Below are 72,089 nucleotides of genomic sequence, written 5' to 3'. Positions count from 1 at the left end.
AGTATCACTGGCATAAATGTATAAAAATTATTAAGAAAATAAATTAATCAGGGTTAGATTAGCAAACATTTAATTTACTTTAATCTACCTTCTACATAGTATTATTATTTTTTATATTTCCCCCCAATGGTATGATTAGAAAATTAATGAATATAACTTTGCACATAAAAGTCATAATAACTTGTTTTAATAGTCCTTAAAGAGGAGTAAACCTAAAATATTAATAATTATTTAATGATTTGGTGTTTCAACTAGGAATGATAGACAATTTCCTCAAAACTTGCAGTTAAGTTGACCTCTTCACATTTGTCTTCTGTTAGCCGGGACCAGTTCCTGTTCTGTTTTGCCACATGGTGGCAGCATCTGAACACTTGACGCCACCCATTTCTTCTGAAGCCAGTACACGCTTTAGGTGAAATCTTGGTGGGTGCAGCCTAATTAGAGGGACGTGACTAAATGAGACTGCCTCGCCATGACTGATGTGCTATGTAATGTCTTTCTATGAAAAAATTCTGTTACAGAAGAAAACAATATATAATGTTCCATTGCCATTGTGAGAAAAAAGAAACCATACCCTCAAGGAATTGAACCTGGGACTTCTACATGCCAGAGCGATGGTCTACCAGAGTCAACTGGTCAGGGCTGAGCTTTGATTTTCTTAACATAATGAATAGTAGAAGGTGAGGACACACACTAGAGGTGAGGTATCAAACTGATTGTTTAAACAAGGAAGAATATTGTTAAAAATCTATAATAATCACCAAAAGAATGAAGAAATGGTGGTGAAAGTAAGTAGAGATTATGATGTTATAAGATTGTGTGACTAGGTTGTTCAATAAGAATAGTTTCCATTTTGATTAATCTACTCTATGGTTGATTAGTTGTAAGTGAAAAAGAATGAGCAGAAACTATTCACCAGGGAAAACGTGTCAAAAAAAGTAAAGTGTCAGTAAAGACAAAGAAATAAAAATGGAGAGAATGTCTATGAAAAGGATAAGAATTCTATTTGAAAATTATTATTATTATTATCATTTTTTTGTGTGACAGATACAAAAAGAGGGACAGATAGGAACAGACAGACAGGAAGGGAGAGAGATGAGAAGCATCAATTCTTTGTTACGGCACCTTAGTTGTTCACTGATTGCTTTCTCATTTGTGTCTTGACCGGGGGGCTACAGCAGACCAAAGGACCCCTTACTCAAGCCAGCAACCTTGGGCTCAAGCTGGTGAGCCTTACTCAAACTATATGTGCCCATGCTCAAGCTGGCGACCTCAGGGTTTCTAACCTGGGTCTTCCAGGTCCCAGTCCAATGCTCTATCCTCTGTGCCACTACCTGGTCAGGCTGTCAATTATTTTAAATGGAGTAGAAGACACAATGGAAAAAACTTGAAGAGGATTCAGTGTAGCAAAGGAATGGTTACTGAAAGGGAGCCTAGGTTCAGATATTTTGAAGGAAGTCATTAGTGCGTGAGAATATTTGATATAATCATTGAAAAAAGATCTCACTTTTGCTGACAGTGACATGTCTCCAGCTGTTGATTATGTTCTGGGAAAAGGATGTGAAGATCTTGGTAAAAAAAATGATTGGAGAATAAAACAAGAGCAATCAATATGCCATCGTATATGTTTTTTGAGTAGATCAACTCAATGCACTGGTAACCCATAACTGGCAACTTATCAAAAAAAATTATGAATGTTTAGTTATCTTTGTATAAAGATAAGTTCCACTGAATTCTGAGCTATTATAATTAAGGTCAGCTCAGGGCAAGAAAATAATGAAGCTGTTAAAAGGCGTAAGATCCAGAAGAGAGGAAGAGGTGGCTGCCATTTAAGCATGAGTGTGGAGAGAGTGAGATGTTCTTACTATCACTAGATATACAGTGGTCTTATGAATTGTATCATGTCTGTCTCAGGCCAAGCCAAACACCTGGGAGTAATCTTTCAGTGTCCTTTTGCCTTTCATCTAATATGCACTTCATCAGTAAAATTGTAGTTTCTTTTTTTTTCAATATATACATAATTTCTTACAGAGAAGATGAGAAGCAATCTTTAGAAAGATTCCCCCAGGATGCAAACATGAAGGAGGAATAGCAATTACTGGAGGAGGGTCACAAAACACCTCCTGGACCCTTCTCTCTTATTCCTTTGTAAAACAAAAGCCCTAATCTATGTGTGAGGGAATAATAGGGCAACAAACTGTCACCCTTATTACATGGGTGAAAATCCATTGCAGCTGGGAGAAAGTAACATAAATATCTTCTATGCATGGGGAAGGAACTGGAATAGATACCAGGAGGCCCAGAACTAGAGAAAGAGGAGGGTAAGCAGCATTTGTGCTAGCCACATCCCTGACTGGTGCCTACCAAACATGGAGGCTTAATCCTAACATCAAAGAATGGCTCTTGAGTACCTACCCCCACAAGGCCAACAGGTGTCAAACAAAAGTAAGTGTGAAATTCTGCTGGGAAAGCTCATGAGGCTGACTTTCTTTGAAGCACAACATAGCAGAAAGGAAAAATCTAAAGCTAGACATAGAGCAGATATTTTTAGAAATCATCTGGCCAACCAATCCCCATAAAATACAAAGTAGCAATAGAGAAATTTTAATCCTCTGGTTCACTGAGTGTAACTATAACAACAAAACAAATATCCTGCTCAATTAGATTAACACAACTCACCCACCCCCACATATATACAAAGGACTAATAGAAGGAAAAGTGTGCCCATAGTTGCACAAAAAACCTACTTGTCTTTTTCCAGCATCAGTGTTTTCTTTCCCTGAGATAACCTAAATTCCTAGCTCAGAATTCAATATAACCTGTTTTTGTACAATGATGAATTAACATTCATTATCCTTTTAGATGATGCATATTCAGAAAATGTTGGGGGCATAAAAAAATCAAGGAAATAAATCTACTTCTTAACAGCAAGGAAATTAGCACTGGACTCAGATATGTACAGGTATTGGAACTATCTCAACTGAAATTTAAACATCTACATTAATATGTTAAAAATTATAATAAAAAAGTAGTCAACATACAATATCATATATGTAATTTCAGCAATGAGATAGAAACTATAAGAAATAAATAAAATGTTAAAAATCAACACTAAAAGAGATGAAGATTGCATATGACAGGTTCATCAATATAATCATCAATGTACTTTCTTGTGAGGAGGAAATGGCGAACTTGAAAATAGGTGCATAGATAGAAATTGTGTTGAATCTATAGATTGCTTTAAATAGTATGGATATTTTAATTATGTTAATTCTTCTTATCCATGAACATGGTATGTGTTTCCGCTTATTTATATTTTCTTCAATTTCTTCCTTCAGTGTCTTATAATTTTTAAAGTAAAGTACAGGTCTTTTACATCTTTGGTTAAATTTATCCCTAGGTATTTTATTCTTTTTGAAGCAATTGTGAATGAGATTATTTTCTTAGTTTTGTTTTCTGATAGTTCATTATTGACATATAAAAATGCAACTGACTTCTGAATATTTATTTTATATCTTGCTACTTTACTGAATTTATCAGTTCTAGTACAGTAGTTGTTTTTTTTTTTCTTTTTTTTGTGAAATCTTTAGGGTTCTCTATATACAGTATCATATCATAAATAATTAGTTTACTTTTTCCTTTCCAGTTTAGAAGCCTTCTATTTCTTCTTCTTGTCTGATTGTTGTGGCTAGGACTTCCAGTAATATGCTGAATAAGTGTGGTGAAAGTGGATATCCCTGTTTTCCCAGGCTTAAGGAAATGTTTATAGTTTTTGCCCATTGAGTATGATGTGGCCTGTAGGTTTGTATATGGCCTTTGTTATGTTCAGGTATGGTCTCTCCATTCACACTTTGCTGAGAGGTTTTTATCATAAGTGGGTGCTGAATTTTATTAAATGCTTTTTCTAAATCTGTTGATATCATCATGTGGTTTCATTTTGTTTATGTGGTGTATCATGTTAATTGATTTGTGGATATTGTACCAACCTTGCATCCCCAGAATAAATCCCACTTGATCATGGTATGTGGTCTTTTTAATGTATTGCTGGATCAGGTTTTCTAATATTTTGTTGAGGATTTTAGCATTTATATTTATCAGGGATATTGGTCTGCAATTTTCTTTTTTGTAATCTTTTTATCTGTTTTTGGAATTAGGAGAATGCTGGCCTCGTAAAGTGAACTTGGGAGCCTTCCCTCCTCTTGAACTTTTTGGAATAGTTGGAGGATGGATGTTAGTTCTTCTAACAAAGTGAACTAACAATTCAAATAGAGACAGACTCATAGATAGAGAGCAGGCTGACAGCTGTCATAGGCAGGGAGGCTGGGTGAGGGGGGTGAATGTATTGAGCAGAGAAGGGCAAAAAAGAGAGAAAAATTCAAGGAGTACAACTGTGGGATGACTGCTGGGGAGAGGCGGTAGAGAGAGGTGGAAGAAGGTATGAGGGGATAAATGGTGTTGAACAGAGACTCGAAATGGTAAACACACGATACAGTATACAAACGATGTGTTGTAGAATTGTACACCTGAAACCTCTATAATTTTGTTAATCAGTGTCACTCCAATAAATTAGCTGAAAAGAAGAAAATAGTGAGGCATTCCTCTTCATCAGGTATAAGCAGAACCAAAATAACAGTGGTTTAAATAAGATAGAGTTTTCTTTTTCTCCAAGGTAAAATCTAGATGTATGGACTCAAGGATAGCTCATGGTTCCATGTTCCTTGGGATGCACACAATCTCCAGCTTTGCATGATCTCATCCCCAAGATAGTGTCATTATCCTTGTGTGTCAACATAAAATTTTAGCCAATTCATCCGCAATCCAGGTCATATCATAGAGGAAGAGATGAGAAAGTGGCGTGTCTTCTCTCTCTCTTTTTTAAAGGACATGTGGACTTCATTTTCATTTATGTTCCAGTGGCCAGTACTTAGTAACATGGTTACTTGTGCAAGAGATATTGGAAATGTAACCTTGATTCTGGATGTTCATCTTCTACTAAAACTCCAAGGAAGAAGGAAAATTGGTAATTAACCAGAAATTTCTTCCAGCAGATTGGCTTGGTGTAGTTAATACACAGGCACACTTCAGCCTTCTTCTTTGTAACAGAAACTACTATTAAATGAATCATTTATATCATTCTTCAGTACATCTTTACACATTACTCTGACTCTTAGTATGTTAATTTTCATATTTTCCATGCAATATATTAAAGCTTTTTTTCCTTTTTAAAAAAAATTAATTTTATTGGGGTGACATTGATTAATCAGAGTACATAGGTTTAGAGAAAACATCTCCAGGTTATTTTGACATTTGATTATGTTGCATATTCATCACCCAAAGTCAAATTGTCTTTCATCACCTTCTATCTGGATTTCTTTGTGCCCCTCTCCTCCTCCCACCCCTCCCTCTCTTTCCTCCCCCACTCCAGCTTTTTTTTTTTTTCAATGAGAAGAAATACCCTAATCTAACTGGTGATATATTTCACAATCAGTGTAGGCTAGAGAACTCCTGGAAGATTTATGTTGACAAGTAGTTTTATCTGTCATATTATAGATGCTATTCCTTATGTCCTGACAGATGGATTTTCAAAATTTAACTATTTTATATGCTAGCTAGTGTATCAATCAGTTTTTCTCTGTATTAACCCCCAAGCACTAGTTGAAAGCTTCTGCATAGAAAAAATTCAGCCCTTTGAAGGGATTTATTTTTTAATAATGCAATTGTAATCAATGGAAATTTCTTTTTTTATATTAGTTGAAGCTTATACACCTGATATTAGAACTTTAGAACTTATTAGACTGTCTTTTCCTTTTGAATATAAAGATACATGATTTCCCATGGGAGCTAGTAGTTTACATATTCAATAAACATAGTAAGTAAAGGTCCTCAAGGTTTTTTTCTTAGCCTTTGGTAAAAAACAAACTAATACATCTTTGTCGTCATTTAGGGACTGTGTTCAAACATTCTCTAGAAGTAGTCACAAAACTCAGCATATAGATATATTTATGGCTACGATTCTTTACAGTGATATGGAAAATATCTACAGCTGAAGCTTAAGAAAAAATACACAGGCAGAATCTGAATAATGCATGTGTGGATTTCCATATGCTCTTTCCTTCCCATGAGAGGTCACACAGAGCACAGTTTTCCCCCTAAAATAAAAATGTAGCAACACATGTAAAATGTCTTTGCCCAGAGATGATCATCAAAGACAAAGTGCTCAAGGTGCTTATTGGAGACTCCACTGGTTTACTGGGGGGTTGGTCATGTATAAAAATTTCAGACTTTGCAAGGAAAGCAGATGTTTAGTATAAACCATATTCATTGCACAACCTAGGAACAGTGAATCATCCGTGTTATTTAACTGGTGATTAGGAACTTTGAGAGCCAAATACACAAATACTAGCCAGGGGCCAACCTTACAAAAGTAGTTTTTTCTGTTTGTTTGTTTGTTTTTGAATGATAGCCAGCATGCTATGTAAATTCTTTTCTGCAAAATAAATACCTATATTTTAAATTTTCTAGATAAATAAGGTAGAGATATATGTGCAGGAGCATATTTAACTTAATAAGTATAAAATGCAATGTAGATATAATTACCATTTGCTAGAAGTGTTTAAAGTATTTACTAAATCAACATTAAAATTTTCAATAGCTTTAAAAAAAAAAGTCATGTAAAGAACAGACTATGTTGCTACTGTTATTTAACAAGTAAGGCATCCTATTTTCACAGGAAAGGCACTCTTATCTACCCTCTAGTGTCCTCAGGGAAAATAACAGTGTTGATGTTTTGGCATGTAAGCAAATGAATACCATGACTTCTTCCTCCATTGCCCAATAAAAGAACTGCCACAGTGTCAGTCTCCAGCTTTGGCACAATGCCTTTCCTTATTCTTTGGGCCTGCACACTAATTGGCTGCTTTTCTGTGTCTTCTGCAGAAGCACCCAATCTTTCAGATCTGGTTCTCCCTCTATGGAAGGAGAGTCCTGAGCAGTTCAGTGACTACAGGGTGGAGGATGGAAAGTACATTATTAATCCCTGGGTATTTCCTGAGAGAATGGGGCTGTATAAAATTCTACTGAGCCAGACAGCCAGTTATTTTGAAAAATTTGGACCAGAGAATGAACAAAATTTATTATGGGGATTGCCACTGCAGCATGGCTGGCAATATAATACAGGTAAGAAAGGTTTTTGTTTTCAATCTAATGATCTACCAATGTAACCACATAGTATTTGGGAAACTGGACTCCATATAGATCATATAGTATTCTTGAAATTGATTATTTGCTTTTCCATCTTTTCTTCTCATAACCATTATTTTTCTCCTTCTTATACTCCATATATCCTTCTGTTATGTGTTGCTTGTTTTGACTAGAACCTGCAATGGGCATTCAGTATAGTAATCAAGCACAAAAAGACTTCATATCTAATCCATGGAGCATTCTAAAAGTATTTATTGAATTTCTTCTAGGTGTCAGACCTCATTTTAAGCAATGAGGTGAACAAAACAGTCAAAAGGAGATGCATTAAAAACAGAGGTGGTATCAAATTAGTTTGAATTCCTTAGAGTTTTAATTATATTAACTTTGGGGGTGATGGCAAGTAATGGCACCTGGTTCACAAAGATGTTTCTCCACAAGTGAGAAGAATTAAAAAGTACAAATTGATAGTTACAACATAGTCATGGGGGTGTAAAGTACAGCATGAGAAATATAGTCAGAAATATTGTAATAACTACATGTGGTGTTAACTGGTTACTACACTTATGGAAGGGATGACTTCTTTAGTTATAGAAGTGTCTAACCACTATGTTGTACACCTGAAACTAATATAATGTTGATGTCAACTGTAATTGCAAAATAAAAGCAATTTAAAAAATATAAATGTTTGTGCATCTTTACAAAAAAAAATTCACCCAATGAAGTGACAATTATAACCAGTTTCAAAATGTGCATAATAAATAATCTGTGTATCTCCTTTCTTCTAGGTAGACTAGCTGATCCCAGCCAGAGGACAGACTGTGGCTATGAATCTGGGGATCGTTTGTGCATCTCTGTGGACAGTTGGTGGGCTGGTAGGTTCATTTAAATAGGAACATAGATGATAGCCTCCCCCCAAAAAATGTATTTAACATAAAATTTTATAAATGCGACAAAACAAAAACAGTAAAATTCTTTGTTAAAAGAAATTTACTTCATCATGTACCTTGTGGCCTTTATGTCACATTCTAAGATTTAGCAGCCACAATGTCAATCATAATTCCTTAAGACACATTCTGCTTTTCACAGAAGGACTGAAACAAGAAACTGCAAAGGACGTGCACTTGGGTGGGAAGTCCCACTAGTACCAGGGAGTCCACAGGAAAAGAAAGGATGAGATACAAGAGAACAGAAAAATAATACTTTTTCTTATTTTTCTCAGAGCAAGAGTGTTAATCTTTTAAACATGTAAAGAGAGATTTGTCTATCACAATATTGATTTATCAATCAGTAACTTAAGGATTTAGTCAGATATTGAATATTAAAATAATCAGAAGGTATTTTCTAATTTTTTAATTTTATTTTGTGTTTTAGTAATAAAATTAATTTACACACAATTTCTTAGAGTTATTTTTTAACAATTAGAAAAAAGATCACATCCAAGTTCACTTTCCTGATTGATAAACAAAATATATACCTTTCCATATATTTTTAAAATATGACATTGATAGGTTCTTCTCAAGGAGCCACATATATTCATGGCCACAGGTCTAGAATCAAGTTTTCCCCACCACCTGCCACAAATCTACACGTGTGTTTTACTGCGTCTTTAAAACATCACAAATAAATCTGAGGAATCATCAGCCTGCTGAACTGTTTCTTTTTCAGAAATATAGATACTACCCCCAATTTTTCTGTTATTCTTGCTTTTAACTGTTGTGCTTGATGAATCAAAGCAACTAAATTTTATACAGTTCAATGTCATTTCTTTCAAGAATTAACTCATCTTTCTGGGTTTGCAATACTGAAAAAGCAATGCCTGAGCTCATCTAAACCTTTCAATGTATTTTTCAACTAAGAAATTTTAACAAGAGAACCATTCTTCTGAGGAAGCACGTGGATGGGAAAGTGAGCCTACAAAGACCTCATCTTGTAGCAGAAGCTCAGTGTAACAACTTGATCATGTCCTATACATGATTGTACTCTGTTCCTTTCTATATCCCTTCACTTGTCAAACCATAGCCTCTTTATTTCTTTGTTTCCTTTCCAAGGAGACTGAGTTCTGTATTGATACGTTTGAAGTCTCTCTTGCAGGGAGCCTCTGGGACCCTTCGCAATAACTATGTCCCTTCAGAATGATGTCGACATTTTCTGGGACGTCCATAGTCTGATTACTGAGAATGGTCTTCATCTTGTAGCAGATGTGGCAGAGAGAGCTAGAGTCAGGTTTCCTTATTCTTAGATTGACTTAGTAGTTTGGAATATCAGCTTGCTACACTGGGGTGTGAGACTGCATTCACAAATGTATGTGTATAATGAAAAATTTTCTGCATTGCCAGTGGAAACGAGTATAAACTTTATAGCCAATGATATTACAATTCTAAATCTGATGAAATAGGTTATATGTAGAGAGGGAGAAAAACTTAATTTATTGTCAATTTAATTATCCTAAGATCTATTATCAACATTTATCCAACATTTTTGCTTTGAAGACCTAATATAATACAAGGACTTTGTGATATCATGGTTGCACATTGAGCTTGGTTAAATAAAATACAAAATATCAAATGCTATAAAAATAACTACATTTCATGGCCAAACCTCAGTTAGAGGTGTTGTATTATTCTGTGCACATCTAGATACCTAACTTCCTTTTTAAATTAATATTTCAAAAAATGAGTATTACCAAATCCTTTAAAATTACTTTTTATTAAAATATTTTTTTTCTTTTTATTATAGTGATTGGGGTGACAACAGCTAAAAAATTATCCAGGTTTCAGGTGCACAATTCACAACACATCATCTGTACCCTGTATTGGGTGTTCACCACCTCAAGTCAAGTCTACTTCTATGACTATTCATCCCCTCTATTTCTTTCCATACCCCTTTCTCCTCCACCAGCAACCACCATACTGTTGTCTGTGTTCATGAGTTGTTTTTCTTTTTTTTGCTCAATCTTTCTACTCAGACCCCAAATACCCCACTCTCTGACTGCTGTCAGCCTTCTCTCTATCTGTAAGTCTATCTCTATTTTGCTTGTTAGTTCCTTTTGTTCATTAGATTCCACATATGAGTAAAATCAGATGGTACATACTTGTCTTTCTCTAACTGGCTTATATTTCACTAGCATAATGCTCTCCAGGTCGGTCTTTGCAATTGTAAAAGTTAAGATTTCCTTTGTTTTTCTTACAGCTGAGTAGTAAAATTGCTTTTTCTTTAAAAATATTATAGTCAATGTTTTTAACTCATCTTTATTTATGATTGTTGGGATATTACCAAAAGCCCATTAATGTTATATATAATCTTTATGGAGATTTTCAATTTTGTTTTACAGTGAGTGCTTTAATATCTTTTTGAATCTGTGAGATTTTGTTTAATGGTTTGCGGATTACTTAAAACATTATCTATCACATTTGTTAGTGCTTGTGATAATTGGTATTTTGTTTTTACAGACATGAATTACTTTCTCAGTGCATTACCCTTCCTTGCTGCAATTGATTCTGATATAATGGAGATATCCTCAGACCAAGTCATACTTTTGCCACCACCCAAGGATCAGACAAAGTTTTGTCTTAATGTTTCTGCTTGTCAGTCATCCTTCCCTAAGACAATGAGAAAGTGGAATGCCTTCTACCAGGTTTCTTTTTTTATATGTTATTTATTCTCTTATGAGGTAGTAAGATAATTTCTTCTTCTTTTTCCTCCTCCTCTTTTTCCTGCTCCTCCTCTTTCTTCCTTCCTTCTTCCTTCCTTCCTTCCTTCCTTCCTTCCTTCCTTCCTTCCTTCCTTCCTTCCTTCCTTCCTTCCTTCCTCCTTCCTTCCTTCCTTCCTTCCTTCCTTCCTTCCTTCCTTCCTTCCTTCCTTCCTTCCTTCCTTCCTTCCTTTCTTCCTTCCTTCCTTCCTTCCTTCCTTCCTTCCTTCCTTCCTTCCTTCCTTTTCTTTTTCTTCTTCTTCTTCTTCTTCTTCTTCTTCTTCTTCTTCTTCTTCTTCTTCTTCTTCTTCTTCTTGGTACAAAACTTTGGTGTAAGTTTTTGTGTGTATTATACAATATTTTCCTAAGAATAAAAATATAAATTTTTATGCAAATTATATTAATATTATCACATTGCAGCAGGGCATTGGATATCATTAACATCCTCTGAACCAATGCAGTATTAACACAAAATCTACCATCTCATCTCGCCCTAAGTAAGTTATATGTAAATGTGAGAGCACCCAGGATATCTCTCTAAATAAGGTTATTTTGGTTAGTTAAACCTTCAGGTCAACCATAGGATAACTCTTGAAAGAAATGTGATTATAAAGTTGATTTTCAAACAGTTCATTTTTTACTGTTTTTACATATTTAAACTGCATTAATAAATGATTACATATAGGTAGAACTAACAATTATGGGACAATCAGAAACAAATATCCAATGATCGGTATAAATACATTAATAAGAATAGATGTAGACCAAGATCAATGCTGATAGCATAGATATTTTAGTTCTATAATTTTAGCTCATTATTTTAGGTAAGTTTAATTAAATATTCTAACAATCTTAAATTTTTGTGATAATTTTAACCAGTAGCAGATAAAAAATGATAAACAAAAAATAAAGTGCTGACTGTTGGGTAAATATTTTCAGTTTATTTCCTATAGATGTATTCAATATTACTACTAATAACAGATAATTATTATAGTCTTTCCAGGATGTTAGTCATTGATGGCTTACACAAATTAATTCTTAAAAAATATTCTCCTTTTATGTAGAATTTGGCTGAATTGAAAATTTGAACAAGTTTAAATTATAGGGAGAGACATTATTATATTTGTTCATATAATGAATTAATTTCTCCTTTTTATTATAGCATTTGCAGTCACCTTCTAGTAGTTTTGAAGACTTGTTGAAGTACTTATGGGATGCACATACCTCATCCTTGGAAGATGCTTACAAAATATTTGAAAATAGGTAAGAATGGATCCCAAATCATTTTTATTAAATATAGCAAATACTTTGGGTTTTATTTATACTTTTCAATTTATTCTTCCTTTACTGTGACTGTCAGGCTTCCTATTAAATAATATATCTAATCATTAAGGTATTTAATGATGAGGTGTAAATATTTTAGTATGACCAGGGTCAAAAAGTGTTTTATGAAGAAAGGGCACAAATTTTAAGAAGAAATATTATTCCAACCAAAGAACAAATAAAACATGCAACCAATTTCTCTTTATCACAAATAGAAATTCTGTTCGCCATTTTGATTATATACACGTAATATGATAGATACATACTTAGGGGGAAAATCACCCAGCATCAGGGTTAACACACAAAATAGCCTGGAAGATTATCAAGCCACTCCACAGGCAAACCTAGAGTGTTATATGGATGTGAACGTATAAGAATAATTTGTGTGTAAAAAAGACTGACACTGTCAGGGTTTTCCAGAGAAACAGATCTAAGAGGAAAGAGAGAGAGAGAGAGAGAGAGAGACTGTGATTATGGAGACTGGCAAGTTCATAATCTGCAAAGCCAATGTTCAGCTCTAGTTTAAAGGCCAGCAGCTGCTACAGAACCAGGAGGAACCTATGTCCCAGTTTGAAGGCCATCAGCTAAAATAAATTTCTCTTACTTAAGAGCAGATTAGGTTTTTGTTTCATTGAGACAGTCGACTGATTGAATGTGGTTCATTAACATTATGGAAGGCAATCTGCTTCCTTTATTCTACTGATTTAAACATTAATTTCTCCCAACAATGTTCTCACAGAAACACCCAAAATTTGCTTGGTCAAATAGCTGAGCATCCTATGACTCAGTCAAGTTGGCTTGTAGAATCAGCCATCACAGACACTATCTAGGGGTGGAGACAATCAACAAGAGTGAGGTATGGGGTAGAAATCTGGGTCTGCTATGTATAAGTAAAATTGTAAATCCAACCACAATTCTACTGGTTGTCTCTCTCATTGACATCATCATCCCAAAAGGTAAATATATTAAACACCTGATTAGCAGATTCACAGCACATTTGCTCCTCTATCTATTGCGATGACTTCCACAGCGAGGTATTAAATTAAGCAGCAGAGGAGTTTCTCCTTTGGCAGTGTCAGTGACATGACTTGGGGCTGTAGCTATCCCAAGAGTTATAACTCAGCTGTTCTTTCTATTCTAATGACACAAAACAGGATAAGTATTATATAATGTTATCATTGGTTTTGTCATGTATGTCTTTTATTATGTTGAGGTATGTTTCCTCTATTCCCACTTTGCTAAGAATTTTTATCATAAATGGGTTACAGAAAACTTTTTTTAAAAGTGAAAAGAGTACACTTTAGTGATAAAAGAGTAGCATAGTATATATATATAAACCATTAACAGTCAATTATCATTATCAAGTATTAGATATTGTACATAATTATATGTGCTATACTTTTATGCAACTGCTAATACAGTAGGTTTGTTTACACCAACATCATTACAAACATGTTACTAATGTGTTGCACTACAAACATATGACACCTATGATGTTGCTAGGTGATAGAATTTTTCAGTTCCGTTATAGATTCAGGGCACAGCCATAGAATATGCAGTTTTTCATTGACAGAAACATTGTTATGTGGTGCTTGAGTGTATAATGAAGCAGAAACAAATGAAGTAAAATAAAAGATTCATCTCCTTTTGTAAAGAATGTTTTAGGTGGCACAGTGGAAACAGCGTTGGACTGAAATGCAATGGACCCAAGTTCAAAACCCTGAGGTCGCCGGCTTGAGCACGGGCCCATCTAACTTGATTGAGTGCAGGGTCGCTGATTTGAGCGTGGGATCATAGACATGATCCCATGGTTGCTGGCTTGAGCCCAAAAGTCACTGGCTTGAAGCCCAAAGTTGCTGGCTCAAGCCCATGGTCGCTGGCTTGAGTAAAGAGTCACTCACTCTGCTGGAGTCCCCTGGTTACGGCACAGATGAAAAAGCAATCAATGAACAACTATTACTAATGCTGGGGAACTTCCTTAAATCTCATATGTTATTTTTAGGTAAAAATATACTAGGAATTTTTATTTACATAGAACAATGCTGAACCCTGTGGTTTTTTTGTTTGTTTGTTTTTGCGAGTGAGAGAGAGAGAAAGACAGACAGACAGGAAGGAGGAGAGGTGAGAAGCATCAGCTCACAGTTGTGGCTCCTTAGTTGTTCATTGATTGCTTTCTCATTTCACTGTGCCACCACCTGGTCAGGCATATAGTGTGTATATACATGTTTATAACTTGGTCGTCTTGGATCCTAAGACTGGCTTGTGCTCATATATTTATATTTTAAATTAAAATGGGTTTTTTAAAGGTATATTTTTGTCATTTTACTTGACCACATCTTAACTGGCATTAGATAGGTTGTTCAGTAATATAGTCAATTAAGTCATTGGAAAGACTGTTGAATTTTACTCCTGCTCATGTGCTCTGTGTGTCTTGAATCAGTGCTCTCATGTCTTTACTCCTCTCCCAGTGTTGCTGATTTCTCTGCAGTTTGTGTAATTCACTGCTACTCAAGCTTTGTGGCCATTGCTCAAACTCCTTATGAATTCACACATCATTTTATCCTTTTTCCATAGTCGGCTGTTATGTGACTAAAGATAACAGACTGTGAAACTAAGCCAAACTGTTCTTTCATCAAGGGGTCACTGAACTCACTGTTCTACTCCTGCATATTGGAGTCAGGGAGGAGCCCATAAGCCTGAGATCCAAACAAGACAAGAGTGCTTCTCCAGGTTATCCAGCTTATTTAACACTGACAAACATAATGAAAGCCTTTTCTGTTCAATGAACCCTACCTATGTGCTGTGAAAACAGAAATTAGAATATAATCTAATGAACAACAAACATTAAATATATAAACGCTATAGTGCCAGGAGAATACAGAAGAAGAGGATAGGCAATTCTACTTCAACAAAGCTAGAAAATTTTGCAAAGAGAGTGATAATCTAGCACGCAACTTGACCTGTGGTGGTGCAGTGGATAAAGCATACAACTGGAACGCTGAGGTTGCAGGTTCAAAGACCTGGGCTTGCCTGGTCAAAGCACATATGAGAATTGATGCTTCCTGCTCCTCCCCCCAACTCTCTCTCTCCCCTCTCTAAAATGAATAAATAAATAAAATAAATTTAGAAAAAAGTGTAGCTGTGAGCAAAGTAAGGAGTAGGCAATATTTCAAGAGGAATGAGTCTGTTAAAAATAACGACAAATTGATGAGCATGCTTAGACAGCTGATGGGGAGAAGAACCATGAATTACATAGTTATAAAATGATTTATTACACTTTTAACCTTACTGCTGTAGTAATTTTTCCTCCAAATATATAAGAGAGTTTGATTTCCTAGAAGTCCTCATTCTGTAAGAAAAGCCAATGTATTTAGAAAATTAGAAAAGAAAATCACACATCTTTTTCTCTAGGATGTTCAATATTTTAAGGGCATCTTGACTTCAGGAAATCAATCAGTATGCTGCCTTGGGAACTTTGATTTTATTCTGAACATTTCTAAGAATCATTACTTAGTCATAGTCTAACATCTGGTTATTATAAAATATGCAAAGATAAAGTACCTGGTTAAAAGTGATAAAAACTCAAAGTAAAATATAAACAACTGATTGGGTGGTCCTTTTCAAATTTAAAATTTTAACTACCTATTTTTGTATCTTCAAAGATAAGAGCTCAGGTCATCACATTCTAAAACAAAGAACTACATTCTTAGTTTATTGGCAGAAAATGATTTTTCCACCTAGAAAACACTGAGGCTGAAATTCTGAGTGAACTAATTATAATTTGGAAATGTATCCACTTGTCTTTTAGGTTGGAATTTTATTCTGAACCGGAAGCAACATTTGGAATGAGTTGGTATGTGGCTGTGAGATATATAGCTGCATTCCGTTTTCCCACAACCTTCATTAGAACACTTAAATTCCAGCAGAGTCTGCCACCGCGAATGCTTGTTAACGGGGACAGAGCCCCCTACATCAGTGACTTTACTGAACTTCAAAATGCAGTCCTGGTTGGTCTAAATCTTCTTCGTAACCTGGATAATGACACAGGTAAGAACTCTGTGAAAAATACTTTAAAGAAAATCAATATTACATTGAGCCAGAAAGGAAGAAAATAATAATTATATCAGATATGTATATTAAAAATTGAACACATACTTTCAAAAAAAGTCATGATTTCTCATAGGTATCCATTTTATACATTTTGATTCTTCTACTCATGGTCTGTCCTGAGTCTTTATTGGCTTGGCTTGAGGCTACCAGACTATCCCAAGTCTATTTTTTTTCATCTAAAACAAATATATATATATATATATATATATATATATATATATATATATATATTCTCTCTGTGTGTATATACATATATATTATCTTATATTTTATATAAAAATATATAATATTCTATATATATTCTATGGGTACGTGGAGAAGAGTAAAGGATGTTTATGAAAATTAAATGGAAATTAATCTTCCCATCCTCAGAGTCTAGGAGGTAAAAAAGTAGACTTAGGACTAATTATTGTGAATAATTGCAAATTTATTCCTGCACAGAATTAAACTGAAATATTTTTTTGTTTAAAAAGTTGTTTTAAAAACTCAGACCTATTTACTCTTTACTTAAAACCTATTTTAATTGCTAGCCTTGGCTGGTTGGCAGTGGTAGAGCATCACCCAATGTGTGGAAATCCCAAGTTCAATTCCCAGCAGGGCACACAGGAGAAGAGTCCAACTGCTTCTCCACCCTTCCCCATCTCTTTCCTCTCTATCTCTCTCTTCCCCTCCTGCAGCCAAAGCTCCATTGGACCAAAGGTGGCCCGGGTCCTGAGGATGGCCCATGGCCTCCACCTCAAGTGCTAGAATGGTTTCGGTTGCAACAGAGCAACACCCCAGATGGGCAAAGCATGCCCCCTAGTGATCATGCCAGGTGTATCCTGGTAGGGCTCATGTGAGAGTCTGTCTTTCTGCCTCCCTGCTTCTCACTTCAGAAAAATACAAAAAAAAAAAACAAAACAACCCAAAAACAATTTTAATTGCTGAATCTTTTACTGATTTATTTTAAATTATATTTAATGTATTCAAACTTTAAGTGTCTAAGTGTAGAAACACAGAAAATGAAAATAAAAATCTTCACATCTCTCCTCAATCACATTTCTTAGCTCTTCATCCTTTTTTTAAAAATGTAGTCTTTAGTACAAATTTCTAAAAATATTTTATATATAAAACAGTGCAAATAAATGAATAAATAAACTGTGCTGTTTGCACAAGTGAAATCCTACTCACTGCTTTGCACTATACTTTTTTTTTTTTTAAATAAATTTTTATTTATGGTAATGGGATGACATTAATAAATCAGGGTACATATATTCAAAGAAAACATGTCTAGGTTACCTTGTCATTAAATTATGTTGCATACCCCTCGCCCAAAGTCAGATTGTCCTTCGCCACCCTCTATCTAGTTCTCTGTGCCCCTCCCCCTCCCCCTAACTCTCCCCCTGTCCTCCCTCCCCCCACCCCTGGTAACCACCACACACTTGTCCATGTCTCTTAGTCTCATTTTTATGTTCCACCAATGTATGGAATCATGTAGTTCTTGTTTTTTTCTGATTTACTTATTTCACTCCTTATAATGTTATCAAGATCCCACCATTTTGCTGTAAATGATCTGATGTCATCATTTCTTATGGCTGAATAGTATTCCATAGTGTATATGTGCCACATCTTCTTTATCCAGTCTTCTATTGAAGGGCTTTTTGGTTGTTTCCATGTCTTGGCCACTGTGAACAGTGCTGCAATGAACATGGGGCTACATGTGTCTTCACGTATCAATGTTTCTGAGGTTTTGGGGTATATACCCAGTAGAGGGATTGCTGGGTCATAAGGTAGTTCTATTTGCAGTTTTTTGAGGAACCACCATACTTTCCTCCATAATGGTTGTACTACTTTACAGTCCCACCAACAGTGAATGAGGGTTCCTTTTTCTCCACAGCCTCTCCAACATTTGCTATTACCCGTCTTGTTGATAATAGCTAATCTAACAGGGGTGAGGTGGTATCTCATTGTAGTTTTGATTTGCATTTCCCTAATAACTAATGAAGCTGAGCATCTTTTCATATATCTGTTGGCCATTTGTATCTCTTCCTGGGAGAAGTGTCTATTCATGTCTTCTTCCCATTTTTTTATTGGATTGTTTGTTTGTTTGTTGTTGAGTTTTATGAGTTCTTTGTAAATTTTGGAAATTAGGCCCTTATCTGAGCTGTTGTTTGAAAATATCATTTCCCATTTAGTTGGCTGTCTGTTTATTTTTATATCAGTTTCTCTTGCTGAGCAAAAACTTTTTATTCTGATGTAGTCCCATTCATTTATCTTTGCCTTCACTTCTCTTGCCATTGGAGTCAAGTTCATAAAATGTTCTTTAAAACCCAGGTCCATGAGTTTAGTACCTATGTCTTCTTCTATGTACTTTATTGTTTCAGGTCTTATATTTAGGTCTTTGATCCATTTTGAATTAATTTTAGTACACGGGGACAGGCTGTAGTCGAGTTTCATTCTTTTGCATGTGGCTTTCCAGTTTTCCCAACACCATTTGTTGAAGAGGCTTTCTTTTCTCCATTGTGTGTTGTTGGCCCCTTTATCAAAGATTATTTGACCATATATATGTGGTTTTATTTCTGGGCTTTCTATTCTGTTCCATTGGTCTGAGTGTCTATTTTTCTGCCAATACCATGCTGTTTTGATTATTGTGGCCCTATAATATAGTTTAAAGTCAGGTATTGTAATGCCCCCAGCTTCATTCTTTTTCCTTAGGATTGTTTTGGCTATTCGGGGTTTTTTATAGTTCCATATAAATCTGATGATTTTTTGTTCCATTTCTTTAAAAAATCTCATAGGGATTTTGATGGGAATTGCATTAAATTTGTATATTGCTTTGGGTAATATGGCCATTTTGATTATATTTATTCTTCCTATCCAAGAACAAGGAATATTTTTCCATCTCATTGTATCTTTTTCGATTTCCCTTAACAATGCTTTGTAATTTTTATTATATAGGTCCTTTACATTCTTTGTTATGTTTATTCCTAGGTATTTTATTTTTTTTGTTGCAATCGTGAAGGGGATTATTTTTTTTAGTTCGTTTTCTAATATTTCATTGTTGGCATAGAGAAAGGCTATGGACTTCTGTATGTTAATTTTGTATCCTGCGACCTTACTGTATTGGTTTATTGTTTCTAATAATCTTTTTGTGGAGTCCTTTGGGTTTTCGATGTCTAGGATCATATCATCAGCAAAAAGTGATACCTTTACTTCTTCTTTTCCAATATGGATGCCTTTTATTTCTTTGTCTTGTCTGATTGCTCTGGCCAGAACTTCTAGCACCACGTTAAATAAGAGTGGAGAGAGTGGACAACCCTGTCTTGTTCCTGATTTAAGGTAGAAAGTCCTCAGTTTTATGCCATTTAAAATGATGTTGGCTGATGGTTTATCATATATGGCCTTTATCATGTTGAGATATTTTCCTTCTATACCCATTTTGTTGAGAGTCTTAAACATAAAATTGTGTTGTATTTTATCAAAAGCCTTTTCTGCATCAATTGATAAGATCATGTGGTTTTTGTTCTTTGTTTTGTTGATATGGTGTATTACGTTAACCGTTTTGCGTATGTTGAACCATCCTTGAGATTCTGGGATGAATCCCACTTGATCATGATGTATTATTTTTTTAATATGTTGTTGTATTCGGTTTGCCAGTATTTTGTTTAGAATTTTAGCATCTGTATTCATTAGAGATATTGGTCTGTAGTTTTCTTTCTTTGTGCCATCCTTGCCAGGTTTTGGTATGAGGGTTATGTTGGCCTCATAAAATGTGTTTGGAAGTATTGCTTCTTCTTCAATTTTTTGGAAGACTTTGAGTAGAATAGGAACCAAGTCTTCTTTGAATGTTTGATAGAATTCACTAGTATAACCGTCTGGGCCTGGACTTTTATTTTTGGGGAGGTTTTTAATAGTTTTTTCTATTTCCTCCCTGCTGATTGGTCTGTTTAGGCTTTCTGCTTCTTCATGACTCAGTTTAGGAAGGTTGTATTGTTCTAGGAATTTATCCATTTCTTCTAGATTGTTGTATTTGGTGGCATATAATTTTTCATAGTATTCTACAATAATTCTTTGTATATCTATGATGTCTGTGGTGATCTCTCCTCTTTCATTTTGGATTTTATTTATTTGAGTCCTGTGCCTTTTTTCCTTGGTGAGTCTTGCCAAGGGTTTTTCAATTTTGTTGATCTTTTCAAAGAACCAGCTCCTTGTTTTATTGATTTTTTTCTATAGTTTTTCTGTTCTCTATTTCATTTATTTCTGCTCTGATTTTTATTATCTCCTTTCTTCGGCTGGTTTTGGGTTGTCTTTGTTCTTCTTTTTCTAGTTCCTTAAGGTGTGAAGTTAAGTGGTTTACTTCGGCTCTCTCTTGTTTGTTCATATAGGCCTGAAGTGATATGAACTTTCCTCTTATTACTGCTTTTGCTGCATCCCAGAGATTCTGATATGTCGTATTTTCATTTTCATTTGTCTGTATGTATCTTTTGATCTCTGCGCTTATTTCTTCTTTGACCCATTCATTTTTTAGAAGTATGTTGTTTAGTTTCCACATTTTTGTGGGTTTTCCCCCCTCTTTTTTGCAGTTGAATTCTAGTTTCAAGGCTTTATGATCAGAAAATATGCTTGGTACAATTTCAATTTTTCTAAATTTGCTGATATTGTCTTTGTGGCCCAACATATGGTCAATTCTTGAGAATGTTCCATGTACACTAGAGAAAAATGTATACTCTGTCGCTTTGGGATGAAGTGTCCTGTAGATGTCTATCATATCCAGGTGTTCTAGTATTTCGTTTAAGGCCACTATATCTTTATTGATTCTCTGTTTGGATGACCGATCTAGAGCCGTCAGCGGAGTATTGAGGTCTCCAAGTATGATTGTATTTTTGTTAGTTTTTGTTTTAAGGTCAATAAGTAGCTGTCTTATATATTTTGGTGCTCCTTGGTTTGGTGCATATATATTAAGGATTGTTATGTCTTCTTGATTCAGTGTCCCCTTAATCATTATGAAGTGACCATTTTTGTCTCTGAGTACTTTTTCTGTCTTGTAGTCAGCATTATCAGATATGAGTATTGCTACACCTGCTTTTTTTTGGGTGTTGTTTGCTTGGAGTATTGTTTTCCAGCCTTTCACTTTGAATTTGTTTTTATCCTTGTTGCTTAGATGTGTTTCTTGTAGGCAGCATATAGTTGGATTTTCTTTTTTAATCCATTCTGCTACTCTGTGTCTTTTTATTGGTAAGTTTAATCCATTTACATTTAGCGTAATTATTGACACTTGTGGGTTCCCTACTGCCATTTTATAAATTGCTTTCTGTTAGTTTTGTATCTAGTTTGATTCTTCTCTTTTGTTTTTCTATCATTTGTTTCTGTTTGTTTGTGTTCCATACTTCTTTCCTCTGTTGCTACCTTTTTTAAGTCATGTGTTTTTGTGGTGGTTTTTTCTAGGGTGGTTACCATTAAGTAATGAAAAGGGTACCTACCATATTCATTGTAGTACCCTATCTTATATGTATTTCTGCACTTCATCATCCTTTGCTACTGTTAATCTCCATTCTCTCCCCCCTTTTTTTTTCCTTTGTTGTCACAGTTTAAGTTTGGTTTTATTGTGTTCTTGGTGGAGCTGTTACTTGTGGTGTTGTTTTCTTTTGTTCTTTGAATCTGGTTGGAAAACCCCCTTTAGTATTTCCTGGAGTGGGGGCTTTCTGGTGATAAATTCTCTCATCTTTTCTGTATTTGTGAATGTTTTTATATCTCCTTCATACTTGAAGGATAGCTTTGATGGGTATAGTATTCTTGGCTGAAAGTTCCTCTCTTTCAGGGCTTTAAATATTGGGGTCCACTCTCTTCTAGCTTGTAGAGTTTCTGCTGAGAAATCTGATGATAATCTAATAGGCCTTCCTTTATATGTTGTACTCTTCTTTTCCCTGGCTGCCTTGAGAATTTTTTCTTTGTCATTGGTTTGTGTCATCTTTATTATGATGTGCCTTGGAGTGGGTTTGTTGGGGTTAAGAAAACTCGGTGTTCTGTTTGCTTCTTGAATTTGAGGCTTTAGTTCTTTCCACAGGCTTGGGAAGTTCTCGTCTATTATTTGTTTGAGTATATTCTCCATTCCATTTTCTTTCTCTTCTCCCTCTGATATACCTATTATTCTTATGTTATTCTTTCTGATGGAGTCAGATAATTCCTGTAGGGCTTTCTCGTTTTTTATTATTTTTGAGTCTCTTTCTTCTTCTCTCTGTTGTGCCTCAAGTTGTTTGTCTTCTATTTCACTAATCCTATCTTCAATCTGGGTTGTTCTGCTAGCTAAGCTTGTTACCTCGTTTTTCAGCTCGTGAATTGAGTTTTTCATTTCTGTTTGATTTGTTTTTATAGTTTCAATTTCCTTGGTAATATATTCTTTGTGTTCATTGAGTTGTTTTCTGATCTCCCTATATTGCCTTTCTGTGTTTTCTTGTATATCTCTGAGTATTTTTAAGATTTCTATTTTAAATTCTCTGTCATTTAGCTCCAAGGCTTCCAATATGTTAAGTCTTTTCTCCATAGATTTTTCCACATCTATTTGTGTTACCTCTCTTTCTTTTGTATCCATAATATTCGATTTCCTCTTTCTTATTGGCATCTGAGGGTGGTCTTGTTGATAGCACTAATTAGAATTAATAAAGAGTAAAAAGTAAAAATAATAATAAAAAAAAAACAAAAAAAAAAAACAAAGGGTAAAACACCCCACAAAAAAAAGCAGTAATAATTTATTATTTTCCCCTTTTTTTTCTTTCTTCTCCTTCCCTCCTCTCCCCTCCTCAGGGAAATATCGTGCCTATAATGGAGGGCCTGGTTTGCGGTGAAGAGTTCAAGGGGCAAAAAAAAAAAAAAAAAAAAAAAAAAAAAAGGGGAGTACGGACCTACTAAATGCAAAAAAAAAAAAAAAAAAAAGGAAGAAAATCTTAGACAAGCATAAGTTGATCTGCCTGTGGGTGATGGTCAACTAAGAGATATAATGAGAGGGATAAGAGGGAACCAGAAAAAAGGATAAAAAAAGGAATAATAAAGAAGAAAAAAATAAAAATAATAAGTAAAAATATGTTGTATTAAGTGGAGCAAAGACCAAATACAATGGAGACCTTGGGTTGGGAGGACCCAAAATGCCACAAAAATAAACTAACAAGAAAAAAACAAAAACAAAAGCGAAAAAGAAAAATAAAGCCAAAAAAAAACCTTGAGTCCCAAATTAACTAATTTGTTCGTGATTGAGGATTAAATGGGAGGAAAGTAAAACGAGAAAAGAAAAAACGAATAGAAAGGAAAGAATAAGAAAAAGAGAAAAACGAAGGAAGAAATAAAAAAGGAAGAGAAAAAAACAAAATAAAGCAAAAAACAACAACAACAACAACAACAAAAACAAAAGAGGAGAGAGTGAGAGTTAAGTGTCCTGGAGTATAACCCCAAAGGAGGGTGAGGATGAAGAAGAGAAATAAAATGTAACACTTATGGGTAGTGTAGTTCAAGAAAAGGGAAGCATAAGATGGGCAGAGAATAGAAGGACCGAGGTGGAGGAAATAAAGGTAATAAGATAGAAGAAACAAACAACAACAACAACAACAACAAAAAAAAAATTAGTGGAACAAGTTGTAAAGTCTGTGGATTTTTCTTGATTTTGAGATGTTAACTTCTTCCTTTTTCTTTTCTCTCCCTCTTCCTGGTCGGTGACTCTGTACCCCAGGCTCTGCCCCTGTGTCACATTTAGGTAGGGATTTGCAGTTGATGGGATTCTATGGCAATGTCATATAATTGGCTTTAGTCTTGCTGGTAGTCGAGGCTTGTTGGCGTTTGCAGGGTCCAACGATGAGAGAGTTTGCTTTCGTGGATTCTCTCTCCTAGTCCCCCCTTCCTGAATTAGCAGCCTGGTGATCCAGCTATAAGGCTGCCACTGCTTCTGCCTGGGGAGTAAGAGGCTCAAAGAGCTGGGAAATCCCCACTCTATCCCCACTCAGTGCAAGGCTTTGGGAAGGGCTCTGACAGTCAGGGCCTCCAGTGTAATCAGGCGGGGGTGGGAGTCAATTGTTGTCAAGGTGACTGTTCAGCGCCTAGCATTCAGTTGGACCTCTCAACCCAGGCTTTCCACACTTTGTAGCCTGTTTTGGCTGGTAAGAAGAGGCACTAGTCTCTGCTTGCGACTAGTGTGGTATAGATCTTATTATCTGCCAAGTCCTTCTTGTTAGCGTTTATCCCTGAATATGGAGGCTCTATCAATCAGAAGTTGCCCCCGCCCCTTTAGCGAGAGGCACTAAAAAATATCACGCCTCTTGTCTTGGGTCGGTGAACTGAGAGAGATCTTATCAATTAGAACCGAGGGTGCGCAGATTTCACGGGTTAAGTTAATTTTAGTAATTGGGTCGCAGCTGTGCTCCCGAAGGTATTTCAGGCTGCCTGCGCGCGCCCCTCCCCCAACGCTTGATTGTTAGCTTGAATGGCTGGGTGAGGTGCCCCGCCCGCGGAGAGAATCTCCCAAGTAGGGAATACCGCCCTGGGGCCTCTCCCGCTCCCCGTGCGCTGGCCGCTGGGAACGTTAGCGGTGCTCGGTCTGCAATGCTCGGTCTGCAACCAGACCGGGCGCGCGCCAGTGGCTGCTCGCCGCTCTGGAGTGTGGGCGGTGCTCGCTCTGCAACCGACCCGGGCGCTGCTCGCGGCGGCTCGCGGCGGCTGCTGGCGGCGGCGGCTGGCGGCGGCTGCTCGCGGCTGCTGCTCGCGGCTTCGAGTGCGGAATGACTTACCACAGGCGCACTTCCTCGCGGCTTGAATGATCATCCCTGCGGTAGCTTCCTCCACACCCTCGTCTCTCAGATTCAAGTGATAACAGTCCTTTTGCTTTCAGTTTGTGTGGAACTCCGTAATGCTCCGAAGATAAATTTTCCTGTTTCTAGTTGATAAATTTGTTGTGATTTTGGGGAGATCTGTCGGACGCGCTGCTCACGGCGCCATTTCCGTGACGTCCTCTGCACTATACTTTTTTAACTGAAAAATTTTCTTTGAGTTTTTCCTATATCAATAGATACTAATCCTACTATTTTACTTAAAAGATATGTAATGTTTTATTTAATAAATTTATCATAACTCTGGAAATTAATTTATGTTATAAGCTATTGGCAATAAATGACAATGACACTTTATGCATACCTTTTTGTGACATAAATTATTATTTTACCAATACATTTGTAGAAAGAAGAGAATTAAAATTGATGGATCATACATTGCTAAATGATACTCAGAAAAGTTTTCAGGAGTTTATATTTCTGTCATAAAAGTATAAATTAAGGTTCTTATTTTTCTACAACCCACTATCATATAACAATCTATAATTTGTGTTAGTCTATTATGTAGAAAATATTACTTCACTATTATATGAATTTATAATTTTTGAATGTATGCACTTTACCCAGTTTTCTGGTGACGTATTTAATTTTTCTTATTAATTTTTATATAAAAGGTGGTCAATTAATTTTAAATTTAAAAACTAATATGTGCTATTATTGTGTAATCAATGTATGATATTTCTGTATAAAGCATATAGAATTTTACTGAAAATAAACCTTTTAACAATTGGGCTTAAATTTACATATACAAAATTTTATCTTTCCCAGGGTCGTTATCTTTGACTATATGGAAAATTTTAATGAAGATACAAAGTGTAAGAAATAACATTCTAAAACTATTAGAAACAATTCTTGAAAACTCTAATTCAACATAACTGGAAATAATTAATGAATTAATAAACATTTCTAATTTGTTGGACAACACTAATGGCAAATTTTAACATGATCACAATGATATAGTTTTCTTGTTTTTGTTGTTTTGATTTACACTGATTTGTTAAGATTTGTCCATGTTCTCCTAACTTTAAATTTAAAGTAATGCTATAATTATTTTGTTCAATTATTAATTCTTGATTTTGAATTCATTAATATATAATGTTTAGCATCTAAAGAAGATTATGTTAAGCAATTATAAATCACTGAGAAATTAAAAAATAGGCATTAAACTTGTATGGCTCTTTTGTCGTTATCCTATGTAACTTAATTTCATGAAATTTAAAGCAGTATATTTTACTGATTTATAACCAAAATCCAGAACATTTATAAAAAAATACTGGTCAATTAAAATTTTAAAACTCAAAATTAAACTGGCAATAGAATATTTAACTTATATTTGTCAGTTTTGTGTGCAGTTTTTACTGATTTCAAGTGTATAATAATTGTATACTAAGTTTTCTCTCTTTGGTTTACATGAGATGATGAATGTTTAAGGGTCAAATTTGTCAAGGTTGCTGCTCTCTTTTAGGAGAGAAATGCCAGAAGTAGTAACTTCCAGAGTTGACATGAAGCTTTCATAGGAAGGTTTTCCCGGGTTTAACAACAGACTAATTCTACTCATTAACTGTTGGGAAAAAGATAGACAAATTAGTTTGAACAATATGGGCACCGAAGAAGAAAAGATACAATTTAAATCCCAGCTCTACTGCTTTCCAGAGTGAACTTGGGCAATTTTTCAGGCCCTTCTATGCCTCAGCTTAGTTATTATTAAAATGAAGATTTTAACAGTAGCAGAATGATTTTGAGGAGTCAATAAAAACATGTGATGAAGACTCTTTGCAACGACAAGCTTGCATTTACAAAAGGTAGCAATTGTCACAACAATTGTGCTCAGAAAAGGATGACATGAGCTGTGTCGTTAGGGCAGTAAAAACATCTTTGATGAGTTAAGACCATGAATAAATTTTTGTTGAATCCAAAAACACACAGAAGATTTCTGGTAGCTGTATACAACAAAGGCAGTGCAGTAAACAGCCTCCCTAAATCTTCTCTCCAAATTACATGAAATAACTATATATTAATAATATACCTATGCAAAACCAAACCTTCAAATTTCTTGAAGACAGACAATGCTAAAAAGGCAAAACCACTCTCAGTAAAAAGAGAAAAATCATCAAATAGCAGTGCCCCAGTAATACAGGTTTTGAGCCCACGCTGGCGTCAGGGAGGGCAAAAATCTCCCCTTGTAGTTCTTACAGCTACATTCGTAATGAAATAATAAAATTGATACGAGACTAGATTGACAGGAGGAGAAAAAATCAATTTAATACGTGGATACAGGAGAATCACAATGTGATAGGATACTCAGATCATAAAATAAGGCTCAAGAAATGATCAAACTAGGTACTCTTTTTATTCCTTTTTGATAAACAATAAATTTGTGAGAAATTGATAGAACAAAAAATAGTACTCATTTGTAAGGAACCTAAGCAAGGTTTGGCTTAGGTAGTACACTAGTGAAGGCGTGGCAAGGTTTATTTACACAGGCTTTTTCAACTCAGTATTTTATAACCCTTGTGATAATGTCCTCTCTCAGCCTTTAGGAGCAGGGAGGGCACCTATTGCATAGAGATTTACTTTCTGCCTTTAGAGAGGCAGGGCAGAGTCAGATCACTCCTCCTGCTGCTTTTCAAATCATTTTAGTTTGAAATAATCAATATGCCACTGTGGGATAGCTTGGGGTGGTCAGCCCTGGGCCCCAAAACTGCAAGCAAAGGTCGACTAAGAGAATCTGTCAGGTAGGCTGAGAGAATCTGTCAGGTAGGCTGAGAGAATCTGTCAGGTAGGCTGAGCAGGGTTGACACTGGCCGAGGAGCCTGAGATTGAAATGGAGTAACTCTCAGAAAAATTAAATCCCACCTTACTCTGAAAATACTGAAAAGCAAAGGGCGGAGGAAAGTAGCTCAGGGCACACAACTGTAGGAAGCAGATTTTGAAGAAGGTAGACAAGTTAAAAGGCTAGGACTGTAATTTAAAGAGAGAGGCTGCAAATCCAATGAAAAATTACAAAAGTAATCAGGTACCATTAATTATAAATCGTGTAAAACACTTCAATTTAATATAAGTGAATGAGAGGGGAAAAAAAATCAACAGTAAATATTTGCAGAAAACCGGGAAATAAAATTTTACGTAAATCAACTGAAAAAAATTCTCTCAGAAAAAATCATTATGAAGCAAAAGAAAACTCTAAGCCTACACTCTAAATAGAATTAAATATTCTCAGAAAAGATTTTGAGACTATGAAAACCATTTGAATCAAAGATTAAAAGACTAAGAACAAAGATAATTTATTATTATTATTTTTTTGTATTTTTCTGACTTTGGAAATGGGGAGGCAGTCAGACAGACTCCTGCATGCACCCGACCGGGATCCACCCGGCATGCCCACCAGGGGGCGATGCTCTGCCCATCTGGGGCGTTGCTCTGTTGCAACCAGAGCCATTCTAGCGCAGAGGCCACAGAGCCATCCTCAGCACCCGGGCCAACTTTGCTCCAATGGAGCCTCGGCTGTGGGAGGGGAAGAGAGAGAAAGAGAGGAAGGAGAGGGGAAGGGTTGGAGAAGCAGATGGGCGCTTCTCCTGTGTGCCCTGGCTGGGAATCAAACCGGGACTCCTGCATGCCAGGCTGATGCTCTACCACTGAGCCAACCAGCCAGGGTCAAAGAATTTTTTTTAAATGGAAAAATAAGAAAAAAGTTAATAAAACTCAAAAAAGAAATAGGGGGAAAAATTCATCTCAAGAATGAAAAAGGAAGCATAAACTGAGTTTCCCATGGAAGTGTAAACTCAAACAAAACTTCAGTAAGTAACCAAGAGCAGATTACAGCTTAAAGAGATCAGAAGAATAGAATAGAAAGTTCATACCTAAACCCAAATACATATGGAAACAGTACGTGATAAACATGAAACCTCATGTCACAAGAGACACTTAGAAAAGATAAAATAAGGTTCATTTCTCACACCCTACACGAAATAAACTCTGAGTGAATTAGTCATTTAAATGTACAGAAATGAAACCATAGATATGCAAGGCGAAAATTTGAGTGAATCCCTCTTCAGCTTTGGTGGAAGCACTTGCTTATTAAGTTTATTGTCTGAATGCATAGTAATGTTAGAGCAAAATGTATCCTCAGGGCTCAAAACTGCCCCCACAGGAATGTTAGAGCAAAATATATCTTCATGGCTCAAAACTGCCCCCTCCCAACCCTTCCTCAGTCAGTACGTGATGAACTATACTTAACCTTTAAGTTGTCCAAACAGGAGCCCCTTACCACAGGAGTGTGTTACCAATGGAGGCAGGAACCGGAACAGAAGAATGCCACAAACCCAGGCCAGATGCCTGGTAACCAGCATCAACAGAAATGGGCAGCAGAGTGTAAAACTAACCCTGTCACCGCTGCTCTGGGCTGACTTATGGGACTCAGCCCACCTGCACCCAGGTGTCTGCAGTAAATCCTCTTTGCTACACTTTGGCCTCTGCATGGTTGATGCAACTCCTGCCTAGTCTTGGACCTTTCGAAAAGGAATGACTTGATGAGATAACAATCAAAAATGTTTTCGTGACAAAAACAGCATAAAGAAGTTAGAATGCAACTTAGAAGAAAAAATTCTTAACATATCCTATTGACATAGAGCAAACATCTCTAATACAGAAAAGATTCCAAAGACAAAGGACTAAAATCTTGGTAATAAAAATAAAAAACACACTGAACAGATAATTCACAAAAAGATGTAAAAACGGCTCTATGGAAAAATGTTTAAACTTATTCATAATTAGAGAAATGTAAATTAAAACCTTAAATTACCATTTCTAACATACCAGACTGATATGAGTTAAAATAGGTGATGACTAATCTATCTGTCCTGAAGAATATATATCCAACAATATAAAATATGAACACCAGCTGTCAGAGGGAAGGGGGAAGAGGGAACGGGATCAGAGAAGGTGAAGGGATGAGTCAAACTATATATATATATAAAACACATAGATACAGATAACAAGACAGCCAATCCCAGAGGAAATGGGGGGAGGGAGTCAATGGGAGGGGAGCAAAGGGGGTGTAATGAGCGGCATGTTTTTGGGGGATGAGGTTGTTATATTGAGTGGGACACTTGAATCTACATTAACACAATATATTTAAAAACATATATGAATGTAAAAGTTTATGTATCATACTATTGTTTATAATCGCAAAATAATGAAAACAACCTAAACATCCTCAACTAAGAGAGCTGTTGCCTTAAAAATTGGTGAGAAAGAGAGACAGACAGACAGACAGAAGACAGATAGGGACAGACAGAAAGGGAGAGAGATGAGAAATGTCAACTCATATTTGTGGCACCTTACTTGTTCATTGATTGCTTTCTCATATGTGCCTTGACTTGTGAGCTACAGCCAAGCTAGTGACTCTTGCTCAAACCAGTGACCTTCAGCTTAAGTTAGTGACCTTGGGGTCATGTCTATAGTGCCATGCTCAGGCTGGCAATCCTGCACTCAAGCTGATGAGCATGTGCTCAAGCCGGTGATCCCATGCTCAAGTTGGTGACCTAAGAGTTTCAAACCTGCATCCTCAGCATCCTAGACCAATGCTCTATCTACTGCGTTACTGCCTGGCAAGGTGTATTGATAATTTTTAAATTATTAATTAAAAAATTTGTTTTGGTGAACTAATAAAAGTTTTACAGTAATAAAAAACTGGCCTTTCAAATCATGTTTCTATTTTTTTTTAAATTTTGTTGCTGATAATGTATAAGAAAGCTATAATTTGATTTGTATTCTATGTAGCAGAGAAGTGATTGTGTACTGCTCTAAACTACTTTAGGGCATGTTTTTTCTGTCTACAGGAGTCATAAACTAATGAATAAGTGTGGTATATGCCTAGCCACACCCGCATTTCAGGACTTTGCTTTCATATATAGCACGTTGTCATAATGGAATTCCATAAACAAAAAGGAGAGTAAGATCTATAATGAGTGAGAGTCACAAAAAACTTTTCTGAATTGATTAATTTCTTTAGGCATTTGCCCTAGACCAAGTCTCTTGAATTTCTTTTAATCTTGAGTTTCTGAGAGTATAAATAAATGGGAAAACACATGTTTACTGAATTAGTTACAGAGATTGACATCAATGCCTTTGTAAAGTAATGAATAGAGTCATGCCGTTCACCTGCACTGAGTAACTACTGAAATCCCCAGTCACAGAATGTCTGGGAAGGGTGAGCTGTCCAGAGACGTAGGACTGAAGAGAGGGCTCTCAGAGGTAACATCGATTTGCAGAGCAGTTGGCGTTTCTGGGTAGGTGTCTCCTTTCAAATACTACTTGGTCCTAATGAACCATAAGCTTTTTAAAAAATAACTCCATATTTTATATTTTTGGAGTTCTTGTATTTTTCCTCTTTTGGTGTTATGCCCACCTACTGTGGGAATTAAACCTGGACAGATTATGAATAAAGATTTAACTGCTGGGGTACAGAATGGATAGGATGAGTGACAACCTAGATTAGTGAGAGTTTTTTTGGTTAAAGTGATGGAAACCCAAATCAAAGTAGCTGGATCAAAAAAAAAGGGGGGATATTTATTGGAGGATACCTTGTTGTCAAATGTGACTAAAGACGTGTGACTAATCAACTTCAAAAAGGAGGACAAGGCTGTCACAGGCTCCAAGAATAGCTGAAACTGGGAGTATGACCACTGTCAGGACTCTCTCCTCTTATCTCTGCTTCCCTGTTTTTCAGCTTCATTTTTCTTACTTGAGGAGGCCAGCTTCCTGTCCTTGTCCAACACCTGCAGCCCACGCCTTGCTGCTCCTGCTACCAGGGAGGCACTGGCTAGCATTTCCAAATTCTAACTGGGGGAAATAAAAAGCCTGGGAAGCACTCTGAGTCAGTCTTTCCAGATCATAGGCTCGCCCTTGATGTATTCATCCAAGGCCAAGAGCTCAAGATGCCATGACTGATCTAGGTTGAGTCTGAGGCTTAATTCTGGACTAGTCAACCTCACAGGAAGTGTGGGGTTGGGGATTAGAATTGAAATAACACAACAGCTTCCATTCAAACCATGTGACCAGAGAGGAGAGAGGGTCAGTTCCAAGAAGGAGGATGTTGATTCAGAGGTGCCAACAAATGATCCATGTAACTGTACTACATAAGGAGAGATTTCAAGGGGAAAAAAGGCCTTACTGTTTCTCTATAAATTATACTTGGATTTGGGGCATTCCATATTAGTAATTCATTTCTTTTTTATTTTATTTATTGTTTTGGCAGCATCTGTATTAAAACAAGACAAAACTCTCCTTGGAGGAATGAATGGACAACACCTAAAGTTGCCTATGTAACAGTTATCAATTTTACCCCTTTTCCTTGCTGGCAGAATCTGCCTGTCTCCATGGAGGCTGGAAACATCCCCAAAACTGACCACCATTTCTGGTACATGGCTGGCACTCAGCAAATGTTGAAGACTGAGTTGTTGGCAAAGATTGGCTATTTGAGGACACTGATGGGCTACTCGCTTAGTGATTGAGTCCACATAGTATCGCAGAATGAAGGAGCAGAGATCTTAGTTCAAGACTTAGTTCTGAGCTTGAGAAAATTAAAATTTAGAAGCCATGCTTGATACACAGATTTTATATATAAGAGCCATGTGGAGCGATTGTCTGGCAAACACTATTAGCCAATCTATAATGTGTCAAGGACTTCTCTAAACTCTCACACCTATTTATTCACTGAATTGGTACAACTCTTATGAGCTAGGTAGGTATTTATTATTCCCATTTCACAGGTAAGGAAACTGAAGTACAGGGAAAATAAGTGGCTTATTTAAGGTCACTCAGCTAATCAAGTATTATTGGATCAGTGTCTATGCAAGTCATTAAATAAACATTAATTAATTATAATCTGACTTGCAATTATTAAAATGCTATTTGGAAAAACCCTGAAAACAGAGAAGAGTAACAAAGGGTAATATACTATATTCAATAGGTTTTATAATACCATCTAGTGGTGATCAATGGAATTTCAACATTGTACATATTTTACTCTAAAATCTAAGTTTTATTTTTCCATAATGATCTTTAAACAGCATCAAAAATTGGCAATACATTTATAATCACATATTTACATATTTCATGGGCCCAATAAGAGAACAGCACATATTTAAAGGATCATTCCATTTGACGTTCAAGACACTGGCTTTCTTAGGGCTGACGTTAACAGTAACTAAAATTTTAAAAATTTGGAATAAATTCTTCTGCATAAAATAGCTATTTGCTCTCAGATGCAGCATGTACTGAACTAGATGTTGAGATTTGCAAAACTCAGTCTGGTATGTGAGCCTTCTTTCTCGAGAAAAAATAGTTGCTACTATAGATATAATAAATAAAAGGTAGATACTGGGCAGTGGTGGGATTCAACTAATTTAACAACCAGTTCTCTGCCCTAATTACCATTTTAAGTATTAAAAAAAAATATACCAAAAGATAGTTTATTATTTCATACATTTAATGCTTAAGAACAATAAGAGGCACACTAAACTAGATTATGTTATAAGGAAGCACTTAAAAATATTAATAAAATATTAAATATGGAAGTATTATATAAAATATTTCCATATTGCTTCCTGATTGGTATACTCACTTGCAATTTTTTTCACCTATGGACAGAATGAACATTACTACAGGTGCTTAGAATACATTGTTGTGCAGATGAACATTAAAAAAGTATAAGGAATGTAAACTTGTGATTTCCACATTGGACAGCTGCCTGGGTGCGCACTTTAGAGAGGACCCTGATTACAAGTGTCATTTTTAACAACTGGTTCACCGAACTCAACAAAAAATTAAGTATCAGTTCTGCCGAACCAATGCGAACCAGCTGAATCCCACCGCTGGTTGCACCTGCTGGAAGCAGGTCAAAGCCTGTGTGGAAGTGGTCCTAGCCTCAGGGGCTCCAGTCAGAATAGAGGCCAGAAGGATTCAGGAGTGATGCATGGCAGATGTTGATTCAGAACCGCTGCATATGACCTGCCTTATGAGCCATAACTGGGAATACACAAGCTATGGGCTCGGGCAGGCCGGGCTCTTCCCTCTGTGCATGTGAGGAGTGTTTATCATAATCACACTGAAATGCCTGAAGACTCTATCTAAAAATCATTCCCAAGCTTCAGACTTAATTCAACAGATTTTAGTTGAGCAGTGGCCTTATTTCTGGTGCTGCACCAGCACCGCCCTGCCGTGGTGAGCAAGACAGAAGAGATGCCTGTGAGATGCTGAACAAAGGACTACTGTAAAAATTTCTTCTCTAATGGAAGAACATATTTCAAAGGTGTAGTAGAAGAATTTTACCTTCTTTCACTCCCCTACACTCCGCCTTCCCTTTAATGTAAAAGTGAGGTTTCTCTTTTTCTCCCTTGCACGTATGAGTATAGAGAGTGAGCTGAAATGTCAGCTGCTCTATATACATTCCAAGTCTCCGTATTTTGGGATTCCTTCCTGTGGTGAAATTGCCCTGCATGCCAGGTGGTCATCTGGTTCTCAATGCATCACCCTGTGGAATGAGGTCATGAGTCACTGGCACTAAGGTGTTCTATGAGTAATAAATGGTCTGTTTTATAATCCAGAGGCGTCTTGTTTTCTGTCAACAATTGTATATACATGTTTTGGTTTGAGCTTCCTGGAATTTATGCTACAGCAAAAATTGATTTTTTTTTTAAGTGAGAGGAAAAGAGATAGAGAGACAGACTCCTGCATGCGCTCCGACCAGGATCTACCTGACAATCCTATCTGGGGCTGATGCTTGGACTGACTGACCTATCCTCAGTGTCCGGGGCTGACACTGGGACCAAGCGAGCCACTAGCTGTGAGAGAGGAAGAGAGACAGAAAGGGGAGAGGAAGGCAGAGATAAGGAGATGGTCGCTTCTCATGTTGCCTTGATGGGGTATCCAACCCAGGATGTCTTCATGCCCAGGACGTCTTCATGCCTGACTGGCCCTCTGTCCACTAAGTCAACTGGCTAGGGCAATAATTGATTTGTGATATAATGAGTTGTCTTATTGGTTCGTCAAACGTGTGTACCCTGTGCCACAATAACCATTTTGTACATTTTATACTGGATGTCTACTACATTCTAATTACTGAACTAGTCAATTGTTATAACCAAAAGCTTATGGACTCTCAATTATCTTTATTTTTCCCATAATTTTACATTTTCAATGGGTATACTGAGATACAGAAAAATCTGTTAAATTGTTCAGGATTAACTAGCTAACACTGGCTAGAAAATTAGTAGAGCTTAGGTGAAAACTCATCTTTCTCTCATTGGTGCGCATATTATTTTACCACAATATCTATCCTTTGGTTCAATTTATTCATTTTATTTTTCAAACGGTCATTAGTGGGTGTATTTTGCCTATAGATGGGACCTTATATAGACCGGTCTAAACAAGCTCCAAAAAGCGGTGAAAGGAAAGTCACCAGGAGGACAAGTAGGAGATCCATCTTCTTGTCAGTACACATGGTCTCTTCTTAAAGGTGAGCAAGTTTGCCCTCTATGATTCTGAAGCTCCCCATAAAAAGGATGGGCTGGAAAAAAAGTTCTAACTTTGAGAGAACTAACAACCTCCCAAAACATATTTTTTATCAAGAAATACTTTCTATACAATTAGTTCCTTTTTAAATATTTTAGAAATTCAAATTCATTAAGTAAATTTTTATTTAATATATTCTGCCTTTTGACTATTGACCATGAAAATTTATTCCTCAAAATTTCATAAAATGAATTTAGGTAAAAAAAAAAAAATCCTATTCTATCAGATTTTTTGATATTTATTAATCTATTCACAGTTTTCAGCTCTTCAACCAAACCTACATTGAACAGTAAACAGTTTATTTATTATTGATGCTAATTCAATAATGACTAATTAAGTAAATTAACAATATTCATTTAAAATTTAAAATATAGGCATAGAATATGCAAATTTGCAAGGACTAATCTTTGAGAACATTTTTCCTTGAGGAATTATCAGTTTAGATTTTTATTTTATTATAAATTTTCCAGAAGTATTTAATTTAAAAAGTGAAGAATGAATTCCAAAATCTCTAGAAACAGTTTTCTTGCAACTTTTAACTTCATTAACGTCTTCCATGCAGTGAAAAACACGACTCCTAAAAAAATAAAGATATTTAACAGTAGTTTATACAATTTTTATTTTGGTCTTATATGATAAAATTATATCAAAATTTCTATTTAATTTTTATATATCATATATATTGATATATATGTTGATATACATATCAATGTATATGTTGTATATATATTGATAAAACATACATTGTTTTGTTCTTTAAAATTGTTATATCTTCATATTCAAACATATGAATTTTACCATTATAATTGGAAGGTTTGTTTATTAAGACAGTAAGTGTTACCCTAAGTAATGCATATACAGTTTTTAAATTTAATATACAATATTCATCCTTTTAAAATTTTTGATTCATCTTTTTATGAATTTTACTTTAAGGAATAAAAATTACACACACATATATATGCATACAACACAGGATACATGAATAATATAGTAATTTTCAAAGACATAATTATGTAATATTTTCTGTGGTTTCTACCATTAGTAGGTCTAGGAATTGAAAGTTTTAAAGAAATATACCTCCTCCAAACCAGACTTTTGGGAGGTCAGATGTTTTTCTTTATTCTATAATTTGTAGAACAGGATAAAAAAGATTATATATACAATTTATTTTATGGTTCTGTTAGTCATGGCCAATAATTATTGTGTCCATTACATTTTCCATTTAAAACAAAGTGAAATAAAATAATAAAACTTAGCCAAGACAGAAATAGATATTTCCATTATTTCCCCATCAAACTACCATGTGGTGATACTGATCTGCTGTCTTTGTGCAAAGACCCCAGAGAAGACAGGCTAAGTGTGGAAGGGTCCTACAGTATATGCCAACTAAGTCAAACCTTTCATAAGGCCACAATGATCATTGTTGAAATTTTGAAACAGATATCTGTAAAAGTCAACATTTCTTCCTTTAGACATCCTGTTGTAATGGGTTTATAACAATAATTCTAATAGTATTTTATTCCTATGAAATCAACACAATGTATAAAATTACCAAAATTTAAAGTTTCTATGTCTTTTACCTGTATACTTATGCACTTTGTGCAAAACATTTAAAGCAAGCAAGACACTGTTCTGAAAACCAGTGAAGTCATTGATGAAGGGGGCTCGATCCCCACTAAGAAGCATTCGTGTTGGCAGACCTTTCTGGAATTCAGATGTTCTAATCAAAGTTGAAGGAAAGAGTGATGGAGCTAAATAATCCACAAATAAAGCCCAATTTCTTTCAAAATCAGCTTCTTGTTTAGAATAATACTTTAACCTACAACACAAATAGGGAGAAAGTATACATTTAGAATTAATCAACTCAGATTTTTTTTTTTTTGTATTTTTCTGAAGCTGGAAATGGGGATAGACAGTCAGACAGACTCCCACATGCGCCCGACCAGGATCCACCCGGCACGCCCACCAGGGGGCGACGCTCTGCCCACCAGGGGGTGATGCTCTGCCCCTCCCAGGCGTTGCTCTGCCGCTACCAGAGCCACTCTAGCGCCTGGGGCAGAGACCAAGGAGCCATCCCCAGCGCCCGGGCCATCTTTGCTCCAATGGAGCCTCGCTGCGGGAGGGGAAGAGAGAGACAGAGAGGAAGGAGAGGGGGAGGGGTGGAGAATGGGGGCTTCTCCTGTGTGCCCTGGCCGGGAATCTAACCCGGGACTTCTGCACGCCAGGCCAACGCTCTACCACTGAGCCAACCGGCCAGGACCTAATCAACTCAGAATTTTGCCAACTCAATTTTCAAAACAGATAATTTGTTCAAAACTACATTATCCTACTTTTTAGAATATAGATTGTAACTCTGGCCAGATAGCTCAGTTTGTTAGAGCATCATCCCAAAGCAGAGACTGCGTTTGGTTTTTGGTCAGGATACATAGAGGAACAGATTGATGTTCCTGTCTCCCTCTCTCCCTTCTTCCTCACTAAAATCAATCAATAAAAAAAACTTAAAAAATATAGAATACCAATTGTAGAAATTTGATTTTAGCCCTTAGATTTGAGAATTTAAATAGATTTTATTAGAATTTTAAATCTGGAAACTACTACCCCAGGAAATATGCTTTTAGTCAAATGTTTTGCCCTTTTTAGAAAGCATGCTCTACTTGCACAAACTCTTAAATTTTGTTATTTTAAAATGAAAAGATAAAAATCAAAGAAGACTAGCAAAGTTTCTGCTGATTTCTGATATTCCTTAAGGAATACACAATTTTCATTTCAGGTCACCACTAAGCAATGAAATAACTTACAGGGAATTTTTCTTGTATTTTAGGTAGTTTGGTATTTTTTTATGAAGATATATAGAGTTGTCCCCCCTTATCCAAAGTTTTGCTGTTCACAGTTTTAGCTACCTGTGGTTCAAAAATATTAAATGGAAAATTCTAGAAATAAATAGTTGTTAAGTTTTAAATTGCGTCACAGCAAAAAGATGCCATAAAGGCTACAGTTTCAATTATTTTCACAGACATGCCAAGAGAATGAACTCTTCAGATGACCAATATAATAATCAGCCCTGAAGCAACATTAAGAGTTAATATATACAAAACAATATGACTCCCAAATTTATAATTTGTTTATCTTAATGAATATGTGATCATTAGAAAAAATGAAATTAGATGGTTAACAAGAAGTCCTCAAACATGCGTGCCGTGTTTATATGTGCTTTTTAAATCAGTCACCATTCTTCCCTTCTTTCTAAACCAGATCTCACTCTGGGTGGCAGTCACCACTCCTAATACAGTGTCATTCACATCTGTACCAGTTGTGCAGCCTGATTCAACTGTATTTGTTATAAAGTGGGAGACTTTTGACATTATTTTCACTATCTAGCATGATAACCAAGATGATGCTTCTCCTCCTCCTCCTACTTTTCCTCCTCCCCCTCCTCTTCCTCCTCCTCCTCCTCTTCCTCCTCCGCCTCTTCTTCTTCTTTTTACAACACTCCAACCAACCAAGTTATCCGGCCAGGGCTTCCAAATTGCTTGAATATTTCCCTTCAAATATGTGTTAACCAAGCTATTTTTTCTGATCAAAATGGTGCAGAGATTAATTATTTGTCATTACATTTTCCAGTTTATAGACACCAGTTTGTGTAAAACAGGTTTTTATTTGTCATCTTGTACTTCTGGTTTTATTTTGAATTATTGCTTCGTAATTTGTTTTACTTTATGATACAAACTTAAATTTCTTCAGATTTTTCCTACCCACTTAGAAAATACTTAGGAACTTTGTCCAGTAAAGCATTTTCTTGTCAATTTTTTCTTTATTATAGTACTACTCCATGGTGGACATACTGGTAAATTAGTTCATTAAAAAAAAAAACTTCAATGAAAAAGATAATGTAAAATGAAAGATTGTTATAATATTAAAACAAAATAAGTTTAGATCCATTCTTACCTATTCTGAAAATTTTTTTGAGCCACCTCCAAGGATGAGACATGAGCAGCCCATAAGTACTTCAGCAGGTCATCAAAACTACTAGAATCTGACATTAAATGCTATCCAAGAGGGAAAATGTTATATTATTAAACAATTCTAACAATCTCTTTTCCTGAAAATCAGTTATATTTACAAATAAAAATTTTCAACATTCTAAATAAGTTTTTTCCCCCTAAAAGTTAAGGTATGAAAGATTCAATGCTTAACAATTCCTCAAAGCTTAATATTAGTTTATTAATTACTTGTGATGCTGAATCCGTGTGAAAGGAATAAACTGTATTTTATATTTTTATACTGTTCAGAACCAGAGCTTTAGTATATTAGTGTATTTTACTTACTTGTTTTTCTCTGCCTGTACAATGAGCTTTCCACAAAGGCTTAAGAGTCAGAAATGAGGAGAATGGGAGGAGTATGAGTATTTTGTGTAATCATATGAAACGTAATGACCAAGTTCTGTAAAGGGAAACTTGGTCTTTGTCATGTCCTCTTTCACACATGACACTTTACTTTGGACATCAATATTTGATTCTGATTGTCAAATGATTATTTCAGCTGATAAGTGTTTATAAAGAGAGTATAAATAATCTGATCAAATTCACCCCAACTTATTTTATTATTATATTTCTATTTAAGTTTTTGCTCAATTGAAATTATGATAAATGAGAATACTAATATTCTATTAAATCATAATTCTCACATGTTTGTGTATAATTTATTTGGTGTGAGGAAAGTAGAAAATGTAGCATCAATATTCTATGGGTAATAGGGGTGCTAATAGGTGCTAATATGATATGATGTTACTGAGTAATCTACTCACATTAATATTGCTGTCATAAATGACAAATGTTTTAATTCTGGTTAGAAATTTTATTCTTTAATAGCATATTAATTAATGCATAAAATACCCTACATTAAATATACTATTCAAAAATTATCTGGCCACCCCAAAATGTATTAATACAATTACTAAAAAAAAAAAAGACCTGGTAAAATTCATTCCACTTTTTCATTGCTTCTGGAAATGATGAATGACAGCTAGAAACATTATAACAAAAATTCATCTGATCCTTGGATGGCGGCAGAAGAGTGACATTCTCTGATGGTATTCCCATTAAGCCAGAATCAACTGCAGCAAGGAAGGGCATTGCAGAGAGATAAAAATTGAGGTCTGTATAAACAAAAAGTTATTATTGATATTGTTAATGTACAAAAAAGGATTGTTTTGAGTAAGGAAATCTATTATAATGGTAAGTCCATAGACCTAGAAATGTGGTAAAACTTAAGCAGCAGTTCTGGGTACTTTAGAAACTATGAGAAATTTACTTTATTGTCATATACAACTCAAATATGCTCTCTTGAAAACTTTACTCTCATAAAGCAGAATGGATTTATATTGTAGATTTATTATTTTAAATTAAAAAAATGATGACACTAAATTTAAAAATAGTAATTAAATTCTAAAGTACAATAAATGAAAAAGAAAAAATAAGTAACATTTATAGAATGTTATTATAAACATTATAATAACGTTATAAATTTATGTTAAGTTATTATAAATTTGAAAACCTGATGCATCCTTAAAATATTCTAACATATAGCTAGATTTTTGCCTTGTTAATAAAGTTTTGTTTGATAACATGTCAGAAATTTCTACTTATGTCCTACACATTTTTTTGATCATACTATATATAGTTTATTATCCTAATTTACAAATGCACACAATATTATATTTAAATTAATTTTGAAACATGGTATTTTGTTGATTTTTGTCCTATGTATTTAAAACAAATTTTGAGGTTACTAGTTTTCTTTAGTTGGTAATTTTATAATTGGATAAACTAATTAATAAATTAAATATATATAGCTATATACTTAAAATTCCTTTCAAAAGATTCAGATTTGGGTTGAATGATTTGTAAAAAGCAGTAATTCTGATACATGTTTTTGTTTTTGTTTCTCTAATTGAGATTTTTAGTTAAATTGATACTTTGTTGAAAGGTCATCAATTTGAGGTTTACACTCACCGGCCCACCAACTGTCAACAGAGATGCACAAAGGATCTCCTGACTTATGGCCACAGTTTGTCCTTTGGGTTGGATCAGCTAATCTGCCTAAAAGATAGAAAATTTAGAGTTGGGTTTACTAGACCATTTCCAAGTTATAGATTAAAGAAAAAGAAAAAATTGACTAGTTGCATTGTGTTTATTGGAAAGTACTAAATATTTTCTGAAAATACTGTTACCCTTTTTATCACTGTCTTTTTTTTATGACTTCTCTTTTTTTTTTTTACCATTTTTTATTTATATTTTTTTCATTTTTTAAACATTTTTACAATAATTTTCTCTTTCAAAGGCCTATTTTTTAAAACTCTGTAGTTTGTATTTCTTCTACTTAATAACTCTCGTACCCTTTATCTTCAATATATAGGGACTCAAAACGGATGTATAGTAAACAAGATCTAAACCCTGTTTGCCATTATTTATTCACCATTTGACCCCAGATAAATAAATTCTGCAAGTATCTCTTTTCATTTTCTCTTTTTAAGTGAGAGAAGGAAAGAGAGACAGACTCCCAAATGAGCCCGGAATGGGGTCCACCCAGAAACCCCCATCTGGAGCTGATGCTCAAATCAACTGAACTATCCTCAGTGCCTGAGGCTGACAGGTTTGGACCAACAGAGCCATCCTCAGTACCTGGGGTTGATGCTCGAAACATTCGAGACACTGGTTGCAAGAAGGGAGGAGGGAGAGAATGGGGGAGGGAGGGGAAGAAAAGCAGATGGTTGCTTCTCATGTGTGTCCTGACCTGAAACTGAACCCAGGACATCCATACCCCAATCCAAAGCTATATGTACTGCGCCAACCAGCCAGGGCTGCAAGCATCATTTTTCTAATCTGCGTCCTAGAAAGACTGACAATAATTGCTTCATAGAAGTTTGGGGATGTTAAATGAAGAAGAAATCAAAGTGCTCAGCTCAGTGAACATGTGCTCCATAAATATTAGCCATTATTTTATTTTTATACCTTTTCTTTTTGTCATCATTTCTTACCTCCTACTTTTCCAACTTCTCTTTCTGGTCCTTTAGCACATTTTTTTTTTTTTAATCTTTTGTGCCTTCTACATATACTCATTGCATGTCCTTCAATTTCTTATTTATTTATTTATTTATTCATTTTTGGGGGGAGAGAGAGAGAGAGAGAGAGAGAGAGAGAAGGGGGAGGAGCAGGAAGCATCAACTCCCATATGTGCCTTGACCAGGCAAGCCAGGGTTTTGAACCGGCAACCTCAGTGTTTCCAGGTTGACGCTTTATCCACTGCGCCACCACAGGTCAGGCTTTAAATATCTTATTTATTGATTTTTTTAGAGAGAGAGAGGAGTGAGAGAGAGAGAGAGACAGAGAGAGAGAGAGAGAAGGGGGAGGAGCAGGAAGCATCAACTCCCATATGTGCCTTGACCAGGCAAGCCCAAGGTTTGGAACCGGCGACCTCAGTGTTCCAGGTCGACGCTTTATCCCACTGCGCCACCACAGGTCAGGCCGCATGTCCTTCAGCTCTTTGATCTATGACCATCTCTTTCTCCCTCTCAAACATTTCCATACCTGGTTTATTCTCTCTACCCCTGCTTTCCCTTTTCTCTAATCCCCAGACAGGGTTTTGCCCCACCAACTTCTCTCTGGTCCAGTCTTTACGCAGTTATGGAGAACATACCCTTCTTTTCTCCAAATAACATTTTCTTTTTCTTTTCTTTTTTTCTTATTGGAGAGGATGGGAGATAGTGAGGTAGACTCTTTGAAGCTCCCTGACTGAGATCCACCATCTACAGTCAATGCTAGAGTACTAAGCTATTTTTAGCACCTGAGGCTGACAGGCTTGGACCAACCAAGCTATCCTTAGCACTTGGGGCCAATACTTGAACCGATCAAGCCACTGGCTGTGGGAGGAAAAGAGGAAGAGAATAGAGAGAAGGAGGGGAAAAGAAACACATGGTTGCTTCTCCTGTGTGCCCTGAATGGAAATCAAAGCCAAGACGTCTATATGCTGGGCCAACACTCAATTCATTGAGCCACTGGCCAGGGCCCAAATAACTTTTCTGCAACATTTACATGTTCTTCTTTCTGGTTTCCATCCCCTACATCACTATGTACTTCCCTCTCACCAGTTTGGTATGTTTCCCGTGAACCTAATCAGTTTTCTTTTTACCTTTTCATTCTAGTTTCTGACTTGGCTCCTCTTGATTCTCAAGTGGACAAGAGAAAAGACATGTGCAGTTCTGTTAATGCATGAAAATATTTCAAATTTTTAATTTTTTCTTTAAACCAGAAAAATATTCAAGTAGGTGAAACATTCCTTTCCTAATTATTAGGTTTTGTCTCATTTAGGAGTTTTTTGTTTGTTTGTTTTTTCCCAGGGGAGAGCGCAGACACAGTCCCCCACTACCACAAATTATGCAGACAAGTTTTCCACATTTGGGGAAATCGCAGGGGTCAGCACATCCAGAGTGCAATGGATAAGCCTCGCCCTGGGAAAACCACCTTCGTGATCATGGTATCTCCCCTGCCAGGTAAGTATTCATTTGGGAGTTTTTATGAAATTATTTCCAAGACTCTTTTCTTTTAAGCCCACTCAGTGTCTGAAGACATTCATCCGTGATGCTAACCTAAAAGTTGCTTATGTCGCTGACTGCCACAGTTTCCACTCCGAACCCTCCCTGTGCTGCAGTTCCATTTCTGTCAAATCCCCACCAGTCTCCTTTATGGGTGATTACAAATAATTTCCAAGTGAGCATGCCTGAAACTAAGCACTCTTGATGGTCAAGAAAACTGTTTTATGAACTTTTTTTTTCTCTTGTTGTCAGAAGAATTTTACCACTTTTCTAACTCTTGTAGATACTTTCTGCACTGCCCCCTTCTTTAAAGCTGAAACGAGTTTGCCTCTGGTCATCATATCCTCTGAGGAATTGTTTTTTGTTTTTCCATGGCAAGAAGTACATCATTCTCAATTGCCTTTACCAAAAACTGTTTCTTGTCATACCCATTTTTTTTTTTTGTATTTTTCTGAAGCTGGAAACGGGGAGAGACAGTCAGACAGACTCTCGCATGCGCCCGACCAGGATCCACCCGGCACGCCCACCAGGGGTGATGCTCTGCCCACCAGGGGGCGATGCTCTGCCCCTCCTGGACGTCGCTCTGCCGCGACCAGAGCCACTCTAGCGCCTGGGGCAGAGGCCAAGGAGCCATCCCCAGCGCCCGGGCCATCTTTACTCCAATGGAGCCTTGGCTGCGGGAGGGGAAGAGAGAGACAGAGAGGAAGGAGGGGGGCGGGTGGAGAAGCAAATGGGCGCTTTTGCCTATGTGCCCTGGCGGGGAATCGAAGCCGGGTACCCCGCATGCCAGGCCGACGCTCTACCGCTGAGCCAACCGGCCAGGGCCTCATACCCATTTTTTTAGAGAACAAAATTAATGCTATATGTGGTGTTTAAATCTAAATTCCTGTACTTCCAGCATTTCCTTCTCTCATCTCTTTTTCTGCCCCAAATATTACACTAATTACAAATTCTGTCCTTTAGTCAATTCTATTACTTTTTTCATGAATTTATTTTCTAAAATAATTCATCAATATTCACCTTGTATTTCAAGAGTTACCTTAAATTTTATTCTATTTCTAGATTATTCCAGCTCACAACACTCTCACTTTTTAAAAATTATTTTTATTTATTCATTTTAGAGAAGAGAGACAGAGAGAGAGAGAGAGAGAGAGAGAGAGAGAAGGGAGGGAGGAGCAGAAAGCATCAACTCCCATATGTGCTTTGATCGGGAAAGCCCAGACTTTTGAACCGGCGACTTCAGCATTCCAGGTTGATGCTTTATCCACTGTGCCACCACAGGTCAGGCTACACTCTCACTTCTATCTAGTGCTTTTTATACTTTAATCCTTATTGTCTTTTGGTTATATCATTTCTAACATTCTTTCCTAACCACATTATAAGTCCTTTAAGAGAGGACGTGAAATGTACATAAATTTCTCCTACACTTGCCGCAGGTCTTTCTTTTTTTCCATCTTTCCCTCTTTGATGGCATTTCTATACCTTGTCTTAGACTCCCAATATTCTCTTTCTAGTTCCAACATTTTTCCAGTTAAAATTTTTACTAAGCAATAAAAGTGAATGAATATTGACATATGCAACCAAATAGATAAATCTCAAAATAATTCTGACAAGTGAAATAAACCAGACAAAAAGAGTACACAACAGTTTATATGAAAATTTTAGATAATGCTCTCTAATCCTCCATCATAGAAAGCAGACTGGTGGTTCCCAGCATAGTCAGGGGCTGAGGTGGGATGAGAGTTGAAAAAGTAGGGAAGCAGGGAGAGAATAGATAAAGAGGGTGAAAAAGTCCTTAAAGATGAGAATACAAAGGGGAAAAGAAAAATTTCAGGATGATATATAAGATCATTATCTATGATGCCAGATTCAAGGCTATATACATATATCAAACATCAAATAATACATTCTTTTATTATTATTATTATTATTATTATTATTATTATTATTACTTAATGAAAGGAGGGGAGTCAGAGACAGACTCCAGCATGTGTCCTGACCAGGATCCACCCAGCAAGCCCACTCGGGGGTGAAGCTCTGCCCATGTGGGGTGTTGCTCCATTGCTCAACAACCAGGCTCTTCTTAGCACTTGAGGTGGAGGCCATGGAGCCATCCTCAGTGCCTGGAGCCAACTGGCTCCAATTAAGCTACTGCTGCAAGAGGGTGGGGAGGGGGAGGGAGGGAGAGAGAGAGAGAGAGGTGAGAGGGGAAGGGTGGAGAAGCAGATGTGCACTTCTCCTGTGTGCTTGGACTGGGAATCAAACCTGGGACATCCATTCTACCATTGAGCCAACTGGCCAGGGTAAATAATACATTCTTAAAATGTGTAGTTTATTATAAATTAATAAAGTTATTTTAAAAAACTCAAACAAGCAAAAAACAAACGTTTACGGTGTTTATATTGTATAAGCATTAGGTCCTATTACTAAACTAAAACATATTGTTTAAAGAACCAACTAAAAACTCCTCAGTTTGACATTAGAAACATCTCTTAATCTGGCTCTAATTAATGTCAAATTTATCACCGATTATCCTTTTCACATTCCAATTCTGTCACTGAGGTATACTTTCTCTTAACACGACCTGCCACCTTTGCCGTCTTCATTTGTATGCTAGCTGTTTTATTCTATCAATTCCTCCACCAAACTCTTTGGTACTACTTTCTTTCCATGATGATCTCAGCCCATGACTGTTATCCTGTTTCCTGAGATACTCTTATACTTATGATCCTTATCTTGAAATACTTCTATGGGTTACTTTCAAAATTTTAAAACTTATTTTGGTTTTCTCTAGTTATGTCCTGTAGTTAACTAAATTAAATATTAAGTAAAATCATCCACTAAAAACTAAAAAATCCCATTTATTATGTTCTCTAATGAAAGTAAATTTTGGCCTGACCAGTTGGTGGTGCAGTGGATAAAGCATCAGCCTGGGTGCTGAGGACTCATATTTGAAACCTTGAGGTCACCTGCTTGAGCTCAGGATCATAGACATAACCTCATCATCACTAGCTTGAGCCCAAGGTCACTGGCTTGAGCAAGGGGTCACTGGCTTGGCTGAAGTCCCCTGGTCAAGGCACATATGAGAAAGCAATCAATGAACCACTAAGGTGCCTCAAGGAAGAATTAATGCTTCTCATCTTTCTCTCTTACTCTGTCTCTATCTGTCCCTCTCTCTGTCTCTAAAAATAAATAAGTAAATAAATAATAAAAAAATTTAAAAAGAAGAAAGAAGTAAATTTTGAAAATAGCCAAGCCAGCGTTCAACCTTGCCTTTTGCTCATTACTGAACACAGGGTAAAAAAGTTCATGGGTTTTCTTTTTGGAATTCTCCTTATCTATGTCTTAGGAGTTTAGATATTCCTCTTCTTCATGCTGAAGACTGGTTAAGAGTAGGAGGTAAATTAGGTGTCAGGAGACCTCCCTGAAAAACTTGGTAGTAATGCTAGCTCAGGATGTCATAACAGATCATCTTTTCCACAGAGCTACCCATTATTCTCATTGATTCATTTCTTCTAGTATTATTTTCTGGAAGCAAATGGTGAGGGTCCCTTATTTCTTGAGTGCCATTGTTAACCAGAACAAGCTAGCTTGGGATTTACTTTTGTTCCAAAACAAATCTTTACTTTCATTTCTGAGTATAAATATAATTTTCAGGGACACAACACATGAGAGGTTTTTCCATTGAGGGTTTTTCTCCTTGATCACTCCAATTCACATAACCACTTAATCACATACAAACTGCAGATAATTCAGATTAATTTTACGCACTTTTGTTTATTTAATTAGTATTGCCTTCATTGTTTTGTTACTTCCCAATGCTTAGAACTAGACATGGCATCTAGTAGCACCTCATTTAATTGTTGTTCACACTGAATGAACTAGGTCTAACATGCTGTGTCTCAGTGAATGAGGTAACCACTAGCCATTTGTGAGTACTTATATTGAAATTAAATAAAATTAAGACTTTGGATTTGTGGAAGCATTAGCCATTTCAAGTGCTCAGTAGCCATATATAAGAACATGTGAGCATAGTAGAACTCTCCTGCTCCCATGCTGGACAGTTCAAATATAAAAATTCTAAATATTGCACACAGTCCTATTGCTGAGTAGAAAAACCATGCACACTGAAGACATTAAATAAATGCTTGATAAAGACGGATTTGGAAAGAATGAGGTGGAAAATAGAAGAAGAGAAGTCAGAATAAGAATAGTTGGAAAAGGAGTAGGAAGGGAAAAAAGGAAAAAATAATCAATTTTTACAATCATGGTATTCTATACAAAAGGTAAGACTTCCTACTTAACTTTTGGTTAAATGAAAGAGTCATGAAATGAAAGACAGACATTCTTACCTGTATAATATTGCCATCCATGATGTACAGGTAATCCCCATAAAATATTTTGTTCATTTTCTGGTGCAAATCTTTCAAAATACTTGGCTGTCTCATTCAATAAGACTTTATACATCCCTTGTCTCTCTAGGTAATGCCAGAAATTAATGATGTACTTTCCATTTTCTACCTTGTAATCACGAAGCTGACCAGGACAATCTTTCCATAGAGGAGGATATGCATCCGAGATACTGGATACTCCTGCAAAAAAACCAAAAATACACCCAATTACTATACTGGCCAAGGAAAAATGCAAAGTCATGGTATTTAAACTGGAGATCGAGAGATGACAGGTTTATTCTGAAGTGGAATTTTTTTGTACCTCTGCTAATCAATACTATTTATTATCTTCCCTGGAAACTGTAGGGTGGCGTTAAATAAAGATAATGATCTACCTTCTTGGCTAATTATCTCCTGAGTAAGTAACGTCAGTATATATCAGTCTCTAGGTATTTTAGTGAGGATGTATTTTTTCTAAATTTATTTCTGCCTCTGTCTTCTGTCTACCTTATTAACTCTAATGATGAATTTTATGTCCTCCCTAGAGGTATTGTATTTTTAAAAATGACTATTGTTCTCAATTAATCTCTATTTGGTGGGATTTAGCAACACGAAATAATAAAGTAAGTAATTTTAGATAGAATTTGAAAGACATGTTAGTGAGATTTTTGACTTTGCCAGATCTCTCTTAAATTTCAGCCACATGCAGGCCCAGACTTGTATGTCTGAACTGTTAACCCAAATTCACATCAGTAAGATCTGAGCCAAAGGCTGTGTGCAGGTATTTATTTGGGGGTTACAGAATAAAACAAAAGGAGGGAGAAAATAAGGAACAAAGGAGAAGCTGATACAGGAAGAGATGGCTGGCTTGTCTCCACTAATGGCATGAGTGCTCAGTGTTTTCTAGGGACAAAGGAAGACCTTTATAATGAAAGACCCAGGGGCTTTGTGAAAACGAAGTGAGAAGACTTTAGTCTAATCCTCCACTGATAAAGATGACCCAATGAGGAAAAATTCTCCTGCCATTCAGGTTGCACAAGTCTGAGTACCAAACAGGTTCTTCCGGGCATCCCAGAAAGCAGCAGAGGCGTGAAATCCCAGGTAGCATGCAAGAGGTAAAAGGAGTGGCTGAAATTAAGCTGCCAGTTGAAGCTGCATGAAGTAGGTCAAAGCCTGTGTGGAACTGGTCCTAGCAGCAGGGAGCCAGAGAGCCCAGACCCTGAGACTGCCAACAGGTATACGCAAGAGTCACAAGAAAAGCTGCTCTCTCTGGCCACACACTAGGAAAGGACACCTTCTCTGACTACAATAAAAACAAGCTGAAAATCAATAATGAAAGGACAACAGAATTACCTAAGATACAAGATGATCAAATAAAAGTCAATAGCATGTTTATATATTAACAAGTAGAAACAAAATTTTTAAGTGCCATTTATAATCACTCCAAAAAAAATAAAGTAAAATATTTAAGTTTAAATGTAAGAAAACATGTAAAAAATTTGTATGATGAAACAAATCAAAGGAGACCTAAATGTTTGTACCATATTTGTGGTCTGGAAAATTCAACATACAGTAGTAGAGATGTCAATTCTCCCTCAATTTATACATAGGCTTCACATAATCTTTAACAATTTCTCAACAAGTTTTATTTCCCTTAAGAATAAACAATTTTACTCTAAAATTTATATGGAAAGGGAAAGACCCTATAGTATCTAAGAATTATTTTGAACAATAAGGATAAAAGGGGAGGAATTGCTTCTCCGATCTTAATACATAGCCACAATAATCAAGAAAATGTGATACGGTTAGAGGAATAGGTTTGTAGATAATGAGACAAAATAAGAAAACTCAAAATAAATCTGCAAAAATATGTGCAATAAACTTTGACAAAGTTACAAACTCAACTCAATAAAGGTGGGATAGATTTTTGAGTAAATGATGCTAGAGCAATTGGACATCCATAGGCAAACAAATAAACCTAAAAGTAATTCACACACCTTATACAAACATTAACTCAAAACAGAGGAGAAACATAAATTTAAAACATACAGCTATAAATCTTCTGAAAAAGAAGTTGGGATAAAAATCTTTGAAACAAGATTGAGCAAAAGATTCTTAGACTTGACTTTAAAAACACTTAAAGTAAAAGTTCATAAATATAATTTGATAAATTGGACTCAGCAAAATTTAAAAAATTTGCTTTCTGAAAAATTGTGTTAAGAGGATGAATAGATAAGCCATAAAAAGAGAACTGGTAAATAGAACTCAGAAAAAATCGTTAAATTTCCCTCTGTGAAAGATTTTATTATGAGGATGAAAATATAAGCTACAGACTGAGCAAAGGTATTTGCTAACCACATATTCAACAAAGGCTTGTGTTTAGAATATATAAAGAATTCTCAAAACTCAACAACAATCAAATTAGAAAATGGGAAAAAGATATCAACAGTCATTTTACTGAAGAAGAGATACAGATATCAAGAAAGCAAATGAAAAAGTACTTAATATCTTTTCATTATTGAAGAAATACAAATTAAAACCATAATGATATATCACTACCTACCTATCAGAATGGCTAAAAAATATAGTGATAACACAAATTCTAAGAAGGTCGTGAGAAGCTGTATCACTTGCATGTGGTTGGTGGAAATGTAAAATGGTACAACCATTCTAGAAAATAGTTTGTCAATTCCTTTTGAAACTAAAAATGGACTTACCATATGACCCAGGAATTAAGCATATTTCCTAGGGAAATGACAGCTTATATTCATGCAGAGAGTTGCACACAGATATTCAGAGCAGCTTCATTTGGGTAAAGCTAAAGAGTGTAAGAGCCAAGATCCAATGGCTTCAATAAATGAATAGGTAAATGGTGTACCTATGCCATAGAATACTACTCAGCAATAAATGGGAACAAACTATTGATACATGCAACAACTTGAATGACCCTCAAGGATATTATTTTCAATTTTAAACTTGCCAATCACAAAAGGAAACATACATACTACATGATTTCATTTATATAATATTTGTGAAATAATGTTAAGTGTAGCAGTGAAGAACAGATTAGTCATTGTCAGGGGTCAAAATGGAGGGTGGGATGGACTAAGTGTGGATCAAAAGAGGTAGAATAAAGAAGTCTCGTGCTGATAGTACACTTAATAATCTTGATTGTGATGGTGATTACATAATGTTACACATGTGATGAATTTGTCTAGAGATACACACATACATGGTCAGGCATGCAAATGAGTCCAGTTATAACTGATCTCATTCGTGATCAGTGAATAAACTGTATATATAGATTGAAGCAAAGTCAATATTTTGGTTTTGATCATGTAAAATGTTCACATTAGGGGACTTCAGATGAAGGATGCCTGTTACCTCCCTCATATTTCCTTGCACTTTCCTACAAATAGGTAATTATTGCAGAATAATAACTTTTATTAACGAGTGGGAATACATAGATGTTATTTTATTATATACATATATGGCTACATTCCTCTCAGGGGTTATACTATTTTACTCTGTTAACAGTAATGAAGGTTTTAAGTTGTCTCGATTTTTGTTCATTTCTAAGTAGAGAAATGGTGTGCCAGTATGTATTTAATTTGTGTTTCTCTTATCATGAATATGTTAACATAAAGAATATAAATAAACATCAAAAAGTATTTACATGTATCATAACTCTTTCCCAACTTCCAGCTTAATTAATAATTTTAGGACTACAAGCAAGAAACAGGCACAGACAGAATTTATTTTTGGAGGGAAAGAATGCGTAAGACACTGCATCTTAATTGTCTTTTTCTCCTGTATTAATGTTTAATTTAAATTCAGTTTAACAGACGTATTTTGTACAGTACGTGCAAATACACTGTTCTTAAGACAGCGATTTCAGTTTTAGGGCTCCCAGTTTTATATTCTGCTACTAACACGGACAAAAATGCCTATGAGATTAATTCTCATCACCAGCCCCATATCATAAAACCATAAATTCTATGTATTTTCAGTAAGTGATCTAAACAACCTGATCCATCCTGCTGCATAAAAGTATTTTATATAGTGAATCTCTGTTACTGTTTCATAGCCAGCTTGTGTAGTATATTTTAGGTCAGGACAAATGTATGAAGAGAGTCAGTTTAAGTCAATAATAGCCAAGGGCTTTCTGCTTAGGAGGCGGTGAGACAGAGCCTGTTTTTAATTTCCTTCCTAATTAAGTGGAGCATTTCTTCATCTTTAAGTGACATTTGAATATCATTATGCCAAAATATATCACAATGATTACAAACTCTGGTGTTTTTTTTTTTGGGGGGGGTTACTAATTATATTTCTTTTTACATTAATTACAGTCCTTTTATTTCATCCATTTAAACTCTATTCAATTTTTAAGATTTACTCCAATTCACATTTCCTTCCACGATTATTCCAACACACAATATTCTCTCTCTTTTGCAAATATTATCACATTGCTACCCAGTGTCTTATCCTTTGGCTGCGTTGTCCAGTAGAGAGTTTATTCTTACTTACCTTCTCCAATATGTTGTATTCTCTGAAGGAAGTGATTAAAACTCTCTTTAAAATCCTGTATGGGCCCTGGCCGGTTGGCTCAGCGGTAGAACGTCGGCCTGGCGTGCGGGGGACCCGGGTTCGATTCCCGGCCAGGGCACATAGGAGAAACGCCCATTTGCTTCTCCACTCCCCCCTCCTTCCTCTCTGTCTCTCTCTTCTCCTCCCGCAGCCAAGGCTCCATTGGAGCAAAGATGGCCCGGGCGCTGGGGATGGCTCCTTGGCCTCTGCCCCAGGTGCTAGAGTGGCTCTGGTTGCGGCAGAGCGACGCCCTGGAGGGGCAGAGCATCGCCCCCTGGTGGTCTGAGCGTCGCCCCTGGTGGGCGTGCCTGGTGGATCCCGGTCGGGCGCATGTGGGAGTCTGTCTGACTATCTCTCCCCGTTTCCAGCTTCAGAAAAATACAAAAAAAAAAAAAAAAAAAAAAAAAAAAACCCTGTATGGTCTCCATAACCCTTAGAATTAAATTATTAGGTGGGTAAAAATAAGTGTCACCTCACCAGATAAAGTTAGAGTCTTGTTCCTAGCCCACATTAAATTATAAATCAAATTGCTAGTTATTCTTTTCCCTCCCTTTTTTCATCTTTGTTTTCCTTTGATGGTAACACTTTGCCTTGCCATAAGTTCCCAAAATTGTTCTGCTAACTTCACTTATTTTTCTATTACAATCTAACTGCTAAACAAAAAATTAAAAATAAACTGTACATGCAACATCATGGATATATATAAAAATAATTATTCTTTGGGGCCCTGGCCGGTTGACTCAGCGGTAGAGCGTCGTCCTAGCGTGTGGAAGACCCGGGTTCGATTCCTGGCCAGGGCACACAGGAGAAGCGCGCATTTGCTTCTCCACCCCTCCGCTGAGCCTTCCTCTCTGTCTCTCTCTTACCCTCCTGCAGCCAAGGCTCCATTGGAGCAAAGATGGCCCGGGCGCTGGGGATTGCTCTGTGGCCTCTGCCTCAGGCGCTAGAGTGGCTCTGGTAGCAACATGGCGACAACCAGGATGGGCAGATCATCGCCCCCTGGTGGGCAGAGCGTCGCCCCTGGTGGGCGTGCCGGGTGGATCCCGGTCGGGCGCATGCGGGAGTCTGTCTGACTGTCTCTCCCTGTTTCCAGCTTCAGAAAAATGAAAAGAAAAAAAAATAATAATAATTATTCTTTGTGTTACCACAATTTTTCCCCAAAATACTAACAGTCTCATCTTACCTCTTAAAATATTTTTTGCTGGCCAGAACAAAAGTAGCTTTAGATTTATGATGATTTTTTGTTTCAAATAAAACTCCAGTCTAATTCTTGAGTGTTGATACTATTTTGAAGAGGATGAAACCTTTATAACGTTCTCCAGCATGGCCTTTCTATTCTTCATCACCCCAATCAGAGAATTTCAAATATTGCAAGCACACTCATCTTACACAGACTCTTGGGTGTATTCTCAGCATTCAGAATAAAGTTTGGCATGTAATACAAATTCAATTAATAGCTGTTAATTATTTAAGGGACTAAGACTAGGTCTTTAAAAGTTGGCATCCATGTGGTTTTGCCTTAGTGAATGCCCACTATCTTGTATAGTGTTCTCTAGGACAGTAGTCACAAGGCTGTTGGGCCATTTAGACTTAAATTAATTCAAATTAAATAAAATTAAATATTTGGTTTTTTAATCACACTAGTCCCATGTGCTCAATAGTCATATGTGGCTGGTGCTACCATACCAGCAAGTACACACACATAATATTTATCATGGAAGAAAGTTCTATTGGGCAATGCTAGATACAAAATTCTGAACACAAGAGTTATTTTATAATGTTTGGTACAGAAAAATGATGATAAAAAAGAGAGCCATGAGAAAGGAGGAAGTATACAAGAAGACAGAATTGAGAGAAACATAACAATTTTTAAAAACTGATATTCTTATTAGTTTACTTTATATTGAAAATTCATTAAAACAAAAGAATATTATTTCTTACCTGAATGATTATGCCAGCCAGGCTGTAGAGACAATCTCCATAAAAAATTTGTTAATTTTTGTGTGCAAGTTATTCAAAATACTGGCTGCTTGGTTCACTAGAACTTTGTAGCTCCCCATTATCTCACAGTATAGCCAACAATCAATAATTTTTTTATTCTTTACCCTGTAGTTACTGAACTTACCAGGGCTCTCTTCCCACAGAGGAAGATGAAAAGCTGAGTTATAGATTGTTTGAACTAAAGAAACAGATATACAACCAACTAATACAGAGGCCCAAGAAAGAAGGATAGTCATGATGACAAAGTTAGAGGCTCAGATTATGGCAAGGCTTTTATTGGAAAATTGAGGAGGGCATCATAGAATATATTTATATCTAGCCAATCAAAACATTCTTTTTCTTAATGATACTTAGGTGGAGATGGAAATGCCTTACCAATGAAACTAGGGTAACTCCCTTGAAATGTAAGGTTACCAGTCTGGAATTTTATTCCCATGACTTGAGGTAAATTTATAATTACATTATTGTAAGGCTATGTAAGTAAACATTTTAAAAGTGTTTATAACATATCAACATTCCTTTATACACTCGTTAGTGCTACCTGTTCTATTTAGAAATTTGAGTGTGTGTGTGTATGTATGTGTGTGAGAGAGTCAGTTCAGTTTTTTTTTAAATTTCTAAAATACCTTCTTAACCAAAGAAAATCTTTCAGAAGTAAATTTGAAGTACTTTTGAGTACTTTTCCTCAAAAGATTTTTTTTCTTTTTTGTGACAGAGAGAGTCAGAGAGAGGGACAGAAAAACAGGAATAGAGAGAGATGAGAAGCATTAATTCTTTGTTGCGGCACCTTAGTTGTGCATTGATTGCTTTCTCATATGTGCCTTGACTGGGGGGGGGGCTACAGCAGACTGAGTGACCCCTTGCTCGAGCTGGTGACCTTGGGCTCAAACTGGTGAGCCTTGCTCAAACCAGATAAGCTTGTGCACAAGCTGGAGACTTTGGAGTCTCGAACCTGGGTCCTCCACATCCCATTCCAATGCTCTATCCTCTGTGCCACCACCTGGTCAGGTTACTCAAAGGATTTTGAAAATACTGTCATTTTGAACATAAGTGTTGTTTTAAACATATTGTTGTTTTGAACATTGGAATGGAATGAAGTGCCTTATAAGACAGTTCCTAATCATTAGGTAGGTTTAAACAAAAGTAATTATCATTTGAAGTGTATTGTAAAAGGTGTTTACACATATTACCCTAAAGGTTTATACATATTTGAAATTTTTTTCTAGACTTTTCCTTTTATTCTAGTTCATGGTCTGTTTTTCCTTATTCATCTTACTTTGATGAGGCTTTGTAATATGTTCTAACACACCTGTAATTTTTTTATCTTCAAAATACTTTCCTTACTATTCTGCTTGATTTTTTGCCAAAATATAGAATCTGCTAGAAAATGTAGAGTTCTTTCGATTCCTGGCCAGGATACACAGGAGAAGTGCCCATTTTCTTCTCTACCCTTTTTCCTCTACTTTCTCTCTGTCTCTCTCTTTCTCTCCCATAGCCAAGGCTCCACTGGAGCAAGGTTGGCCCAGGCTCTGAGGATGGCTTCATGGCCTCTGCCTCGGGAGCTAGAATGGCTCCAGTTGCAACAGAGCAACACTCCAGATGGGCAAAGCATTACCTCCTGGTGGGCATGCCTTGTGGATCTTGGTCAGGTGCATGCAGGACTCTGTCTGTCTGCTTCCCCGGTTCTCACTTCACACAAATACAAAAAAAAAAGAAGAAAATGCAGAGTTCTAAAAAAAAAAAATCTCAATGATATTTTTATTGGGATTATATTTCAAATACTCTTAGAATGTTAAGATTTTGATGATGCTAAGTTTGTATACCTTTTAATTCAATCACATAGTCTTCCTCTTAGAAATGCCTGTAAAAACAGAGCTAATAACCATTCAAAATTAAGATGCTTTTTCTGTACAATGAAGATATCATAGAAGTCAAAAAGAAAAGCACAACTCTGCAAACATATGTAGTAATTACTTAGAGTCATAAAAAAAGAAATAGAACTTTCAAAGCAACCATAGAAAAATCATTTAAAATAATTGACAATAGTCATATTGACTGTAATACAGATTTCTGGTTATCTAACCTAGTGTTCAGTAGGAGGATCCAAACCCCAGCACAAGTGGCCAGTGATAGTAACCTCTACTGTAATATCTCCCCTCATCATAATATTGGCCTTCCCAACTTCATCTGAGATTACTCTGCATTGCTTGAGGAAATGATAATGGTCTCTGCTGAGGCAGTTGCCATGCAAGAAAACACTGATTCTACCAGAATTCAGCTCAACTATCTTTTTTGCTTTTAGTCCTACTATAACTAAACATATGTCCCAACAGTCTCCTAGTGGTGAGATACAAAGTGTGACATGTAAGGAGGTATGCTACATTCCAAAAGAAATACTTGACTGTTCAGATTTATACAAGCACAATTATAAAAAGCAGGATTATAAAAGCAGGATTTCTTAGTCTACACTGGGGAAAGTTATGTATAGATACATACCCAGGGAATCACATCTTCATGCACCCAAACCATCCCTTAAATCAGTTCAAAATTTTCTATCAAAACTTAAGAAATTGGAGTGATGTCAGAGAAATGGCACTGTGAGGAGCACGACCGACAAATCTCCCCAAAATTTCAACAAGTTCATCAACCAGAGACAGAAAAATCTATCCTTGGAGTGTCTGGGAGTCCCACATATTGAAAACAAAGGTATGATTGAGCAAAAAGTTGACTAAATATATAATCAACCCTGAAGGAAATAAGATGGAGAAAGGAACACTCTGCCTTCCTCACTAACCTGAGCAAAGGCTGCTTTCACTTGGAACTGAGAGTCGGGGGGGGGGTAAGGGTGTGGAGGAAGCTAGGCTGTGGCACAGATGTTTGTTAAAGCTGAGGAAAGAGTGAGCCTGTGGCGTATCAGCCCACGCGAGCTAACACTTGTGCCATGAGCAACAGCTGCCAGTGGCACGCAGGGAGTGTGCCGAAGCGAACTTCCCTATGCCCGAGCTTCTCTGGGTGGGCAGGGCACCTCACCCAGCCATTCAAGCTAACAATTAAGCATTGAGGAGGGGCATGTGGGCAGCTTGCAGTCCTTCCTGGAGCCGGGGAGGGGCGAGCGGACAACTTGCAGTCCTTCCTGGAGCAGGTCCGCGGATCTAATCACTGAAATTAGCTTAACTCATGGTCTGCTCACCTCCCAACTGACTTATGCGGCTCTAACTGACAAGATCTCTCTCAGTTTAGAGATCTAAGACAAGAGGCGTGATATTTTTTTAGTGCCTCTTGCTAAAGGGGTGGAGGCAACTTCTGATTGGCAGAGCTTTCATACTCAGGGATATAGGCTAAAAAGAGGGACTTGGCAGATGTTAAGACCTCCTGTATTGCAGGCAGCGACTAGGGCATCTTCTTCCCAGCCAAACAGGTTACAAAGTGCAAAAAGCCTGGGGAGAGTAGTGCATAGAGTGCTAGGCATGCTGAACAGGTCTGGAGGCTCATAAAAAGTCACCTTGAGAGCAATTGGCTCCCAGTCCCACCTGATTATGCTGGCAGCTCTGACTGCCAGAGCCTTACCCAGAGCCCTGAATTGAGTGGGGATAAAGTAGGGATTTGCCAGCTCTTTGAGCCTCTTACTCCCCAGGCAGAGGCAGTGGCAGCCTCATAGCTGGATCATCAGGCTGCTAATTCAGGAAGGAGAGACTAGGAGAGAGGCTCCAGGAAAATGGACTCTCTCATTGTTGGAGCCTGCAAACGCTAACAAGCTTTGACTACCAACGAGACTGAAGCCTAACATATGACATCGCCGTAGAGTCTCATCAACTGCAAATCTCTACCTAAGTGAGCCACAGGAGTAGAGCCTGGGGTACAGAGTCACTGAGCAGGAAGAGGGGGAGGAAACAAAAAGGAAGAAATTAACCTCTCAAAATCAATAAAAATCCCCAGACTTTATAACTTGTTCCACTATATTTTTTGTTTCTTTCATCTTCTGGCCTTTATTATTATTATTTCTTTTTCCTCCACCTTGGTCCTTTTATTCTCTGCCCATCTTATTCTTTCCTCTTCTTGAACTACACTACCCATAAGTGTTACATTTCCCACTTTATTTTTTTCTTCTTCCTTACTCTCCATGAGGGTTACACTCCAAAACACTTAACTCTCTCTCTCTCTCTCTCTCTTTTTGTTTTCTTTTCTTTTTTCTTCTTTTCCCCTTTTTCTTTTTTCTCCCTCTCTATTAATTTTGTCTTTTCTCCTTTTACTTTTTCTCTCATTCAATCCTCAATCATGAACAAATTATTTTATATGGGACTCAAGTTTTTTTTGTGTGGCATTTTGGGTGCTTTTTACTTCGCTTTTTTTTTTTTTTTCTGAAGCTGGAAATGGGGAGAGACAGTCAGACAGACTCTCGCATGCGCCTGACCGGGATCCACCCGGCACGCCCACCAGGGGTGATGCTCTGCCCACCAGGGGGCGATGCTCTGCCCCTCCGGTGCGTCACCCTGCCGCGACCAGAGCCACTCTAGCGCCTGGGGCAGAGGCCAAGGAGCCATCCCCAGCGCACGGGCCATCTTTGCTCCAATGGAGCCTTGGCTGCGGGAGGGGAAGAGAGAGACAGAGAGGAAGGAGGGGGGGTGGAGAAGCAAATGGGCGCTTCTCCTATGTGCCCTGGCCAGGAATCGAACCCGGGTCCCCCGCATGCCAGGCCGACGCTCTACTGCCGAGCCAACCAGCCAGGGCCTTTACTTCGCTTTTTAACTCATTAGCATTCCTCCCACCTCAGGCTCTCCATTCTATTTAGTTTTTGTTCCACTTAATACAATAGTAATTTTTTTTCTTTTCTTTTTTCCTGTTTCCCTCTTATCCCTCTCATTATATCTCTTAGTCGACCATCACTTACAAGCAAATCATTTTATACTTGACCCAAATTTTTTCCTTTTTTGCATTTTGTGGGTCCCTACCTCCATTTTTTGCCCCTTGAACACTTCCTCTCAACTCAGGCCCATTATAGGCAGTTTTTGTTCCATTTAGCATTATATTATATTATTCATACTTCATCACAATATTTTCCTAAGGAAGAGGGGGGAGGAGGGGAAGAGAAGAAAAAAAAGGGGTAAATAATAAATTATTATTATTGTTTTTTATTATTTTATTATTTTTTTCCAAATTTTTTTCCTTTTTTTTTCCTTTTTATTCTTTATTAATTATCATTAGTGTTGTCAACAAGACCACCCTCAGATGCCATTAAGAAAAAGGAAATTGAATATCATGGATCCAAAAGATAGAGAAGTAGCACAGTTAGATGTGGAAAAATCTATGGAGAAAAAATTTAATATATTGGAAACCTTGTAGCTAAATGACAGAGAATTTAAAATAGAAATCCTAAAAATACTCAGAGATATACAAGAAAACACAGAAAGGCAATTTAGGGAGCTCAGAAAACAACTCAATGAACACAAAGAATATATTACCAAGGAAATTGAAACTATAAAAACAAATCAAATGAGATGAAAAACTCAATTCATGAACTGAAAAATGAGGTAACAAGCTTAGTTAATAGAACAGGCCAGATAGAAAGCAGGATTAGTGACATAGAAGATAAGCAACTTCAGGCACAACAGAGAGAAGAAGAGAGAAACTGAAAAATTAAAAGAAATTATAAAGCCCTACAGGATTGTCTGACTCCATCAAAAAGAATAACATAAGACTAATAGGTATATCAGAGGGAGAAGAGAGAGAAAATGGAATGGAGAATATATTCAAAGAAATAATAGACGAGAACTTCCCAAGCCTGTGGAAAGAACTAAAGCCTCAAATTCAAAAAGCAAACAGAACACCAAGTTTTCTTAACCACAATAAGCTTACTCTAAGGCACATCTTCATGAAATTGGCACAAACCAACGACAAAGAAAAAATTCTCAAGGCAGCCAGGAAAAAGAAGAATACAACATATAAAGGAAATCCTAGATTATCATCAGGTTTCTCACCAGAAACTCTACAAGCTAGAAGAGAGTGGACCTCAATATTTAAAGCCCTGAAAGAGAGGAACTTTCAGCCACGAATACTATACCCATCAAAGCTATCCTTCAAATATAAAGGAGAAATAAAAACATTCACGAATACAGAAAAGATGAGGGAATATATCATCAGAAAACCCCCAATCCAGGAAATACTAAAGGGGGTTTTCCAACCAGATACAAAGAACAAAACAAAACAAAACCACAGGTAAAAGCTCCACCAAGAACACAATAAAACCAAATTTAAACTGTGACAACAAAAACAAAAAATAGGGGAGAGGACAGAGATTAACAGTAGCAAAGGATGATGGAGTGCAGAAACACTCATAAGATAGGGTACTACAATGAATATGGTAGGTACCCTTTTCATTATTTAATTGTAACCACCCTTGAAAAAAGCATCACAGAAGCACATGACTTAAAAAAGATAGCAACAGAGGAAAGAAGTATGGAATATAAACAAACAAAAACAAATGATAGAAAAACAAAAGAGAAGAATCAAACAAGACACAAAACTAACAGAAAGCAATTTATAAAATGGCAATAGGGAACCCACAAGTGTCAATAATAACACTAAATGTAAATGGATTAAACTCACCAATAAAAAGACACAGAGGAGCAGAATGGATTAAAAAAGAAAATCCAACTATATGCTGCCTACAAGAAACACATCTAAGCAACAAGGATAAAAACAAATTCAAAGTTAAAGGCTGGAAAACAATACTCCAAGCAAATAACATCCAAAAAAAAGCAGGTGTAGCAATACTCATATCTAATAATGCTGACTACAAGAGAGGAAAAGTACTCAGAGACAAAAATGGTCATTTTATAATGTTAAGGGGACACTGAATCAAGAAGACATATATGCATCATACCAAGGAGCACAAAAATATATAAGACAGCTACTTATTGACCCAAAAGCAAAAACTGACAAAAATGCAATCATACTTGGAGACCTCAATACACCGCTGATGGCTCTAGATCATTTATCCAAATATCCAAACAGAAAATGAATAAAGATATATTAGCCTTAAACGAAACACTAGAGCACCTGGATATGATAGACATCTACAGGACACTTTATCCCAAAGTGACAGAGTATACATTTTTCTTTCGTGTACATGGAACATTCTCAAGAATTGACCATATGTTGGGCCACAAAAATAACATGAGCAAATTCAGAAAAATCAAAATTGTACCAAGCATATTTTCTGATTATAAAGCCTTGAAACTAGAATTCAACTGCAAAAAAGAGGAAAAAAACCCCACAGAAATGTGGAAACTAAACAACATACTATTAAAAAATGAATGGGTCAAAGAAGAAATAAGCGCAGAGATCAAAAGATATATACAGACAAATGAAAATGACAATATGACGTATCAGAATCTATGGGATGCAGCAAAAGCAGTGATAAGAGGGAAGTTCATATCACTTCAGGCATATATGAACAAACAAGAGAGAGCCCAAGTGAACCACTTAACTTCCCACCTTAAGGAACTAGAAAAAGAAGAACAAAGACAACCCAAAACCAGCCTAAGAAAGGAGATAATAAAAATCAGAGCAGAAATAAATGAAATAGAGTACAGAAAAACTATAGAAAAAATTAATAAAATAAGGAGCTAGTTCTTTGAAAAGATCAACAAAATTGACAAACTCTTGACAAGACTCACCAAGGAAAAAATAGAAAGAACTCATATAAACAAAATCCAAAATGAAAGAGGAGAAATCACCATAGACATCATAGATATACAAAGAATTATTGTAGAATACTACGAAAAACTATATGCCACCAAATTCAACAATCTAGAAGAAATGGATAAATTCCTAGAACAATACAACCTTCCTAGACTGAGTCATGTAGAAGCATAAAGCCTAAACAGACCAATTAGCAGGGAGGAAATAGAAAAAACTATTAAAAATCTTCCCAAAACTAAAAGTCCAGGCCCAGACAGTTATCCTAGTGAATTCTATCAAACATTCAAAGAAGACTTGGTTCTTATTCTACTCAAAGTCTTCCAAAAAATTGAAAAAGAAGCAATACTTCCAAACACATTTTATGAGGCCAATATAACCTTCATACCAAAACCTGGCAAGGACGGCACAAAAGAAGAAAACTACAGACCAATATCTCTAATGAATACAGATGCTAAAATACTAATCAAAATACTAGCAAATCAAATACAACAACATATTAAAAAAATAATACATCATGATCAAGTGGGATTCATCCCAGAATCTCAAGGATGGTTCAACATATGTATAACGGTTAATGTAATACACCATATCAACAAAACAAAGAACAAAAACCACATGATCTTATCAATAGATGCAGAAAAGACATTCGATAAAATACAACACAACTTTATGTTTAAGACACTCAACAAAATGGGTATAGAAGGAAAATGTCTCAACATGATAAAGGCCATATATGATAAACCATCAGCCAACATCATATTAAATAGCATAAAACTGAGGACTTTCCACCTTAAAACAAGAACAAGTCAGGGTTGTCCACTCTCTCCAGTCTTATTTAACATGGTGTTAGAAGTTCTGGCCAGAGCAATCAGACAAGAGAAAGAAATAAAATCACCTATATCGGAAAAGAGTAAGTAAAGGTATCACTTTTTGCAGATGATATGATCCTATACATCGAAAACCCCAAAGACTCCACAAAAACATTACTAGAAACAATAAACCAATACAGTATGGTCGCAGGATACAAAACTAATATACAAAAGTCTAAAATCTTTCCATATGCCAACAATGAAATATTAGAAAACGAACTCAAAAAAAAAAAACAAAAAACTGCTTCATGATTACAACAACAACAACAACAACAAAATACCTAGGAATAAACATAACAAAGAATGTAAATTACCTATATAATGAAAAGTATAAAGCATTGTTAAGGAAAATCAAAAAAGATACAATGAGATGGAAAAATATTCCTTGTTCATGGATAGAAAGAATAAATATAATCAAAATGGCCATATCACCCAAAGCAATTTATAAATTTAATGCAATTCCCATCAAAATTCCTATGACATTTTTTTAAAGAAATGGAACAAAAAATCATCAGATTTATATGGAACTATAAAAAACCCCAAATAGCCAAAGTAATCCTAAGGAAAAAGAATGAAGCTGGGGGCATTACAATACCTGACTTCAAACTATATTATAAGGCCATGACAATCAAAACAGCATGGTATTGGCAGAAAAATAGACACTCAGACCAATGGAACAGAATAGAAAGTCCAGAAATAAAACCACATATTTATGGTCAAATAATTTTCGATAAAGGGACCAACAACACACAATGGAGAAAAGAAAGCCTCTTCAACAAATGGTGCTGGGAAAACTGGAAAGCCACATGCGAAAGAATGAAACTCGAGTACAGCTTGTCCCTTGTACTAAAATTAATTCAAAATGGATCAAAGACCTAAATATAAGACCTGAAACAATAAAGTACATAGAAGAAGACATAGGTACTAAACTCATGGACCTGGGTTTTAAAGAGCATTTTATGAATTTGATTCCAAAGACAAGAGAAGTTAAAGCAAAGATAAATGAATGGGACTACATCAGACTAAGAAGTTTTTGCTCAGCAAGAGAAACTGACAACAAAATAAACAGACAGCCAACTAAATGGGAAATGATATTTTCAAACAACTGCTCAGATAAGGGCCTAATATAAAAAATATACAAAGAACTCATAAAACTCAACAACAAATGAACAAACAATCCAATAAAAAAAATGGGAAGAGGACATGAACAGACACTTCTCCCAGGAAGTAATTCAAATGGCCAACAGATATATGAAAAGATACTCATCTTCATTAGTTATTAGAGAAATGCAAATCAAAACTACAATGAGATACCACCTCACACCTGTTAGATTAACTATTATCAACAAGACAGGTAATAGCAAATGTTGGAGAGGTTGTGGAGAAAAAGGAACCCTCATTCACTGTTGGTGGGAGTGTAAAGTAGTACAACCATTATGGAAGAAAGTATGGTAGTTCCTCAAAAAACTGAAAATAGAGCTACCTTATGACCCAGCAATCCCTCTACTGGGTATATACCCCCAAAACTCAGAAACATTAATACGTAAAGACACATGTAGCCCCATGTTCATTGCAGTATTGTTCACAGTGGCCAAGACATGGAAATTACCACAAAGCCCTTCAATAGAAGACTGGATAAAGAAGATGTGGCACATATACACTATGGAATACTACTCAGCCATAAGAAATGATGACATCAGATCATTTACAACAAAATGGTGGGATCTTGATAACATTATACGGAGTGAAATAAGTAAATCAGAAAATACCAAGAACTGCATGATTCCATACATTGGTGGGACATAAAAACAAAATCAGGGACATGGGCAAGAGTGTGGTGGTTAAGGGGAGGAGGGAAGGAGGGAGAGGGGAATGGTTAGAGGGAGGAGCACAAAGAAAACTAGATAGAAGGTGACGGAGGACAATCTGACTTTGGGTGATGGGAATGCAACATAATTGAATGACACGATAACCTGGATATGTTTTCTTTGAATATATGTACCCTGATTTATTGATGTCACCCCATTAACATTAATAAAAAATTATTTATTAAAAAAACCTTAAGAAATAATAGGACTGAATATAAATGTAACAATAGTTCAGTGAAACAACAACATATAATAGAACAGAAAATGAGTTGACATTTTTATGATGACAATCTCAATATACCTGGCTTCTTTGATAGAATGGCTGTTATTTTGTGGAAAAATAAAATAACTAGTGAATTCACTTTAATGTCAATCACAAGGAAAGGACACTCATAGACTTATATTATCATTTGACCACTTTCATTTACTTCTCATTCATAGACTATATTCAAAATATGTCAAATACCACAAAAAGTATTTGTGAATCAAATTTTTTTTGCTTCAACTATATTTCCTCAATCGTTTGTATTGCTAAAACATTCAATTTTTTTGAAAGGAGAGATAGACAGACAAAAAGGGAAAGAGATGAGAAGCATCAACCAAGAGCTGTGGCACCTTAGTTATTCATTAACTGCTTTCTTATATGTGCCTTGACCAAAGGGCTCCAGCCAAGTCAATGACCTCTTGCTTAATCCAGAGACCTTTGGGCTCAAGCAAGATCATGGGGTTATGTCTATGATCCCACACTCAAGCTGGTGACCCTGTGCTCAAGCCAGTGAACCTACACTCAAGCTGGATGAGCCCACGATCAAGCCAGCAACCTCTGGGTTTTGAACCTGGGTCCTCAGCTTCCCAGGTCAACACTTTATCTACTGCACCACTGTCAGGTCAGGCTGAAATTTAATTTAAAAAAATGTATGTTATCACAAAATCCTTTAATGCACTTGACCATATAGTTTCATGTGAAAGTCTTGGGAGTTCTGGTCAATGGGTTGGGGGAGGTATGGGTACCTTGAAGCTTATCCTGGGCTTACAAAACAATATGTGAGAATCTTTGAACAAAAATATAGGTAGATGTTTTCCCAAGTCTTGTTCTACTGGAAGAGAATAGAGCAGAGATAAGAAGAAAAGAGAAATGTCTTCTGGAGATGTAATATTCACTAAAACTAATATTCATATTGGTTTTAACACCACTCTCGCTAATATACTAGAGACTTAGTTGTCTTAAGAACTAAATATGATAGGTTAAGACAAGATCTACCTGGTAACTCAGAAACAGAGGAGGGATTCTTTTTCAAGTAACTAGCATCACTTGGTTACTAAAAAAAATAAAGTAATTGGTGAATGAACTTTGAAGATTACTAAACTGATGAAAAATCATGCTTTTAACCAGCTCTGTGCCACAGCATATGCATTAGTTTCTTATTGCTGCTATAACAAATTTCTACACAACTAGTGGCTCAAACAACACAAATCTATTATGTTACAGTTCTGGAGATGGAAAGTCCAAATATTGTTCTCACTGAGTTAGTTCAAGGTGTCAAATTGAACTGATTCTTCTAGGAGCTCTGAAAGGAGAATCCATTTTCTTGCCTTTTGCACTTTCTAGAGGCCATCTTTATTTTTTGGCTTCTGATTTCTTCCTTACATCACCCCAACCTGTGCTTCATCATTAGTTCTACCATTCGTCACTCTAATCCTCATGCAGTCCTCTTATAAGGACCTTGTGATTACATAGAGCCCACACTGATAATTCAGGATGACTTCCCCATTTCAAGATTTTTAAACTAATCACATCTGCTAAGTCTCTTGTCATGTAAGGTAACGTATTCTCAGGTTCTGGGGACTAGGATATTGCATTAGTTATGTAAGTCTTCCTTAACAATGTACTGAAAGTTGAGTGGCTTCAACAATAAAAATATATTTTCTCACAGTTTTAGAGGCTAGAACTCCAAAATCAAGGTGTTGGCAGGATTGATTTACCTTGAAGGCTGTAAGAAAGAATCGTTAAATGTCTTTTTTCTCTTGATGATTTTCTGGCAATCTTTGACTTTTCCTGGAGTGTAGAAGAAGCACCACCTGATCTCTGCTTTCTTTTTCTCATGGCATTCTCCCCGTGTGTATGTCTCCAAATTTTCCCTTTTTATAAAGACACTGTTCATATTGGATTAAGTTCACCTTATTTACCCCACCCTAATGACATCGTTTTAACTTAATTACCTCTATAAAGACTGTCTTCAAAAGGTTGCATTCTGAAGTACTGGTGGTTTCAACATATGAATTTGGGAATGGGATGGAGGGAGGTACACAATTTACCCATAACAGAAATAGATATATTTTGAAGACCATTTATTATTCTGCTTACCATAGCATGTTCCCACATGCTTGAGGAAATTACTGACATTATGATTGTAACAGAATCTTTGACAATTAAAGGGCACTGACCAGGTATGCTGGAGACCCAGAGTAGATGGTTACAGTTTTAGAAACAGCACAGTTAGCTTAAATTTAATATCATGTCACCGGGAAACATAGTTATTACTGCTGTTACCTCATTTTCAGAGTATCATGAATTGAAAAAAATTTATATACCCTGTGGTACCAAAGTCACACTGTTTTGAGCCTGAATTGGCATGTATTGGCATGAGGTATTTGGATGGTGCTTCTCATGACACGTGGATCCCTTTGTTGGTGAAAACTTGTTCCTTAGTGGTTAGCTATTGTTAGGTATCCAGGACAGATGCAACCAGCACTTTTCCTAAGCAACATTTCTAGAGAAATTTTTTTTTAATTTTTATTGTTTTTGATTTATTGTATTTACATAGATTCTAGTGTCTCACCAAATATATCTCCCCCCAACCTGCATAAACCCCTCAACATCCCCTAGCCCCCCTCCCCCAATGCTTTCTCCCCCTGCCCTCCAGGATTTGCTTTCTATAATGCTGTGTTATGTATATATAATTTCACCAATCTCTTTCTCTTCTCTGATCCCATCCTCTCATTCCCTTTCCCTCTGTCCACTTTCTTTCTGGTCCCTTTGATCCAGCCTCTGTCTCTATTCTGCTCCTCAGCTCACATTGTTCATTAGATTCCTCAAATGAGTGAGGTCATATAATATTTTTCTTTCTTTATCTGGCTTATTTCACTTAACATAATAATTTCCAGATCCATCCATGTTGTCGCAAAAGGTAAGATTTCCTTCTTTTTCACGGGTTTGTAGTATTCCTTTGTGTATATGTACCACTACTTTTTAATCCACTCGTCCCCTGATGGACACTTGGGCTGTTTCTAGATCTTGACTATTGTGAGCAATGCTGCAATAAACATGAGGGTGCATTTCTTCTTTTGAATCAGTGATTTGGTGTTGTTGGGATATATTCCTAAAAGAGGGAGAATTGAATAAAAGGAAGTTTGTTTTAATTTTTTGATGAATCTCCATACTGTTTTCCACAGTGGCTGCACCAGTCTGCATTCCCACCAGCAGTACAGGAGGGTTCCATTTTCTCCACATCATCGCCAGCACTTATTATGTGTTGTTTTGTTAATGAGTGCCATTCTGACTGGTGAGGTGGTATCTCATTGTGGTTTTAATTTGCATTTCTCTAATGATTAGTGATGTTGAACATTTTTTTTCATCTGCCTATTGGCCATCTGTATGTCCTCTTTGGAGAAGTATCTATTTCTTTTGCCCATTTTTTGATTGGACTGTTTATCTTCCTGGTTTTGAATTTTACAAGTTCTTTATAAATTTTGGTTATTAACCCCTTATCAGACATATTGTTGAATATGTTCTCCCATTGTGTGGCTTGTCTTTTTATTTTGTTCATGTTGTCTTTAGCTGTGCAAGAGCTTTTTAGTTTGATATAGTCCCATTTGTTCACCTTATCCTTTAATTCATTTGCCCATGGAAATAAATCAACAAATATATTGCTGCGAGAGATGTCGAAGAGTTTACTGCTTATGTTTTCTTCCAAGATGATTATGGTTTCACGATTTACATTTAAGTCCTTTATCCATTTTGAGTTTATTTATGTGAATGTTGTAAGTTGGTGGTTTAGTTTCATTTTTTTGCAAGTACCGGTCCAATTTTCCCATCACCATTTGTTAAAGAGACTGTCTGTATTCCATTGTATGCTCTTACCTCCTGTGCTAAATATCAATTGTTCATAATGGTGTGGGTTTATTTCTGGATTCTCTGTTCTGTTCCATTGATCTATATGCCTGTTCTTATGTCAGTACCAAGCTGTTTTGAGTACAATGGCCTTGTAGTATAATTTGATATCAGGAAGTGTGATACCACCCACTTTATTCTTGTTTTTCAATATTGTTGAGGCTATTTGTGTTCTTTTTTGGTTCCATATAAATTTTTGGATATTTGTTCTATATCTTTGAAGTACGCCATTGGTACTTTAATAAAAATTGCATTAAATTTATAAATTGCTATGGGTAATATAGACATTTTAATGATATTTATTTTTCCTATCCATGAACATGGTATATACTTCCACTTGTTTGTGTCTTCTTTGATTTCTTTAATCAATGTTTTATAATTTTCCGAGTACAAGTTTTTAACCTCCTTGGTTCAATTTACTCCTAGATACCTTATTTTTTTGTTGCAATATTGAAGGGCACTATTTTTTAAATTTCTGTTAGACAGTTCATTGGTGTATAAAAATGCCTTTGATTTCTGAATATTAATTTTATATCCTGCCACCTTGCTGAATCCATTTATCAGGTCCAGTAGTTTTTTGACTGAGACTTATGGTTTTCTATGTACAGTATCATATCACCAGCAAATAATGATAGTTTTACTTCTTCTTCTCCACTTTGGATGCGTTTTATTTCTTCTACTTGTCTGATTGCTTTGGCTAGGACTTCCAGAACTATGTTGAATAAGAGTGGTGAAAGGGGGCACCCCTGCCTTGTTCCTGATCTTAAGGGCATTGCTTTTAATTTTTGCCCATTGATTATGATGTTGGCTGTGGGTTTGTCCTAGATGACTTTTATCATGTTGAGATATGTTCTCTGTATTCCCAGTTTGCTGAGAGTTTTGATCATGAATGGGTGCTGGATTTTATCAAATGCTTTTTCTGCATCTATTGATATTATCATGTGATTTTTTTCCTTCCTTTTATTTATATGATGAATCACATTGATTGATTTGAAAATATTGTACCAGCCTTGCTCCCAAGAATAAATTTCACTTAATCATGATGTATGATTTTTTTCATGTATTGCTGGATCCGGTTTGCTAATGTTTTGTTGAGAATTTTAGCATCTAAATTCTTCAGGTATATTGGCCTATAGTTTTCTTTCTTTATATTGTCTTTGCCTGGTTTGGAATGAAGATTATGCTCACCTCATAAAATGAGCTTGGGAGTCTTCTCTCTTCTTGAATTTTTTGAAATAGCTTCAGAAGGATAGGAATTAGTTCTTTTTTGAATATTTGGTAGAATTCACCTGTGAAGCCATCTGACTCAGAGCTTTTGTTTGTTGGGAGTTTTTTGATAACTGTTTCAATCTCATTTGTTGTGATTGGTCTGTTTAGGATTTCTGATTCTTCCCGATTGATTTTTGAAAGATTATATATTTCAAGGAATTTGTTCATTTCACCTAGGTTGTGTAATTTTTTGGCATACAGTTCTTCATAGTATTCTCTTACAATCCTTTGTATTTCTGCTGTGTCAGTTGTTACTTCTCCACTCTCATTTTTAATTTTATTTATTTGAGTCCCTTTTTTTTTTCTTGGTGATTCTAGTTAAAGGTTTATCAACCTTGTTTACCTTTTCAAAGAATCAGCTCTTGGTTTTATTGATCTTCTGTATTGTTTTTCTAACCTCTATGTCATTTATTTCTGCTCTGATCTTCATTATTTCCTTCCTTCTACTTCCTCTGGGCTTTACTTGCTGTTCTTTTTCTAGTTCTTTTAGATGCAGTGTTAAGTTGTTAATTTGAGCTTTTTCTTGCTTCTGAAGGTTATGTAATGCTATGAAGTTCCCTCTCAGGACTGCTTTTGCTGTGTCCCATATATTTTGAGTTATTGTATGTTCATTTTCATTTGTTTCAAGGACATTTTTTATTTCTCCTTGATCTCATTGTTAACCCATTTGTTATTTAATAACATTCTATTTAATTTCCAAATGTTTGAATATTTTTCAGTCTTTCTATTGTAGTTGATTTCTAGTTTTATGTCATTGTGATCAGAAAAAATGTTTGATATGATTTCAGTCTTCTTAAATTTATTGAGATTTGTTTTGTGTCCTAACATGTGGTCTATTCTAGAGAATGTACCATGAGCACTTGAAAAGAATGTATATTCTGCTGCTTTAGGGTGAAGGTT

General features: G+C 36.1%; 2 protein-coding genes and 1 non-coding gene across 3 annotated transcripts; 1 reads left to right on the top strand and 2 right to left on the bottom strand.

The window, feature by feature from the left end:
• Positions 1–6,875: 6,875 nt before the first annotated feature.
• Positions 6,876–26,107, top strand: LOC136397227 (protein LEG1 homolog). The gene is made up of 6 exons (XM_066371785.1): positions 6,876–7,176; positions 7,986–8,072; positions 10,650–10,834; positions 12,051–12,151; positions 16,020–16,258; positions 25,936–26,107. The coding sequence occupies exons 1-6, from the start codon at positions 6,876–6,878 to the stop codon at positions 26,040–26,042; spliced, it is 1,020 nt and encodes a 339-aa protein (XP_066227882.1). The 3' UTR covers positions 26,043–26,107.
• Positions 26,108–36,218: 10,111 nt separating this feature from the next.
• LOC136398145 (protein LEG1 homolog) lies at positions 36,219–55,547 on the bottom strand. The gene is made up of 7 exons (XM_066372541.1): positions 55,436–55,547; positions 48,685–48,924; positions 41,754–41,840; positions 40,713–40,897; positions 39,688–39,788; positions 37,323–37,561; positions 36,219–36,319 (listed from the first exon to the last, which is right to left on the bottom strand). Exons 1-7 carry the CDS (start codon positions 55,545–55,547, stop codon positions 36,219–36,221), a joined length of 1,065 nt encoding a protein of 354 aa, XP_066228638.1.
• Positions 44,135–44,298, bottom strand: LOC136401707 (U1 spliceosomal RNA). The gene has a single exon (XR_010750713.1). It is a non-coding gene; the product is annotated as a U1 spliceosomal RNA (small nuclear RNA).
• Positions 55,548–72,089: the final 16,542 nt, after the last annotated feature.

The sequence above is a fragment of the Saccopteryx leptura genome, chromosome 3 (genome assembly GCF_036850995.1).
Source record: "Saccopteryx leptura isolate mSacLep1 chromosome 3, mSacLep1_pri_phased_curated, whole genome shotgun sequence".
In the NCBI taxonomy this organism is placed as follows: domain Eukaryota; kingdom Metazoa; phylum Chordata; class Mammalia; order Chiroptera; family Emballonuridae; genus Saccopteryx; species Saccopteryx leptura.
Note: the sequence above shows the minus strand (reverse complement) of the source record. Positions and strands in the feature narration are given on the sequence as shown.

Excerpts from the sequence above, each read along its gene's own strand:
- LOC136398145 (XM_066372541.1), bottom strand. The coding sequence starts at position 55,547 with ATGACTATCCTTCTTTCTTGGGCCTCTGTATTAGTTGGTTGTATATCT. Across the intron at positions 41,841-48,684 it reads TGGATGGCAATATTATACAG|GCAGATTAGCTGATCCAACC; the intron begins GTAAGAATGTCT and ends TCTATCTTTTAG. Across the intron at positions 37,562-39,687 it reads CAAAAAAATTTTCAGAATAG|GTTAAAGTATTATTCTAAAC; the intron begins GTAAGAATGGAT and ends TTTGTGTTGTAG.
- LOC136397227 (XM_066371785.1), top strand. The coding sequence starts at position 6,876 with ATGCCTTTCCTTATTCTTTGGGCCTGCACACTAATTGGCTGCTTTTCT. Across the intron at positions 7,177-7,985 it reads TGGCTGGCAATATAATACAG|GTAGACTAGCTGATCCCAGC; the intron begins GTAAGAAAGGTT and ends CCTTTCTTCTAG. Across the intron at positions 8,073-10,649 it reads TGTGGACAGTTGGTGGGCTG|ACATGAATTACTTTCTCAGT; the intron begins GTAGGTTCATTT and ends TTGTTTTTACAG.